At 46.1% G+C, this 72,089-nt stretch overlaps 1 long non-coding RNA gene across 1 annotated transcript; it reads left to right on the forward strand.

Moving 5' to 3' along the window:
• The first annotated feature begins 2,889 nt into the window (after positions 1-2,889).
• On the forward strand, positions 2,890-29,630 carry LOC138658206 (uncharacterized). Its single transcript, XR_011317393.1, has 3 exons — positions 2,890-3,037; positions 27,031-27,340; positions 28,398-29,630. It is a non-coding gene; the product is annotated as an uncharacterized lncRNA (long non-coding RNA).
• The last annotated feature ends 42,459 nt before the right edge of the window (positions 29,631-72,089 follow it).

Below are 72,089 nucleotides of genomic sequence, written 5' to 3' on the forward strand. Positions count from 1 at the left end.
TGCAGAATTCAGAATGTATTCCTGGCTGGTTACCCCTCTGCACCCCTGTGCACTTACTCTGGTGAGTCCATGTTGGTAGGGCATTATTATATTATCCTATTTACATGCAGAGGTAGCCCATTTGGGCTCTGCTTTATTGCAGATAGATCTATTACTCTGCCCTACCCTGGTCCTGCCGTGCCTTTATAGCGCTGCTGGGGAGTACATGGTGTACTTTACCCACTACATGTGGAATTCCCCCTGCAGCATTTTTCAGGGGTTATTTGGAGTAACTGTCCCCCTTCTCTTGCTGTTCATTGGTAAATATATATACTGTGATTTATTACTGATTTTTAATGATTTTTATGCACTAATAAAGATTTAATATTATATATATTGTCCATGGTATGCTCCTTTTTTCTCCTATTTTTGACATATGCTATGTGGAGCGGACTGTTTTGTCGGGGGGGTGTACTAACTTAGTACTCCCGTACCCTGACTATCACAATAGTTATGGGATTCTGTATATTTGTAACTTGGATGCAATAACGGTGCCGGTCTCTTATTCATGCTGCCAATGGTTTGGGCAGAATGATCAGCTGTCAGGTTCCCTTTAAGATGGAGTCAACTCTTTATGTTCTCTTGTTTGAATGTGTATTGCATTTATGTTTGCTATATGGTGCCTGTCCTGCTGGATATCAGCTTCGGGGCCAAATCCTGACTGATGGTGATGTATTCTTACCTAATCAGTGCTTGGAGTTTATCTCAATTTCTTTGCTTTTGTTTTTCCAATCACTTTTCAATATTTGACCAAAGATTCTCAACGGAATTTAGTTCTGTGGTGTTTCCTGGCCATGGACCCAAACGTTTTATACACTTAGACACTTAGTTATCCCTTTTGACTTGTGACATGGTTTCCATCATGATGGAGAAAACATTGTTCATCACCAAATTACTTCCTAATTGTTGCGAGAAGTTGTTCTTGTGGGGTGTTTAGATACCATTCTTTATTTATGACAGTGTTCTTAAGGTACCTTCACACATAACGATATTGTTAACGATATCGTTGCTATTTGTGACGTAGCAACGATATCGTTAATGAAATCGTTCTGTGTGACAGCGACCAACGATCAGGCCCCTGCTGGGAGATCGTTGGTCGCTGAACAAAGTCCAGAACTTTATTTCGTCGCTGGACTCCCTGGAGACATCGCTGGATCGGCGTGTGTGACACCGATCCAGCGATGTCTTCACTGGTAACCAGGGTAAACATCGGGTAACTAAGCGCAGGGCCGCGCTTAGTAACCCGATGTTTACCCTGGTTACCATGCTAAAAGTAAAAAAAAACAAACACTACATACTTACCTACAGCCGTCTGTCCTCCAGCGCTGTGCTCTGCTCTCCTCCTGCACTGGCTGTGAGCCGGAAAGCAGAGCGGTGACGTCACCGCTCTGCTTTCCGGCTCACAGACAGTACAGGAGGAGAGCAGAGAAGCAGAGCGCAGCGCTGGAGGACAGACAGCGGTAGGTAAGTATCTAGTGTTTTTTTTTTTTTACTTTTAGCATGGTAACCAGGGTAAACATCGGGTTACTAAGCGCGGCCCTGCGCTTAGTTACCCGATGTTTACCCTGGTTACCGGCATCGTTGGTCGCTGGAGAGCGGTCTGTGTGACAGCTCTCCAGCGACCAAACAGCGACGCTGCAGCGATCCGAATCGTTGTCGGTATCGCTGCAGCGTCGCTTAATGTGAAGGGGCCTTTAGGCAAAATTGTGAATTACCTCACTCCTCTGGATGAAAAGTGACCCCGTACATGAATGGTCTCAGGATGCTTTACTGTTAGCATGACAAATGGTAGCATTGAACTTTTCTCAATCTCAATCCTGTTGACAACCTGTTGTTATAAATGAACCCTAACACTTGCATGGGGAGGAATAAACCATGGGAGATGTTCAATCTACACACCATAGGTTCCTATTCAGACTAGAAACATTCCTAACTTGACCCTGATTTGTCTCTGCTGACCGCGGTGGTTGGCACTCTAAAATTATGCAATGGCTCCCACATTCAACATCGGCTGACCCTGAGTTACTTTAACTGCACCCTCAACTATACACAATGTGTAACCCACAACAACAACAACAACAACAGGATGCATTGCACACAGATAGAGGGTGAAGCACAGGGCTAAGGATGTGTTCACACAATCATACATAAAAGATAGAAGAAAAAGAAAGGAACCAAAAAAGTGGAAGTGAGTGGTCACAGGTGCTGCAGCTGAGAACTCAAGCTTCAAGTTCACCTTTTCAGCACCGAACAAAAGTAAATCCACTCCAATTCAAGGTAAACGATAGATCCTAAAGAGGACTTGCAATCTATTAAACGCCATGACCTTCTAAACCCAGATTCTCCAGGAGAATTCAGAACCTGACACACCTGTGACAGTACCATCACTTCTACGAGGGGCCACTGGACCCTCAGGACTGGGTTTATCCGGATGAGTGCATGGAAGGAACGTACTAACCTACAAATATTAACTTCCGATGCATGTGACCGCTTCCGGGCCATAGCCGCTCCAGTGCACCAAGTATTGGAGAGAGCGGCAAACAAGATGAGAGTTAATAATTTTAGCCCCTGCAATTCTAAATTTCAATCAATAATAATAGAAGCGAAGCAGTAGGGGTGACGGCTCCACAGGCGCAACATATTTCTTAAGCAATGACCTGTGAAAAACTTTGTGGATTTTTGCTTGAATAAGATCAAGCCAACAAGCTACAGGGTTATTTTAATATTTCTTGTGGACAGCCATACATAAATATTCACATACCGGTCTGAACGTTTTTTATCAGCCATGCATTTGTATCTGTCCTCCATAACCTTTAGGTTGTTCTGTACACCTTGCCATACAGAAGAGAGCGATGAAGAAAGATGTTCCTCCCCGGAACCCCAGAAGACCCATTTCTACTGAAAGCACTGAACTGAGGGTGGAAGCTGTATGCACCAAAAAATGGTGTCTTGCCAGTGGATTTGTTACAATGATTGTTCAACGCGAACTCAGCCTGAGGTAAGTAAGATAACCAATCTTCCTGATTATCAAACACAAAACACCTAAAGGACATCTCTAAATTTTGATCTAAGCGTTCAGTCTGGCCGTTAGTTTGAGGATGAAACACTGAGGAAAAGGATAGGTGTATCCCTAGCTGAGAACAAAACTCCCTTCATAATTAAAATACAACTGGGTCCCCCAATCTGACACCACATCACAAGGAACCCAGTGAAGCTGCACAACCTCAGTGACAAATACATGAGTCAAAGTCTTAGTGTTAGGGAGAGCAGGTAGGGCAATCAAGTGTGCCATCTTACTAAACCTATCCATCATTAATAAAAATAGTTTTTCAGCGGATGAAGGAAGGTCAGAAATAAGATACATCAATCAATGTGTCCATGGTCTATCAGATATATTCAACGGTAGAAGAGACAGTGACGGACGAATATGCGGGGTTGTTAAATATGCTCATTTAATCAGGACTCTTTATCAGATGCAATACTCTTAAAGAAAAATGTCATGATATTTTCATAAAAAATGTAGTGGCTTATTGGATTGTCCAAAAAAAAAACAAATTGCAGCAAAACATAAAATAGGTGAAATAGTTACGAACAGATTGTCCATTTGTTCCTCAACTTTTCTATCCTGGTAGTTCTGAATGGTAAATGGCATCTGTCTCTGTCATAGAGTAGAAGTAATCATGGCTACTGTTATGATAAGGTAATTCAGTACCACAATGGACATAGAAGTCAGAGCACATACAGTGACCTGACAGTAACCCAAAAACATAGAACGAGCTCTGAGACGGGGAACTCTGCTGACCGCAATCCCTAATCCTCTCCAACCACACTAGAAGCAGCCGTGGATTGCGCCTAACGCTCCCTATGCAACTCGGCACAGCCTGAGAAACTAGCTAGCCTGAAGATAGAAAATAAGCCTACCTTGCCTCAGAGAAATACCCCAAAGGAAAAGGCAGCCCCCACATATAATGACTGTGAGATAAGATGAAAAGACAAACGTAGAGATGAAATAGATTTAGCAAAGTGAGGCCCGACTTTCTGAACAGAGCGAGGATAGGAAAGGTAACTTTGCGGTCAACACAAAACCCTACAAATAACCACGCAAAGGGGGCAAAAAGACCCTCCGTACCGACTAACGGCACGGAGGTACACCCTCTGTGTCCCAGAGCTACCAGCAAGCAAGAAAAAACCAAACAAGCAAGCTGGACAGAAAAAACAGCAAACAAAAATAACAAAAGCGGAACTTAGCTATGCTGAGCAGCAGGCCACAGGAACGATCCAGGAGGAAGCAAGTCCTATACTAGAACATTGCCTGGAGGCCAGGATCAAAGCACTAGGTGGAGTTAAATAGAGCAGCACCTAACGACTTCATCACATCACCTGAGGAAGGAAACTCAGAAGCCGCAGCACCACTCTCCTCCACCAACGGAAGCTCATAGAGAGAATCAGCCGAAGTACCACTTGTAACCACAGGAGGGAGCTCTGCCACAGAATTCACAACAGTACCCCCCCTTGAGGAGGGGTCACCGAACCCTCACCAGAGCCCCCAGGACGACCAGGATGAGCCATATGAAAGGCACGAACAAGATCGGGAGCATGGACATCAGAGGCAAAGACCCAGGAATTATCTTCCTGAGCATAACCCTTCCACTTAACCAGATACTGGAGTTTCCGTCTTGAAACACGAGAATCCAAAATCTTCTCCACAATATACTCCAACTCCCCTCCACCAAAACCGGGGCAGGAGGATCAACAGATGGAACCATAGGTGCCACGTATCTCCGCAACAATGACCTATGGAATACGTTATGGATGGAGAAAGAGTCAGGAAGGGTCAAACAAAAAGACACAGGATTAAGAACCTCAGAAATCCTATACGGACCAATGAAACGAGGTTTAAACTTAGGAGAGGAAACCTTCATAGGAATATGACGAGAAGACAACCAAACTAAATCCCCAACACGAAGTCGGGGACCCACACAGCGTCTGCGATTAGCGAAACGTTGAGCCTTCTCCTGGGACAAGGTCAAATTGTCCACTACATGAGTCCAAATCTGCTGCAACCTGTCCACCACAGTATCCACACCAGGACAGTCCGAAGACTCAACCTGCCCTGAAGAGAAACGAGGATGGAACCCAGAGTTGCAGAAAAACGGCGAAACCAAGGTAGCCGAGCTGGCCCGATTATTAAGAGCGAACTCAGCCAAAGGCAAAAAGGACACCCAGTCATCCTGATCAGCAGAAACAAAGCATGTCAGATATGTTTCCAAGGTCTGATTGGTTCGTTCGGTCTGGCCATTAGTCTGAGGATGGAAAGCCGAGGAAAAAGACAAGTCAATGCCCATCCTTGCACAAAAGGCTCGCCAAAACCTCGAAACAAACTGGGAACCTCTGTCAGAAACGATATTCTCTGGAATGCCATGTAAACGAACCACATGCTGGAAGAACAATGGCACCAAATCAGAGGAGGAAGGTAATTTAGACAAGGGTACCAAATGGACCATCTTAGAGAAGCGATCACAAACCACCCAAATGACTGACATCTTTTGAGAGACGGGAAGATCAGAAATAAAATCCATAGAGATATGTGTCCAAGGCCTCTTCGGGACCGGCAAGGGCAAAAGCAACCCACTGGCATGAGAACAGCAGGGCTTAGCCCGAGCACAAATCCCACAGGACTGCACAAAAGAACGCACATCCCGCGACAGAGATGGCCACCAAAAGGATCTAGCCACTAACTCTCTGGTACCAAAGATTCCAGGATGACCAGCCAACACCGAACAATGAACCTCAGAGATAACTTTATTCGTCCACCTATCAGGGACAAACAGTTTCTCCGCTGGGCAACGATCAGGTTTATTAGCCTGAAATTTTTGCAGCACCCGCCGCAAATCAGGGGAGATGGCAGACACAATTACTCCCTCTTTGAGAATACCCGCCGGCTCAGATGAACCCGGAGAGTCGGGCACAAAACTCCTAGACAGGGCATCCGCCTTCACATTTTTAGAGCCCGGAAGGTACGAAACCACAAAGTCAAAACGGGCAAAAAACAGCGACCAACGAGCCTGTCTAGGATTCAACCGCTTGGCAGACTCGAGATAAGTCAAGTTCTTATGATCAGTCAAGACCACCACGCGATGCTTAGCTCCTTCAAGCCAATGACGCCACTCCTCGAATGCCCACTTCATGGCCAGCAACTCTCGATTGCCAACATCATAATTTCGCTCAGCAGGCGAAAACTTCCTGGAAAAGAAGGCGCATGGTTTCATCACCGAGCAACCAGAACTTCTCTGCAACAGAACAGCCCCTGCTCCAATCTCAGAAGCATCAACCTCGACCTGGAATGGAAGCGAAACATCTGGTTGAGACAACACAGGGGCAGAAGTAAAACGACGCTTCAACTCTTGAAAAGCTTCTACAGCAGCAGAAGACCAATTGACCACATCAGCACCCTTCTTGGTCAAATCAGTCAATGGTTTAGCAATACTAGAAAAATTGCAGATGAAGCGACGATAAAAATTAGCAAAGCCCAGGAACTTTTGCAGACTTTTCAGAGATGTCGGCTGAGTCCAATCATGGATGGCTTGGACCTTAACAGGGTCCATCTCGATAGTAAAAGGGGAAAAAATGAACCCCAAAAATGAAACCTTCTGAACACCAAAGAGACACTTTGATCCCTTCACAAACAAAGAATTAGCACGCAGGACCTGAAACACCGTTCTGACCTGCTTCACATGCGACTCCCAATCATCCGAAAAGACCAAAATATCATCCAAGTATACAATCAGGAATTTATCCAGGTACTCTCGGAAGATGTCATGCATAAAGGACTGAAACACTGATGGAGCATTGGCAAGTCCGAATGGCATTACTAGGTACTCAAAATGGCCCTCGGGTGTATTACATGCAGTTTTCCATTCATCGCCTCGCTTAATACGCACTAGATTATACGCACCACGAAGATCTATCTTGGTGAACCAACTAGCCCCCTTAATCCGAGCAAACAAATCAGATAACAGCGGCAAGGGGTACTGAAATTTAACCGTGATCTTATTTAAAAGGCGGTAATCTATACAAGGTCTCAGCGAACCATCCTTCTTGGCCACAAAAAAGAACCCCGCTCCTAATGGCGACGATGACGGGCGAATATGCCCCTTCTCCAAGGACTCCTTCACGTAATTCCGCATAGCGGCGTGCTCAGGCACAGATAAATTAAACAGTCGACCTTTTGGGAATTTACTACCAGGAATCAAATCGATAGCACAATCACAATCCCTATGCGGAGGTAGGGTATCGGACTTGGGCTCATCAAATACATCCCGGTAATCAGACAAGAACTCTGGGACCTCAGAAGGGGTGGATGACGAAATAGACAGAAATGGGACATCACCATGTACCCCCTGACAACCCCAGCTAGACACAGACATGGATTTCCAATCTAATACTGGATTATGGACTTGTAGCCATGGCAACCCCAACACGACCACATCATGCAGATTATGCAACACCAGAAAGCGAATAACCTCCTGATGTGCAGGAGCCATGCACATGGTCAGCTGGGTCCAGTATTGAGGCTTATTCTTGGCCAAAGGCGTAGCATCAATTCCTCTCAATGGAATAGTGCAAGGGCTCCAAGAAAAACCCACAACGCCTAGCATACTCCAAGTCCATCAAATTCAGGGCAGCGCCTGAATCCACAAATGCCATGACAGAATAAGATGACAAAGAGCAGATCAAGGTTACGGACAAAAGAAATTTTGACTGTACCGTACCAATGGTGGCAGACTTAGCGAACCGCTTAGTGCGCTTAGGACAATCAGAGATAGCATGAGTGGAATCACCACAGTAGAAACACAGCCCATTCTGACGTCTGTGTTCTTGCCGTTCAACTCTGGTCAAAGTCCTATCGCACTGCATAGGCTCAGGTTTATGCTCAGATAATACCGCCAAATGGTGCACAGATTTACGCTCACGCAATCAATCTGAATGGCCAAAGACATAGACTCATTCAGACCAGCAGGCATAGGAAATCCCACCATGACATCCTTAAGGGCTTCAGAGAGACCCTTTCTGAAAATAGCTGCGAGCGCACCTTCATTCCATTGAGTGAGTACGGACCACTTTCTAAATTTTTGACAATATACCTCTATCTCATCCTGACCCTGACACAGAGCCAGCAAATTTTTCTCTGCCTGATCCACTGAATTAGGTTCATCGTACAGCAATCCGAGCGCCAGGAAAAACGCATCAATATTACTTAATGCAGGATCTCCTGGCGCAAGAGAAAATGCCCAGTCCTGAGGGTCGCCACGTAAAAAAGAAATAACGATCCTAACTTGTTGAACTGGGTCACCAGAGGAGCGAGGTTTCAAAGCCAGAAATAGTTTACAATTATTTTTGAAACTCAGAAATTTAGTTCTATCTCCAAAAAACAAATCAGGAATAGGAATTCTTGGTTCTAACATAGAATTCTGAACCACAAAGTCTTGAATATTTTGTACTCTTGCCGTGAGCTGATCCACACATGAAGACAGACCTTTAATGTCCATCGCTACACCTGTGTCCTGAACCACCCAAATGTCTAGGGGAAAAAAAAGGCAAAACACAGTGCAGAGAAAAAAAATGGTCTCAGAACTTCTTTTTTCCCTCTATTGAGAATCATTAGTACTTTTGGCCTCCAGTACTGTTATGATAAGGTAATTCAGTACCACAATGGACATAGAAGTCAGAGCACATACAGTGACCTGACAGTAACCCAAAAACATAGAACGAGCTCTGAGACGTGGAACTCTGCTGACCGCAATCCCTAATCCTCTCCAACCACACTAGAAGCAGCCGTGGATTGCGCCTAACGCTCCCTATGCAACTCTGCACAGCCTGAGAAACTAGCTAGCCTGAAGATAGAAAATAAGCCTACCTTGCCTCAGAGAAATACCCCAAAGGAAAAGGCAGCCCCCACATATAATGACTGTGAGATAAGATGAAAAGACAAACGTAGAGATGAAATAGATTTAGCAAAGTGAGGCCCGACTTTCTGAACAGAGCGAGGATAGGAAAGGTAACTTTGCGGTCAACACAAAACCCTACAAATAACCACGCAAAGGGGGCAAAAAGACCCTCCGTACCGACTAACGGCATGGAGGTACACCCTCTGCGTCCCAGAGCTACCTGCAAGCAAGAAAAAACCAAACAAGCAAGCTGGACAGAAAAAACAGCAAACAAAAATAACAAAAGCAGAACTTAGCTATGCAGAGCAGCAGGCCACAGGAACGATCCAGGAGGAAGCAAGTCCTATACTAGAACATTGACTGGAGGCCAGGATCAAAGCACTAGGTGGAGTTAAATAGAGCAGCACCTAACGACTTCACCACATCACCTGAGGAAGGAAACTCAGAAGCCGCAGCACCACTCTCCTCCACCAACGGAAGCTCATAGAGAGAATCAGCCGAAGTACCACTTGTAACCACAGGAGGGAGCTCTGCCACAGAATTCACAACAGGCTACAGGCTGTTCATTTCTTCTGTGAGTAGTCTGAAGTCCATGGAGAATGAAGGAGAGAAGGCCCAAGGTGACAGGCCTCACGTGACCGCCCCACCTCCTAAGAGACGTGATTATATATGTCCCATAGAACACGTGTTCTCTCTATATGGTGTAAACTTACTTTGAGCTATATACACAGGAATAGCTTTTGTAATGTCAGCGAGAGGCAATGTGCTCAGTACAGAATTCAGAATAAGAATAATTCAATTAATAATTAATATTTAACAATTCCCCCTTTTATGGGTGACAGACATTGATTGGAACCCTCAAAGTAGATATATTGATAATAAGATCTTCTTTCTTCTTTTCTTCTTCTTTGGCAAAATAATTTAATATCCATAATAATAATAATATTGTTATACGTACTTAATAACATAATTCTATGTAAATTCATGTTATGGTAAGCCGTGACCAATATTCATATAAAATATAATTATACTTCCTATACATAATTGAAGCATCTCAGGTCCGATCATCATCTGATGTCATCTGGTCTTCATCTTGATGTCTTCTTCTTGGTTCTTTTTAAAACAATCTTTATTATAATTCCTTTGAACTAGATGATAGCATGTAGATATTGCAGAAACTGTGTGTCATGTGTCAATCAAAGTCCATAAATTCAAATGTTGATAGGAAAACAAAGTTCATAGATGAAATGTAGCTTTAATATCTGTGCAGTGTCACCTTTAGAGACCTGGACTTACATTGGCTCGCCGTGGAAATCATCTGGAATCCTTCCATATCATCAGCACTAGTCTTGGAAGAGGTGTGACGTCTTTGGTCAGCACAGCAAAGGTTAAATTGACTCTTCCTTGCTAATCATAGCATCATAAGCAGTCACAAGACATGCACAAGACACATGTCAAGGTTGTAGCGTACTGACAATTAGCTGATTTTACACTAGCTTTCTTCGAAGCTTTACAGGTGATAGGAAACCACTGGAACATGATAAAAACATAATAACACAGTTCATCTAAGCATCATAGAATCATCGTACTCTCCAATTGTGATTGTCAGTTTAAATACTGCAATCATGGTTGTCAGTGATGGATACTGCAGTTGTGGTTGTCAGTGATGGATACTGCAGTTGTGATTGTCAATGGTGACATGAATTATAATTGACACAATCTATTATTACTCAGAAATCATAGCATTGTTACCTTGTAAAACTTCTGGATAGCGGCTTTTTCTTCTTGCAACTTTTAAGAACCAATTGAACTTAGAAATATGAAAAGTCTTTATTAACATAACTCCAGTATCTTGATTGAAGTCTTCATTCCCTAATTCTATACCAAATCTGGTAATTTTTCTAACCTATAATATCTGATGTGAATTCCGCTCTGGGGCTCCCTCCGGTGGTTGGAAGTGGCACTTTTGTGGGTTCTGCTCTTGGGCTCCCTCCGGTGGTTTTGAGTGGTATGGCTGCTCCTTGGATTTAGCAGTCTGCAGCTGCTTCCACTGATTGTCTTTCTGCTTTAGTCAGGTGTGGAGATTTTTGTAAACTCTGTGTGGATTTTTGTAGTTTTTTATACTGACCACACAGTATTCTATCCTGTCCTATCTATCTAGCTAGACTGGCCTCCTGTGCTACATCCTGGTTTCATTCTGTGTATGTCTTTTCCTGTCATGATCCCAATGGCAGGGGATCACAAAAGGACAAGCACAAAAAACAAAACAAGCTCTAGGGTGATGGAAACTGAGCTGACCGCGATCCTGAACCTAAACACACAACTAGCTGTAGCCGGGGAACGTGCCTACGATGATTCTAGACGTCTCGCGCCAGCCGAAGAACTAACTTTCCCTATTAGAAGAAACACAGACCTCTCTTGCCTCCAGAGAAACACCCCACAGAAATAGCAGCCCCCCACATGTAATGACGGTGAAATGAGAGGAAAGCACATACGTAGTTATGAAAACAGATTCAGCAAAATGAGGCCCGCTAAAGCTAGATAGCAGAGGATACAAAAGTGAACTGCGCGGTCAGCGAAAAACCCTACAAAAAACCATCCTGAAATTACTTGAACTCATGTTCCAACTCATGGAACATGAGGAGTAATATCAGCCCACTAGAGCAACCAGCAAAAAGGAATCACATATCTGCAAGCTGGACTAAGACAAAAATTAAGCAAAACGTGGAACAGGAAAATCAAAAACTTAGCTTGTCCTGAAGAATACAGAAGCGGGAAGCAGAGGTAACAAGACACACTGATTACATTGATAGCCGGCGAGGAAATGACAAGAAAGCCAGGTTAAGTAGGAAACTCCCATATCCTGATAGAACAGGTGGACACCAGAGACCGCAGAGAACACAAGTCACCCAGTACCATCTGTAACCACCAGAGGGAGCCCCAAAACAGAATCCACAACAGTACACCCCCTTGAGGAGGGGTCACCGAACCCTCATGAGAACCACCAGGGCGACCAGGATGAGCCCTATGAAATGCACGGACCAAATCAGCAGCATGAACATCAGAGGCAACCACCCAAGAATTATCCTCCTGACCATAACCCTTCCACTTGACCAAATATTGGAGTTTCCGTCTGGAAACACGAGAATCCAAGATCTTCTCCACAACATACTCCAATTCTCCCTCCACCAGCACCGGAGCAGGAGGCTCAAGCGAAGGAACAACAGGTACCTCATACTTCCGCAACAACGACCGATGGAACACATTATGAATAGCAAACGATGCCGGGAGATCCAAACGAAACGACACAGGGTTAAGAATTTCCAAGATCTTATAGGGACCGATGAACCGAGGCTTGAACTTAGGAGAAGAGACATTCATAGGAACAAAACGAGAAGACAACCACACCAAGTCCCCAACACGAAGTCGAGGACCCACGCGGCGACGGCGATTAGCAAACTGCTGAGCCCTCTCCTGGGACAACTTCAAATTGTCCACCACATGACTCCAAATCTGATGCAACCTATCCACCACCATGTCCACTCCAGGACAATCAGAAGGCTCCACCTGACCAGAGGAAAAACGAGGATGAAACCCCGAATTACAAAAGAAAGGAGAAACCAAGGTAGCAGAACTAGCCCGATTATTAAGGGCAAATTCGGCAAGCGGCAAAAAGGTAACCCAGTCATCTTGATCAGCAGAAACAAAACACCTTAAATAAGTTTCCAAGGTCTGATTAGTTCGTTCCGTCTGGCCATTCGTCTGAGGATGGAATGCAGACGAAAAGGACAAATCAATGCCCATCTTAGCACAGAACGTCCGCCAAAATCTAGACACAAACTGGGATCCCCTGTCAGAAACGATGTTCTCCAGAATCCCATGCAAACGAACCACGTTCTGAAAAAACAGAGGGACCAACTCAGAGGAGGAAGGCAACTTAGGCAAGGGTACCAGATGAACCATCTTAGAAAAGCGGTCACACACAACCCAGATGACGGACATTTTTTGAGAGACAGGGAGATCCGAAATAAAGTCCATGGAAATGTGCGTCCAAGGCCTCTTCGGAATAGGCAAAGGTGACAACAATCCACTGGCCCGAGAACAGCAAGGCTTAGCCCGAGCACAAACTTCACAAGACTGCACAAAAGAACGCACATCCCTCGACAAGGAAGGCCACCAAAAAGACCTGGCCACCAAGTCTCTAGTACCAAATATTCCAGGATGACCTGCCAACGCAGAAGAATGGACCTCGGAGATGACTCTACTGGTCCAATTATCCGGAACAAACAGTCTTTCAGGCAGACAACGATCAGGTTTATCAGCCTGAAACTCCTGCAAAGCACGTCGCAAGTCTGGGGAGACAGCCGACAAAATCACCCCATCCCTAAAGATACCAGTGGGCTCAGAATTTCCAGGGGAGTCAGGCACAAAACTCCTAGAAAGAGCATCCGCCTTCACATTCTTTGAACCTGGCAGGTATGAAACCACAAAATCGAAACGGGAGAAAAACAGTGACCAACGAGCCTGTCTAGGATTCAGATGCTTGGCAGACTCAAGGTAAATCAGATTTTTGTGATCAGTCAAGACCACCACACGATGTCTAGCACCCTCAAGCCAATGACGCCACTCCTCAAATGCCCACTTCATGGCCAAAAGCTCCCGATTACCAACATCATAATTCCGCTCAGTGGGCGAAAATTTTCTAGAAAAGAACGCACATGGCTTCATCACTGAGCAATCGGAGCTTCTCTGTGACAAAACTGCCCCCGCTCCAATCTCGGAAGCATCAACCTCAACCTGAAAAGGAAGCGAAACATCTGGCTGACGCAACACAGGAGCAGAAGAAAACCGGCGCTTAAGTTCCTGAAAGGCCTCCACAGCCGCAGGAGACCAATCAGCAACATCAGCACCCTTCTTAGTCAAATCCGTCAAAGGCTTAACAACACTAGAAAAATTAGTTATGAAACGACGATAAAAATTAGCAAAGCCCAAGAACTTCTGTAGACTCTTAAGAGATGTAGGCTGCGTCCAGTCACAAATAGCCTGAACCTTGACGGGATCCATCTCAATAGTAGAAGGGGAAAAAATATACCCCAAAAAAGAAATCTTCTGGACTCCAAAGAGACACTTTGAACCTTTTACAAACAAAGAATTGGCCCGCAGGACCTGAAACACCTTCCTGACCTGCTGAACATGGGACTCCCAGTCAACCGAAAAAACCAAAACATCATCCAAATACACAATCATAAATTTATCCAGATATTCACGGAAAATATCGTGCATAAAGGACTGGAAGACAGAAGGAGCATTAGAAAGTCCAAAAGGCATCACCAAATACTCAAAATGGCCCTCAGGCGTATTAAATGCGGTTTTCCACTCATCACCCTGCTTTATCCGCACAAGATTATACGCACCCCGAAGATCAATCTTAGTGAACCATTTAGCCCCCTTAATGCGAGCGAACAAATCAGTCAACAATGGCAAAGGATACTGATATTTAACTGTAATCTTATTCAAAAGACGGTAATCTATACAAGGCCTCAAGGAACCATCTTTTTTGGCCACAAAAAAAAAACCTGCTCCCAAAGGGGACGAAGATGGACGGATATGTCCCTTTTCCAAGGACTCCTTAACATAATCCCGCATAGCAGTATGCTCTGGCACTGACAGATTGAACAAACGACCTTTAGGAAATTTACTGCCAGGAATCAAATCTATAGCACAATCGCAATCCCTGTGAGGAGGAAGCGAATTGAGCTTAGGCTCCTCAAAAACATCCCGATAATCAGACAAAAATACCTGAACCTCAGAAGGAGTAGATGAAGCGATAGAAATCGGAGGTGCATCATCATGAACCCCCTGACATCCCCAGCTTAACACAGACATCGTTTTCCAGTCCAAGACTGGGTATGAGTTTGTAACCATGGCAGACCAAGCACTAAGACATCATGTAAATTATACAGTACCAGGAAGCGAATCACCTCCTGATGAACGGGAGTCATACGCATGGTCACTTGTGTCCAGTACTGAGGTTTATTCATAGCCAAAGGTGTAGAGTCAATTCCTTTCAAAGGAATAGGGACTTCCAGAGGCTCCAGACTAAACCCACAGCGGTTGGCAAATGACCAATCCATAAGACTCAGGGCAGCGCCTGAATCCACATAGGCATCGACGGAAATGGCTGATAATGAACAAATCAGAGTCACAGACAGAATGAACTTAGACTGTAATGTACTAATGGCAACAGACTTATCAACCTTTTTTGTGCGTTTAGAGCATGCTGATATAACATGAGCTGAATCACCACAATAAAAACACAACCCATTTTTCCGCCTATAGTTTTGCCGTTCACTTCTGGACTGAATTCTATCACATTGCATTGTCTCAGGTGCCTGTTCAGAAGACACCGCCAAATGGTGCACAGGTTTGCGCTCCCGTAAACGCCGATCAATCTGAATAGCCATAGTCATAGACTCATTCAGACCTGTAGGCGCAGGGATCCCCACCATGACATCTTTAATGGCCTCAGAAAGGCCATCTCTGAATCTTGCAGCCAGGGCGCACTCATTCCACTGAGTAAGCACCGACCATTTCCGAAATTTCTGACAATATATTTCTGCTTCATCTTGCCCCTGAGAGAGAGCCAATAAAGCTTTTTCAGCCTGAATCTCTAGGTTAGGTTCCTCATAGAGCAAACCCAATGCCAGAAAAAACGCATCCACATTGAGCAACGCAGGATCCCCTGGTGCCAATGCAAATGCCCAATTCTGAGGGTCACCCCGCAGGAAAGATATAACAATCTTGACTTGCTGAGCAGGGTCTCCAGAAGAGCGAGATTTCAAAGAAAGAAACAACTTGCAATTGTTCCTAAAATTCAGAAAACTAGATCTATCTCCAGAAAAAAACTCTGGGATAGGAATTCTAGGTTCAGACATAGGAGCATGTACAACAAAATCTTGTATATTTTGAACCTTAGCAGCAAGATTATTCAGGCTGGAAGCCAAACTCTGGACGTCCATGATAAACAGCAGAGGTCAGAGCCATTCAAGGATTAAGAGGAGGTAAGACGCAGCCAGGCTGCAATTAAGGCTATGCAGCAAACTCTGAGGGGGAAAAAAAAAACTTCCTCAGACTACTTTTCCTCCTACTTCAGCCAATACGATTACCACTTTTTGGGCCGGCTATACTGTCATGATCCCAATGGCAGGGGATCACAAAAGGACAAGCACAAAAAACAAAACAAGCTCTAGGGTGATGGAAACTGAGCTGACCGCGATCCTGAACCTAAACACACAACTAGCTGTAGCCGGGGAACGTGCCTACGATGATTCTAGACGTCTCGCGCCAGCCGAAGAACTAACTATCCCTATTAGAAGAAACACAGACCTCTCTTGCCTCCAGAGAAACACCCCACAGAAATAGCAGCCCCCCACATGTAATGACGGTGAAATGAGAGGAAAGCACATACGTAGTTATGAAAACAGATTCAGCAAAATGAGGCCCGCTAAAGCTAGATAGCAGAGGATACAAAAGTGAACTGCGCGGTCAGCGAAAAACCCTACAAAAAACCATCCTGAAATTACTTGAACTCATGTTCCAACTCATGGAACATGAGGAGTATTATCAGCCCAATAGAGCAACCAGCAAAAAGGAATCACATATCTGCAAGCTGGACTAAGACAAAAATTAAGCAAAACGTGGAACAGGAAAATCAAAAACTTAGCTTGTCCTGAAGAATACAGAAGCAGGAAGCAGAGGTAACAAGACACACTGATTACATTGATAGCCGGCGAGGAAATGACAAGAAAGCCAGGTTAAATAGGAAACTCCCATATCCTGATAGAACAGGTGGACACCAGAGACCGCAGAGAACACAAGTCACCCAGTACCATCTGTAACCACCAGAGGGAGCCCAAAAACAGAATCCACAACATTTTCCCTCTCCACTCACAGTCATTACTTGTGGGGGGCTATCTATCCTTTGGGGATTTTCTCTGAGGCAAGATAGCTTTCCTGTTTCTATCTTTAGGGGTAGTTAGTTCTCAGGCTGTGACGAGGTGCCTAGAGAGTGACAGGAGCATCCCACGGCTACTTCTAGTGTTGTGTTGAGCTAAGGGACTGCGGTCAGTACAGGTACCACCTCCTTCAGAGCTCATCCCATGTTGCTCCTAAACCACCAGTTCATAACAGTACAAGTGGCAAAAAATGAATTAAATGCATCTCAAAAGAAGGAAAAAAAAATTCTGAGCCATTTTTTTTTTCTGTGCTCTGTTTTGTCTTTTTTTTCTCTTGATCTCTGGGTGGTTCAGGATTTATGCTCTGGCATGGATGTTCAGGGTTTGTTTTCTCGTGTGGATCAACTTGCTGCAAGAGTACAGAGTATCCAAGATTATGTTGTCCAGACTCCGGCTTTGGAGCCTAGAATTCCTACTCCTGATTTGTTTTTTGGGGACAGATCCAAGTTTTTGAACTTTAAAAATAACTGCAAATTGTTTTTTGCTTTGAAACCCCGTTCTTCTGGTGATCCCATTCAGCAAGTTAAAATCATCATATCCTTGCTGCGTGGTGACCCTCAGGACTGGGCATTCTCCCTTGAATTAGGGGATCCGGCATTGCTGAATGTAGACGCATTTTTTCAAGCGCTCGGATTATTGTATGACAAACCTAATTCTGTGGATCATGCAGAAAAAACCCTGTTGGCCCTGTGTCAAGGTCAGGAAGCGGCAGAATTATACTGCCAGAAATTTAGGAAATGGTCTGTGCTCACTAAATGGAATGAGGATGCTCTGGCTGCTATTTTCGGAAAGGTCTTTCTGAAGCCCTTAAAGATGTTATGCTGGGCTTCCCTATGCCTACTGGTTTGAGCGAATCTATGTCTCTAGCCATTCAGATTGATCGGCGTCTGCGCGAACGCAAAGCTGTGCACCATATGGCAGTGTCCTCTGAGCAGAGTCCTGAGCCTATGCAATGTGATAGGATTGTGACTAGAACAGAACGGCAGGAATTCAGACATCAGAATAGGCTGTGTTTTTACTGTGGTGATTCTGCTCATGTTATTTCTGATTGCCCTAAGCGTACTAGGAGGGTCGCTAGGTCTGTTACCATCAGTACTGTACAGCCTAAATTTCTCTTATATGTGACCCTGATTTGCTCATTGTCGTCCTTTTCTGTCATGGCATTTGTGGATTCAGGCGCTGCCCTGAACTTAATGGACTTAGAATTCGCCAGGGGCTGTGGTTTTTCCCTGCAGCCTTTGCAGAGCCCTATTCCTTTAAGGGGCATTGATGCTACACCATTGGCCAAGGATAAACCTCAGTACTGGACGCAGATGACCATGTACATGGCTCCAGCACATCAGGAAGATTACCGTTTTCTGGTGTTGCATAACCTGCATGATGTTGTTGTACTGGGTTTTCCATGGTTACAGGAACATAATCTGTGACTAGTTGGGGTTGTCAAGGGGTACATAGTGACGTTCCTTTGATGTCAATTTCCTCTTCCCCCTCTTCTGAGGTCCCTGAGTTTTTGTCGGATTTCCAGGATGTACTGTATTTGATGAGCCCCAGTCCAGTTCCCTTCCTCCACATAGGGACTGTGATTGTGCTATTAACTTGATTCCAGGTTGTAAGTTCCCTAAGGGCCGACTTTTCAATCTGTCTGTGCCAGAGCATGCCGCTATGCGGAGCTATGTTAAGGAATCTTTGGAGAAGGGGCATATTTGGCCGTCTTCGTCACCATTGGGAGTGGGTTTCTTTTTTGTTGCTAAGAAGGATGGCTCCTTGAGACTCTGTATAGATTATCGTCTTCTTAATAAGATCACGGTCAAATTCCAATACCCCTTGCCTTTGCTTTCTGATTTGTTTGCCCAGATTAAGGGGGCTAGTTGGTTTACTAAGATTGACCTCCGAGGGGCATATAATCTTGTTCGTATTAAACAGGGTGACGAATGGAAAACTGCATTTAATACGCCCGAAGGCCATTTTGAATACCTCGTGATGCCATTCGGGCTCTCTAATGCTCCATCTGTGTTCCAATCTTTCATGCATGATATTTTCCGCAATTATCTTGATATATTCATGGTTGTATATTTGGATGATATTTGGATTTTTTCGATGATTGGGAGTCTCATGTGAAGCAGGTCAGGATGGTATTCCAGATCCTTCGTGATAATGCTTTATTTGTGAAGGGGTCTAAGTGCCTATTCGGAGTTCAGAAGGTCTCTTTTTTGGGTTTTATTTTTTCTCCCTCGTCTATGGAAATGGATCCTGTTAAGGTCCAAGCTATTCATGACTGGATTCAACCCACATCTGTGAAGAGCCTTCAAAAATTTTTGGGCTTTGCTAATTTCTATCGCCGTTTCATTGCCAACTTTTCCAGTGTGGTTAAGCCCCTTACTGATTTGACGAAGAAAGGCGCTGATGTGACGAATTGGTCCTCTGCGGCTGTTGAGGCCTTTCGGGAGCTTAAACGCCAATTTACTTCTGCCCCTGTGTTGCGTCAGCCGGATGTTTCTCTTCCTTTTCAGGTTGAGGTTGACGCTTCTGAGATTAGGGCAGGGGCCGTTTTGTCTCAGAGGGATTCTGATGGTTCTTTGATGAAACCGTGTGCTTTTTTTTCCAGAAAGTTTTCGCCTGCGGAACGCAATTATGATGTCGGCAATCGGGAGTTGTTGGCTATGAAGTGGGCGTTTGAGGAGTGGCGACATTGGCTTTAGGGAGCTAAGCACCGCGTTGTGGTCTTGACTGATCATAGGAATCTGATTTACCTCGAGTCGGCCAAGCGGCTGAATCCTAGACAGGCTCGATGGTCCCTGTTTTTCTCCCATTTTCATTTTGTGGTCTCGTATCTTCCGGGATCTAAGAATGTTAGGGCTGATGCCCTCTCTAGGAGTTTTTTGCTTGATTCTCCTGGAGTCCTCGAGCCGGTTGGCATTCATAAGGAAGGGGTGATTGTTTCTGCCATCTCCCCTGATTTGCGGCGGGTGCTTCGGGAATTTCAGGCTGATAGGCCTGACCGCTGTCCAGTGGGGAAGCTGTTTGTTCCTGATAGATGGACAAGTAAGGTAATTTCTGAGGTTCATTGTTCAGTGTTGGCTGGTCATCCTGGGATTTTTGGTACCAGAGATTTGGTTGCTAGGTCCTTTTGGTGGCTTTCCTTGTCGCGCGATGTGCGTGCTTTTGTGCAGTCCTGTGGGACTTGCGCTCTGGGCCAAGCCTTGCTGTTCTCGCGCTAGTTGGTTGCTTTTGCCTTTGCCGGTCCCTGAGAGGCCCTGGACGCATATTTCCATGGATTTTATTTCAGATCTTCCTGTTTCCCAGAAGATGTCTGTTATCTGGGTTGTTTGTGACCGGTTCTCTAAAATGGTCCATCTGGTACCTTTGCCTAAGTTGCCTTCCTCCTCAGATTTGGTTCCATTGTTTTTTCAGCATGTGGTTCGTTTGCATGGCATTCCGGAGAATATTGTGTCTGACAGAGGTTCTCAGTTTGTCTCTAGGTTTTGGCAGGCCTTTTGTGCTAGGATGGGCATTGATTTGTCTTTTTCTTCGGCGTTTCATCCTCAGACTAATGGCCAAACTGAGCGAACTAATCAGACCTTGGAAACCTATTTGAGGTGCTTTGTATCTGCTGATCAGGATTGAGTGGCTTTCTTGCCGTTGGCCGAGTTTGCCCTTAATAATCGGGCTAGTTCGGCTACTTTGGTTTCACCTTTCTTTTGCAATTTTGGTTTTCATCCTCGTTTTTCTTCGGGGCAGGTTGAGCCTTCTGATTGTCCTGGTGTGGATTCTGTGGTTGACAGGCTGCAGCAGATTTGGACTCATGTGGTGGACAATTTGACGTTGTCTCAGGAAAGGGCTCAACGTTTTGCTAACCGCCGTCGGTGTGTTGGTCCCCGGCTTCATGTGGGGGATTTGGTTTGGTTGTCTTCTCGTCATGTTCCTATGAAGGTTTCTTCCCCTAAGTTTAAGCCTCGGTTTATTGGTCCTTATAAGATTTCTGAAATTATCAATTCGGTGTCTTTTCGTTTGGCTCTTCCAGCCTCTTTTGCCATTCATAATGTTTTCCATAGATCTTTGTTGCGGAGATATGTGGTGCCCGTTGTTCCCTCGGTTGATCCTCCTGCCCGGTGTTGGTTGAGGGAGAGTTGGAATATGAGGTTGAGAAAATTTTGGATTCTCGTTTTTCGAGGCGGAGGCTTCAGTATCTTGTCAAGTGGAATGGTTATGGCCAGGATGATAATTCTTGGGTTGTTGCCTCCGATGTCCATGCCGCCGATTTGGTTCGTGCTTTTCACTTGGCTCGTCCTGATCGGCCTGGGGGCTCTGGTGAGGGTTCGGTGACCCCTCCTCAAGGGGGGTACTGTTGTGAATTCCGCTCTTGGGCTCCCTCCGGTGGTTGTAAGTGGCACTTTTGTGGGTTCTGCTCTTGGGCTCCCTCCGGTGGTTTTGAGTGGTATGGCTGCTCCTTGGATTTAGCAGTCTGCAGCTGCTTCCACTGATTGTCTTTCTGCTCTGCTATTTATGCCTGGCTCTTCCTTCGGCCAGTGCCACTTGTCAATGGTTCCTGGTTGGATTCACATCTCTTTTGGATTTCCCTGTTATCCTGACCAGTTCAGCAAAGTTAAGTCCTTGCTTGCTCTTTTCTGTCCACAGGTTGTGGACTTATTCGTTCTGTGCTTTCTATGTTTTGTCCAGCTTGTCAGTATGGATTAATTCAGTTATGCTGGAAGCTCTGGGAAGCAGATTTACCCTCCACACCTTTAGTCAGGTGTGGAGATTTTTGTAAACTCTGTGTGGATTTTTGTAGTTTTTTATACTGACCGCACAGTATTCTATCCTGTCCTATCTATCTAGCCTGGCCTCCTGTGCTACATCCTGGTTTCATTCTGTGTATGTCTTTTCCCTCTCCACTCACAGTCATTACTTGTGGGGGGCTATCTATCCTTTGGGGATTTTCTCTGAGGCAAGATAGTTTTCCTGTTTCTATCTTTAGGGGTAGTTAGTTCTCAGGCTGTGACGAGGTGCCTAGGGAGTGACAGGAGCATTCCACGGCTACTTCTAGTGTTGTGTTGAGCTTAGGGACTGCGGTCAGTACAGGTACCACCTCCTTCAGAGCTCGTCCCATGTTGCTCCTAAACCACCAGTTCATAACAAATATCACAGCGTACCATAGCAATCAATTATACCCATATAATTATTATCAGAATATTAATATGGAATTCATTTTTTGAAAAATACAATAATTATAAATGATAATATATTATTAACCATATTCTTCATGTGATAGAACATTTTTATGTTATAGGTGTAATTTCTTTTTGAACCCATAGATGTCAGCGTATTTTTTATATAACAAGTGTTTCCATCTTTATTACTAAAACTTTATTAATAAACTATATTTATTAGACCAATAATATGTAAGAATGTATAGCCATGACCCAAAAGAAGAATATATATAAATAAATGAATGAATGAGTGAAAGAATTGCTGTATTTAACTCAGAATTGAAACATTTCTCCTATAAGAAAACCATATGATCAATACGGACCATGTACGGACTGGGGCTGAAATTCAGCCCTGGCATTTGAAATTACACAGGCCCATGCGGTCCCCATCCCCAAGCACCAGATGTGGATATATTCCTAATATTACCCTGGATGGAGTAAAGGAAGATTTTCTACAAGACCAATATTTCTAATAATACTCATGGCCTGCTGGGGCAAGTGACGGAGTCAGCCACATCACAACTCTTAACAGTATGGATGTCTTGAGAACACCAATTCTGCTAACAACATCGCAGACAAGGCAGCTCATGACCAGACAGACCCTTCCGACGTTTGCCAGAATTGCCAGATGGCCAGTCCAGCCCTGATCACTATATTTAATGAAGCAATATTCTTGTACTAGACATTACTTTGTTAAATATTGATGTTTTCTTCTTGAGATAAAAAATAAAAATTAAGAATAAAAATTAAGTAAGAATAAAAATTAAAAATAAATATTAGAATAAAAATAAAAATAAGGCATTTTTATGTTGCAGAGGTTATGTCTCAATAACACATTCCCTTTAATATTGCCATTATCTAGATGTTTTTGTATTTGTCATAACCTTGTATTACCAAAATATTGAAATTATGCAACTTTGCATGTAATACCCTTAATTAGAGTTAAAAAAATATATATTTTTTTATAATACTTCATCTTATTATAGCCAATAGTACCTTATTAATATTTCTTCTGTATTAAAATGTGTGAAGAAGCGGTATTGATTAAATGTGATGATGTAATCAAGATCAAAAACGCATTTCCCCCCTTAATACCAAAAAATATAATTTTATGAAAAAACATTCATTTGTAAAAACCAAAATTAAAAATAATTAATTTATGACTGTCATATCAGCTTTATGCCATATATTTGTTTGAAGATGCATCTGTCATCTGTCACTCAGACTGTGACACACATATAAGTTCACACCATAAAGTCCTTATACAAAAAAATATGAATACATGTGTATTAACCCAAATTATTGTATCCTAATTATCAATGTGCATTGTAAACTATTAAATTTAATATTTTAATATTTCTTTGAATATTCCCCAAACACACATTACCTAACACTTTGTAAACCATTTTATGGATAGAAAGACTCATCCATAAGAAACTTAAGCATTAATTGTACAGCTATATTTGGTACAAGGGTTTGCAATTGTAACTGAACCCTGAAACTTAGGCCTAAAAAAAATCCTTTGGCTTGCAAAGGCTGAGGGCTTCTCAATTCTTCTTACTGAGGTTACCAGCTTTAAACTGAAACAGGGATGTGTGGTATCCTTATTATTAGCTCACAGTTCAGCTGTCACCTGTTCTGACATATCATGCCATGCAGTAAAGATATACATATTACCATACAAAGAAAAAAAATCTGCATTATGTTACAAAAATGTTAATAGCACAGCATATATTATTTCTTTTAAGTGGTAAACATATAAAATCATGCAATTATTATAACTTCCTGTGTAAATAAAGACATAAATCCATGTAAGAGATTGTTTGATCAATTCCTGCTTTGAAATGAAAATTCTAAGGAAAAATACAAGATAAAGGTTAATTTCATATTCATTCAGAAACAAAATAATTTAAATATCTTATACATATGTATATATTTAATGTATGTATTTCATGTAGTTCTAAATATTATTACTGGAGTAAATTTTAATTATTTCACTATACATATACAAAAACAGTTATACAATCTCTACTTATACAAATATGCTATTTACTGTATGCTGTATGAATATGTATCTACAAAACTATAGAACTACAGAATTATACTGTTTAAAATAATTACAAATTACTAAATAATACATTGTATAACACATTTACACATCATAGAATATAATTACATTTTTAGCCAATTCCTAAGCCAAATCTTGTCTCCCTGTCGATAATGTCTTGAAAAGCTCTATTTAAAATTGTCGTTTTTAAATTTATGGATTTTTTTAAAAGCTCCAATAATGGAGTCTTCAGCTTACCTTCCATAATGTGGCTTTGTGAAGACACCTGCTCCTGTTTGTCAATTTCTGCCATTTGTCAGAGAGATCTGAACCTTGAATTTTTAACTCTTTCAGTGCAACTTCTTTAGTGGACCCTTGGATCTTTTGGTAGGGTTTGTAACAAATATGTACCGTATTTTTCGGACTATAAGACGCACCGGACTATAAGGCGCACCCAGGTTTTAGAGGTGGAAAATAGGGAAAAAAATATTTGAAGCTAAAAAATGTGGTAAAATATTTAATAACATAAATGACATACTATTATATGTGGTGTTATTATATATAATAGTATGTTATTATGTTGCAAGCTGCGGGACCAGTGTGGTGTCTGTAAAGTATTGTATGAAGATGCTGGAGGGTGCGTATAAGAATGGGGCACAGGGCTTATATTTAAAGCACCACTCCAGCACTGCAAAATAACACTGGAGTGCTGCTTTAAAATCCCATGGGAGAACTATAACTCCCAGCATGTCCTGCAGATCCTATGACATGCTGGGAGTTATAGTTCACCAAAGGAGTGGCAGAGTGCTTTATTGTGTTTTGTAAAGACTAACCTCTTAAATGTGGCAGCCAGCCACACTATGGTGAGGTTAAAGCTGGAGCATCCCATTACTGTACACAGAGCAGTCCCTCGTTTCCTTTCCACAGCACAGGTTATGAGGAAGCTGCAGATTCTAGTGGAGACTGGAGAGCCTGAAGGACCTGTGATGATGTCAAGAAGAGGGAGGGCTCTGAGTTGCCATGTGATGCTCCAGCCCGCCCACTCCTGACATCATCACAGGTCCTCCTGCACAGAACTCAGCGTCCAGCCCAGGCATGGCAGGCAGGTATGCAGCCATCTCCTCTCTCCCTTGGCCCCTGCTGCTGCCTCCTCTCCCCCAGACACACAGACCTGCCCAGCTGCTGCAGGAATCAGCGCTGGAGAAGCCATGTGTGTCCCTGCTTAAACATTTGCTGCACCCGGCTCACCGCTCAACTGATGGGTGGGCGGGGAGCCGCTAATGAATATTCACTGCACTTAATCATCGGGAGCACATGGTTTCTCCAGCGCTGATTCTGGGCAGCGGGGACATCCTGAAGTGGGATAACAGTGCGATCCCTGCTGCCCCCCTCCTCACATGCTACATCCGTACCATAAGACGCACCCACACTTTCCTCCCAAATTTGGAGGAAAAAAAGTGCGTCTTATGGTCGGAAAAATACGGTAATTTTCTTCGTACTTCATAGATTTGATTTTAGGGATAACTCAGTTTTGGAGATTTTGATTTTGGCTTTTGGTAAAATGTTACTCTGTTTTCAAAAACTTAGTATGATTTATTTTCCTTTCAAGATTCTCATGTTTTCTAGAAAAATCAAGGGATTGCGCACATTCAAATAAAGAATTTTTTTGTGACGCAATAACAAGAGATACAGAATTTAGGAATCCATATATGTTTACAAAACAATTTATCATTCATTGTGTATTGAAATTTGTAATGACAGTTTTGTACAACTTTTCAAATATGGACATGAATGTAAAAGTACCGTATATACTCGAGTATAAGCCTACCCGAGCATAAGCCAACCCCCCTAATTTTGCCACAAAAACTGGGAAAACTTAATGACTTGAGTATAAGCCTACGGTGGAAAATGTAGCAGCTACTGGTAAATTTCAAAAATAAAAATAGGTACCAATAAAAGTAAAATTAATTGAGATATCAGTAGGTTAAGTTAAGGTTTGAATATCCATATTGAATCAGGAGCCCCATATAATGCTCCATACAGTTCATGATGGGCCCCATAAGATGCTTCATACAGTTCATGATGGGCCCCATAAGATTCTTCATATTAAAATATGCCCCATATAATGCTGCACAAAGGTTAATAATGGCCCCATAAGATGCTCCATAGACAGATTTGCCCCATACAGTACTGCATAAAGGTTAATAAGGGCTCCATAAGATGCTCCATAGAGACATTTGCCCAATATAATGCTGAACAAATGTTGATTATGGCCCCATAAGATGCTCCATGAAGATATTTGCCCCATATAATACTGCAAAAACATTGATTAAGGCCCCATAAGATGCTCCATATAGATATTTGACCCATATAATGCTGCACAAACGTTGATTATGACCCCATAAGATGCTCCATATAGATATTTGCCCCATATAATGCTGCACAAATGTTGATTATGGCCCCATAAGATGCTCCATAAAGATATTTGCCCCATATAATGCTGCATAAACGTTGATTATGGCCCCATAAGATGCTCTATATGCTAATGTGTTCCTGGGGCTGTGGGAAAGAAAAATATTCATCACAGAACCTATACCAATGGTAGATAGAGTGCAGTACTGGGGAAGGTTCATTGATGATATATTGTTTATTTGGCAGGGGTCTATGGAGGAATTGGAGACCTTCACGAATCATCTGACTAGAAATGATCTAAATTTGCATTTAACATACAAGGCAGGGAGTACTGATATTGAATTCTTGGATATCCTTTTTAGAGTCGATGAAGTTGGATTCGTTCATACGGATGTTTTTCGCAAACCCACTTCAACTAATAGTCTACTCCATTTTTCGTCATCACATCAACGTAGTCTTATTCAAGGGATACCAGTGGGACAGTTCCTACGTATGTGACGTATTTGTTCAGATGAGGATTTGTTTGAGAAACAGAGCAAGGATTTAAGTGCAAGATTTGCAGAATGAGGATATTCTTCCCGATATATTGAACAAGGATATTGGAGGGCAAAAAGGACTGATCGCTCTCAGCCACTTAACAAACAAAGACCAGTGGCTCAAAATCCTGATAAGGTACAATATATTCAATCCTTTAACTGTAGATGGCGGGAGGTTAGGCTACGTTCAGATTAGCGATGCGCGCCGCTGCGTCGGCGACGCAACGCACGACGCACGAAAAAACGCGTGCAAACGCACGCAAAAACGCTGCGTTTTGCGACGCGTGCGTCGTTTTTTGACGAAAATCGGACGCAAGAAAAATGCAACTTGTTGCATTTTCTTGCGTCCGACGCTAGCGTCAAAAACGACGCACGTGTCGGAAAACGCAACAAGAAAAACGCATGCATCCCCCATGTTAAACATAGGGGCGCATGACGCGTGCGTCGCCGCTGCGTTTCCCGACGCAGCGTCGGGAAACGCTAATCTGAACGTAGCCTTAGAGATGTCTTTGCAAGACATTGGAAAATCTTACAATTAGACCCTGTTTTGATACAATATTTACCATCTCAACCATCTATCACTTATAGAAGATCCAAAAACTTCTGCAATGTTTTGGTACACAGCCATTATAATAAAAAGAAGATTGATAATCCATTTGGATCACGAGGCCCTAGGTGGGGTTGTCGTCCATGTGGATCCTGTGTACCGTGCCCCAATACTGTTTATTGTTAGATGTACTGTTTTTCCGGTGCTGATGAGAACAAAACATACAAAATTCTCTACCCAATTGCATGTACTACAACAGCAGTCATTTATTGCGCCAGTTGTCCGTGTGATCTTAAATATATTGGTCTGACCTCCAGGTAGTTTAGACGTAGAGTTAGGGAACAAGTACTTGACATTAGGGCAGCACAAACTATTATTGATATTGAATCTTTAAAGACATTGCCAAAACATTTTAAGTTGTTTCATCAGTGTGATGGCTCCCTCTTGAAGGTTAGAGGGATAGATCATGTTACCTTTAATGTTAGAGGTGGAGACATCAAGAAACGTCTAGCTCAAGTGGAGGCAAAATGGATTTTCAGACTAGGCATAATGGCGCCTAAGGGCCTTAATGAACAAATGTCTTTTAGTGCATTTTTATAATTGATTTTAATTATTTTCTCTTTTCCTTTGTCTTCTTGCTTTTTAGTTTTTTCCTGCCATCCAGATATTCTATGGGATCCTTTGTATTTCAACTATTCTGCACCTTATTTATAATAAATATATTTATTTATTTTATCACTCGTCCACACGTGTGATCACATTTCACATTTCACTTCAATATTTATTCATATTTATTAATATTTAATATTTAGCATGCGTCACTTTGCATTATTAATATATGCAATATTTGGATATTCTGATATAAAGGATAGTTGATATTTGTTAATAAATCATGGTTCTATTTCTCTTACGGTATGTGTGTGATAATATTGACCATATATTTTTGTGGTTATTATAATGTTCCATTTATGGCTATTTGTCTCCTCCGTGATGCGCTCCAGCGGTTTGCTTTACCACTTGTGCAAATGACTGTGACGAGTCATTGCTCATCATAATATATTTGATTGGAAATGTTAATATTTAATTGGCCTATTCATATTGTTAGATTTTATGTATTCTGTTCTATGTTTTTATGTATAGATAATAGTCATTGTCTTTTGTTGGTGCACATAGCTGTGATATGTCACTTCCGGTTTCGGGGGCTGCTGCATAATATGGTATATTAACATTTTTTTAACACTCTGCGACACTGCTTCTGCATACCGCTTGATTCCTGTGTGTCCCATAATGTTTTTCTGCTGTTTTTCTGCTGGTTTACTTATAGCGATGCGGCTGGTGCTCTCCGGACTGTGACGTATTAGTGCGACATATCACTTCTGGTTTCGGGAGTTCCGGTCTTCGGCGTGCAATCCACTGTGGAGCGCAAACTAGCTTCACAATATCTGTTGATATTTTTTTAGATTTTTTTATGTGTTTTGAATTGATTATATCTATACAATGGGATTCCATATAGTATATACAAGTTATTTGGGCTATGGGTTATATCTTTTTCATTATTTTGTCACATGTTCTTTTTAACATTTCTGATTGGTTGGGGTCACGTATAAATGATTCCTCTTTTCACTTCCTCTTCACTTCTTGAAAAAGCCACGGTGGCGAAACGTATGTTGGAGCTGGACTCCTTGGGAGTCACGGATCACTAATACATTGGTATTTATACCCTTTTGCACACTATTTATGCACTTTATGCAGCCTGGTAAGGCTGACTGCTATATTTGCACTTTGTATGATTTTTAAGGGTCATTTAGCCATTATGTTTGTATATAATATTGGATCTGTGTTCCCAATGATGCATAATTCTTTTGTACTATGATATATATGGTGATGTCTATTGAAGTTTCTCTTTGCTTTTAATTTTATTCAATAAATATATTTTAAAGTACTGGTTATTCGCATTTTTAATATTCACTTCTGAGTAGGTTTCCCATAAGATGCTCCATAAAGATTTTTGCCCCATATAATGCTGCACAAACGTTGATTACGGCCCCATAAGATGCTCCATATAGATATTTGCCCCATATAATGCTGCACAAACGTTGAATATGACCCCATAAGATGCTCCATAAAGATATTTGCCCCATATAATGCTGCACAAACGTTGATTACGGCCCCATAAGATGCTCCATATAGATATTTGCCCCATATAATGCTGCACAAACATTGAATATGGCCCCATAAGATGCTCCATATAGATATTTGCCCCATATGCTGTTGCTGCGATAAAAAAAAAAAAGACATACTCACCTCTCGTCGCTCAGGTCCCCGGCACTTGGAATAATAATAATAATCTTTATTTTTTATAATCTTTATATTTATATAGCGCTAACATATTCCGCAGCGCTTTACATTTTGCACACATCATCATCACTGTCCCCAATGGGGCTCACAATCTAAATTCCCTATCAGTATGTCTTTGGAATGTGGGAGGAAACCGGAGAGCCCGGAGGAAACCCACGCAAACACGGAGAGAACATACAAACTCTTTGCAGATGTTGTCCTTAGTGGGGCTTGAACCCAGGACTCCAGCGCTGCAAGGCTGTAGTGCTAACCACTGCGCCACCGTGCCGCCCACAATACTCACCGGTCATCGTTCCTGCGCCCCTGTGTCTTTCACGTCCTCTGCACTAACGTTCAGGCAGAGGGCGCGGACTAACCACCTCATTGCGCCCTCTGCCCTGAGCGTCACTGCAGAAGACGTGGAAGACGGAGCGGAGCCCGGTACGAGGACAGGTGAATATCGCGCAGTGCTCCCCATTATACTCACCTGCTCCTGGCATGGTCTCTGAATCTCCGGGCTCCGGGCGCTGACAGCTTCTTACAGCGTCATTACTGTAATGAGTGGTGCCATGTGACCGCTCAAGGCTGGAAGAAGCTGTCAGTGTCCGGAGACCGGAGATGCAGGGATCTCGCCAGGAGCAGGTGAGTATGGCACAGCCGCCACTCCCCTTCCCCCGCCGACCCCCTGGGACAATGACTCGAGTATAAGCCGAGAGGGGCTCTTTCAGCCTAAAAAAATGGGCTGAAAATCTCGGCTTATACTCGAGTATTTTCGGTACATTCTTTCCAGCCAATCCTTAATTTTAGAAAAATATCAATATCTGGATAATTTTCTTTTAATCCACAGAATATCAGTATTCTTAATCTTTCTATATCTGTTAATTCTCCATGGAACTCATCATCATTCTGAATTTTCAATAATAACCATCTGGAAAAAGTTACTGGAAGCCACATTTTAAACAACTGATTTTTCTCCTGATTACTCATTAGTCAAATCAAACTTATCAGCAAAACTCTCTGAATTTCTGCACATATGGATTTTGTTATCATATGCAGGAATGATTTTGCATAATTGTAACAAGTTTTTCCTAACTTTAATTTGGAGTTGGGCCTCTGAGTCATCTTCTATTTTTAGTGGTCTTTGTACATCTGTTCCTTGTACGCCATCTTTGTCAGTTCTCATGTCTCCTCCCACGTTTCCTCCATCTTGTTTTACATCATGAGACACAAGGTCACCTTGAGTGGCCATTACAGACACGTGTCTCACATTTTGTTCACTCTCCACATTACAGTCAATCTTGGGAACATCACTCATTTCCTTAGATACTCTTTCTACACAGTCTTTTTTGGATTTCTCTGACACAAACTTGTGAAATATGTCAACCAAATGCAAAATATTAATCTGGCTGGCTTGGCCAAATGTTAAATATACTCATATTGCACATTTATTTAACCCCTTCATGACCCAGCCTATTTTGACCTTAAAGACCTTGCCATTTTTTGCAATTCTGACCAGTGTCCCTTTATGAGGTAATAACTCGGGAACGCTTCAACGGATCCTAGCGATTCTGAGATTGTTTTCTCGTGACATATTGGGCTTCATGCTGGTGGTAAATTTAGGTCAATAAATTCTGCGTTTATTTGTGATAAAAACGGAAATTTGGCGAAAATTTTGAAAATTTCGCAATTTTCACATTTTGAATTTTTATTCTGTTAAACCAGAGAGTTATGTGACACAAAATAGTTAATAAATAACATTTCCCACATGTCTACTTTACATCAGCACAATTTTGGAAACAACATTTTTTTTTGCTAGGAAGTTATAAGGGTTAAAATTTGACCAGCGATTTCTAATTTTTACAACAAAATTTACAAAACCATTTTTTTTAGGGACCACCTCACATTTGAAGTCAGTTTGAGGGGTCTATATGGCTGAAAATACCCAAAAGTGACACCATTCTAAAAAATGCACCCCTCAAGGTACTCAAAATCACATTCAAGAAGTTTATTAACCCTTCAGGTACTTCACAGCAGCAGAAGCAACATGGAAGGAAAAAATGAACATTTAACTTTTTAGTCACAAAAATTATTTTTAGCAACAATTTTTTTATTTTCCCAATGGTAAAAAGAGAAACTGAACCACGAAAGTTGTTTTCCAATTTGTCCTGAGTACGCTGATACCTCATATGTGGGGGTAAACCACTGTTTGGGCGCACGGCAGGGCTTGGAAGGGAAGGAGCGTCATTTGACTTTTGAATGAAAAATTGGCTCCACTCTTTAGCGGACACCATGTCACGTTTGGAGAGCCCCTGTGTGCCTATGCATTGGAGCTCCCCCACAAGTGACCCCATTTTGGAAACTAGACCCCCCAAGGAACTTATCTAGATGCCTAGTGAGCACTTTAAACCCTCAGGTGCTTCACAAATTGATCTGTAAAAATGAAAAAGTACTTTTTTTTTCACAAAAAAATTCTTTTCGCCTCAATTTTTTCATTTTCATATAGGCGATAGGATAAAATGGATCATAAAATGTGTTGGGCAATTTCTCCTGAGTACGCCGATACCTCATATGTGGGGGTAAACCACTGTTTGGGCACACGGCAGGGCTCGGAAGGGAAGGCGCGCCATTTTGACGTTTTGAATGGAAAATTAGCTCCAATTGTTAGCGGACACCATGTCGCGTTTGGAGAGCCCCTGTGTGCCTAAACATTGGAGCTCCCCCACAAATGACCCCATTTTGGAAACTAGACCCCCAAATGAACTAATCTAGATGTGTGGTGAGGACTTTGAACCCCCAAGTGCTTCACAGAAGTTTATAACGCAGAGCCATGAAAATAAATAAAAAAATTTATTTTCTCAAAAATTATTTTTTTAGCCCGCAATTTTTTATTTTCCCAAGGGTAACAGGAGAAATTTGACCCCAAAAGTTGTTGTCCAGTTTCTCCTGAGTACGGTGATACCCCACGTGAAGTAGTGACGTTTTGAAATGCAGACTTTGATAGAATGCTCTGCGGGCATCACGTTGCGTTTGCAGAGCCCCTGATGTGGCTAAACAGCACAAACCCCCCACAAGTGACCCCATTTTGGAAACTAGACCCCGAAAGGAACTTATCTAGATGTGTGGTGAGCACTTTGAACCCCCAAGTGCTTCACAGAAGTTTATAATGCAGAGCCGTGAAAATTATAAATACGTTTTCTTTCCTCAAAAATGATGTTTTAGCAAGCAATTTTTTATTTTCTCAAGGGTAACAGGAGAAATTGGACCCCAGTAATTGTTGCGCAGTTTATCCTGAGTATGCTGGTACCCCATATGTGGGGGTAAACCACTGTTTGGGCACACGTCGGGGCTCGGAAGGGAGGGAGCACCATTTGACTTTTTGAATAAAAGATTGGCTGGAATCAATGGTGGCGCCATGTTGCGTTTGGAGACCCCTGATGTGCCTAAACAGTGGAAACCCCTCAATTCTATTGCCAACACACCCCTAACCCTTATCCCAACTGTAGCCGTAACCCTAACCACAACCCTAACCCCAACACAACCCTAATTCCAACCCAACCCTAACCCTAAGGCTATGTGCCCACGTTGCGGATTCGTGTGAGATTTTTCCGCACCATTTTTGAAAAATCCGCGGGTAAAAGGCACTGCGTTTTACCTGCGGATTTACCGCGGATTTCCAGTGTTTTTTGTGCGGATTTCACCTGCGGATTCCTATTGAGGAACAGGTGTAAAACGCTGCGGAATCCGCACAAAGAATTGACATGCTGCGGAAAATACAACGCAGCGTTTCCGCGCTGTATTTTCCGCACCATGGGCACAGCGGATTTGGTTTTCCATAGGTTTACTTGGTACTGTAAACCTGATGGAACACTGCTGCGGATCCGCAGCGGCCAATCCGCTGCGGATCCGCAGCCAAATCCGCACCGTGTGCACATAGCCTAATTCTAAAGGTATGTGCACACACTGCGGAAAACGCTGCGGATCCGCAGCAGTTTCCCATGAGTTTACATTTCAATGTAAACCTATGGGAAACAAAAATCGCTGTACACATGCTGCGGAAAAACTGCACGGAAACGCAGCGGTTTACATTCCGCAGCATGTCATTTCTTTCTGCGGATTCCGCAGCGGTTTTACAACTGCTCCAATAGTAAACCGCAGTTGTAAAACCGCAGTGAAATGCGCAGAAAAACCGCGGTAAATCCGCCATAAATCCGCAGCGGTTTAGCACTGCGGATTTATCAAATCCGCTGCGGAAAAATCCGCAGAGGACCAGAATACGTGTGCACATACCGTACCCTAACCCTAACCCTACCCCTAACCCTACCCCTAACCCTACCCCTAACCCTACCCCTAACCCTAACCCTACCCCTAACCCTACCCCTAACCCCAACCCTAACCCTACCCCTAACCCTACCCCTAGTTCTAACTCCAACCTTAGTGGAAAAAAAAAATTCTTTATTTTATTATTGTCCCTACAAAGGGGGGGAAGGGGGTCATTTACTGTTTTTTTTATTTTGATCACTGTGATAGGTTTTATCACAGTGCTCAAAATTCACATTGGAACGAATCTGCCGGCCGGCAGATTCGGCGGGCGCACTGCGCATGCGCCCGCCATTTTGGAACATGGCGGCGCCCAGGAAAGAAGACGGACCGACCCCGGGAGGCTCGGTAAGTATAAGGGGGGGGGGGAGATCAGGGCACGGGGTGGGGGGCGTCGGAGCATGGGGGTGGTGGATCGGAGCATGGGGGGGTGGATCGGTGTGCGTGCGGGTGGATCTGTGTGCGGGCGGGTGGATCGGTGTGCGGGGGGGTGGATCGGTGTGCGGGGGGGTGGATCGGTGTGCAGGGGGGGTGGATTGGAGCACGGGGGGTAGGATTGGAGCACGGGGGGAGTGGACAGGAGGACGGGGGAGCGGAGCACAGGACGGAGGGGAGCGGAACACAGATCGGAGGGCTGGGGGGGCGATCGGTGGGTGGGGTGGGGGCACAGTAGTGTTTCCAGCCATGGCCGATGATATTGCAGCATCGGCCATGGCTGGATTGTAATATTTCACCAGTTTTTTAGGTGAAATATTACAAATCGCTCTGATTGGCAGTTTCACTTTCAACAGCCAATCAGAGCGATCGTAGCCACGGGGGGGTGAAGCCACCCCCCCTGGGCTAAAGTACAACTCTTCCTGTCCCTGCACGCCGGGTGAAATTACAGTTAACCCTTTCAACCGGCCTGCAGGAACGCGATTTTGCCATGACGCATACGCTGCGTCATGGGTCAGAATGGCACCGACTTTCATGACGCAGCGTATGCGTCAAAGGTCGGGAAGGGGTTAATCAGGACTCTTTTCCAGATGCAATACTCTAAAAGAAAAATGTCATGATATTTTCATAAAAAATGTAGTGGTTTATTGGATTGTTCACAAAAAAAACCACATTGCAGCAAAACATAAAATAGGTGAAATAGTTACGAACAGATTGTCCATTTGTTCCTCAACTTTTCTATCCTGGTAGTTCTGAATAGTAAATGGCATCTGTCTCTGTCATGGAGTAGAAGTCATCATGGCTACCACCTGTTCATTTCTTCTGTGAGTAGTCTGAAGTCCATGGAGAATGAAGGAGAGAAGGCCCAAGGTGACAGGCCTCACGTAACCGACCCCACTTCCTAAGAGACGTGATTACATATGTCCCATAGAATACGTGTTCTCTCTATATGGTGTTAACTTACTCTGAGCTATATATACAGGAATAGCTTTTAAAATGTCAGCGGGAGGCAATGTGCTCAGTGCAGAATTGAGAATACGAATAATTCAATTAATAATTACCGTATATACTCGAGTATAAGCCGACCCGAGTATAAGCCGACCCCCCTAATTTTGCCACAAAAAACTGGGAAAACTTATTGACTCGAGTATAAGCCTAGGGTGGAAATGCAGCATTTACCGGTGAATTTCAAAAATAAAAATAGATCATTATTTCCCCATAGCTGTGCCATATAGTGCTCTGCACCGTTCATATTTCCCCATAGGTGTGCCCCATATAGTGCTCTGCACCGTTCATTGTGCCCCATAGATGTGCCATATACGGTGCTCTGCACCGTTCACTGTGCCCCATTGCTGTGCCATATACGGTGCTCTGCACCGTTCACTGTGCCCCATAGCTGTGCTGTGCCATATACGGTGCTCTGCACCGTTCACTGTGCCCCATAGCTGTGCTGTGCCATATACGGTGCTCTGCACCGTTCATTGTGCCCCATAGCTGTGCTGTGCCTTATACGGTGCTCTGCACCGTTCACTGTGCCCCATTGCTGTGCCATATACGGTGCTCTGCACCGTTCACTGTGCCCCATAGCTGTGCTGTGCCATATACGGTGCTCTGCACCGTTCACTGTGCCCCATAGCTGTGCTGTGCCATATACGGTGCTCTGCACCGTTCATTGTGCCCCATAGCTGTGCTGTGCCTTATACGGTGCTCTGCACCGTTCACTGTGCCCCATAGCTGTGCCATATACGGTGCTCTGCACCGTTCACTGTGCCCCATAGCTGTGCTGTGCCATATACGGTGCTCTGCACCGTTCACTGTGCCCCATAGCTGTGCTGTGCCATATACGGTGCTCTGCACCGTTCACTGTGCCCCATAGCTGTGCTGTGCCTTATACGGTGCTCTGCACCGTTCACTGTGCCCCATAGCTGTGCCATATACGGTGCTCTGCACCGTTCACTGTGCCCCATAGCTGTGCCATATACGGTGCTCTGCACCGTTCACTGTGCCCCATAGCTGTGCTGTGCCTTATACGGTGCTCTGCACCGTTCATTGTGCCCCATAGCTGTGCTGTGCCTTATACGGTGCTCTGCACCGTTCACTGTGCCCCATAGCTGTGCCATATACGGTGCTCTGCACCGTTCACTGTGCCCCATAGCTGTGCCATATACGGTGCTCTGCACCGTTCACTGTGCCCCATAGCTGTGCTGTGCCTTATACGGTGCTCTGCACCGTTCACTGTGCCCCATTGCTGTGCCATATACGGTGCTCTGCACCGTTCACTGTGCCCCATAGCTGTGCTGTGCCATATACAGTGCTCTGCACCGTTCACTGTGCCCCATAGCTGTGCTGTGCCATATACGGTGCTCTGCACCGTTCACTGTGCCCCATAGCTGTGCTGTGCCATATACGGTGCTCTGCACCGTTCACTGTGCCCCATAGATGTGCTGTGCCATATCCGGTGCTCTGCACCGTTCACTGTGCCCCATACATAGCTGTGCTGTGCCATATACGGTGCTCTGCACCGTTCACTGTGCCCCATAGCTGTGCTGTGCCATATACGGTGCTCTGCACCGTTCACTGTGCCCCATAGCTGTGCTGTGCCTTATACGGTGCTCTGCACCGTTCACTGTGCCCCATAGCTGTGCTGTGCCATATACGGTGCTCTGCACCGTTCATTGTGCCCCATAGCTGTGCTGTGCCATATACGGTGCTCTGCACCGTTCACTGTGCCCCATAGATGTTCCACATAAATTTGTGCCGCCGCTGCCGCAATAAAGAAAAAAAACCACATACTCACCTCCCTTGATTGCAGCTCCCGGCGTCTCGTTCCGGCGCCTCCATCTTCCCGGCGTCTCTGCTCTGACTGATCAGGCAGAGGGCGCCGCGCACACTATATGCGTCATCGCGCCCTCTGCCTGAACAGTCAGAGAGCAGAGACGCCGGGAAGATGGAGGCGCCGGCCGGGAAGATGGATCGGCGCCCGGCGGCTGGAACGAGGACAGGTGAATATGCTATACTCACCTAGTCCTGGCGATCCTCGCGCTGTCCCCTCCTGTCTTCGGCGCTGCAGATTCTTTCTCTATCAGCGGTCACCGGCACCGCCGATTAGAGGAATGAATAGGCGGCTCCGCCCCTATGGGAGGTGGAGCCGCTTATTCATTTCTGTAATGAGCGGTCCCACGTGACCGCTGAAGAGAGGAAGAAACTGCAGCGCCGAAGCCCGTGGGACGGCAGGGACAGCGCGAGGATCGCTGGGACTAGGTAAGTATACCTCAGCGCCCTCACCCCCTCACCCGCCGACCCCACCGCTACCGTGACTTGAGTATAAGCCGAGGGGGGCACTTTCAGCCCAAAAATTTGGGCTGAAAATCTCGGCTTATACTCGAGTATATACGGTAATATTTAACAGGGGTCTTAGAATGCACACAGACATTACAGGTAGACACAAAATCAACTACATCCTGATGCAACTTTGGCCACTGTAGGGCCCGCATCTCTGCCTGCAGTCCCTCCCTCCCTACAGAGACACTAGCCTACTCACCGCCGAGGTTCCCGTCCTGCTCCTTCCAGGTCTGCTGCTGCCCGGGGAGTGTGCACTCCTAGCAGGTCTCCAGGCACTGTGCTTAGGGCACGAGTGCGCACACTTCCTCTTTTTTAACACACGTGTTCCTCTAAAGTGTCCTCAGCCAATAGTTGGAGGTCACTTACTATTTAAAGTGCCTCCTCCAACATGGAGGTGCCTGTGCAATGTTGTGAGTTTGTTCATAACACTCTTGCAAGTTCTCAGGTCCCAGTGTTTGCATTTAGTCTGCTGCTCCTGCCAGTGCTCACCTCAAAGGCAGCCAAGCTAGCCACACCCGCCAGTGCTCACCTCAATGGCAGCCAAACCAGTTGCACCTGCCAATGCTCACCTCAACGGCAGCTGAGCAAGACGCACCTGCAAGTGTTCACCTAAATGGCAGCCGAACTGGTCGCACCCGCCAGGGCTCACCTCAATGGAAGCAGAACCAGTTGCACCCGCCAGTGCACACCTCAATGGCAGCCAAGCCTGCGGCACCCACCTGAGCTCATCCCTCCATCAGCCTGTCCTGTCAGCTCCTGCGGTTCTGTCATCTTCTCTGCCTGTCTGCTTCTGTTGGACAGTCCCCCGGGCCATCCCAGCTACCCGTTCTTAGGGGTCAGCTGCCATCCATCCAAGGTCAGTCCTTTAGTAGCACCTGGATCACTTCCCTTGTCTCTCGTCGGATCTCGATGTAGTTAGCTGCTGCGTATCCGAGGTCAGATTGGGTGAGACTCCTAGTCACGCTCCTCCATCTCTTCCTTGGACTTTAGCGCAGTGGTTCCACCACCCAGCCCTTTACAGCCACCAAAAACAATGAGAAATGAGGTCCCTAGAAATGTGTCCCTAGAATTTTGAGTCGCAAATGCAACAACACAATAATCTCCCTGAAGGACAAGAAGCAGGGGCATTCTCCTGAGCATTCAACACCTCACTCTCAAGCTCAGAACACACTGGGGATACGACTACCCCTTCCTGTAAAATAGGGACAGAATCATCTGAACTATCACCCCCAAGGAAACTCTGGGACACAGCATCAGCTTTGACATTTTTAATCCGAGGAGAGTAAGTGACAATAATATTAAACCTGGTAAAAAAGAAAGACCATCTAGCTTGTCTAGGATTAAGACGTTTAGCAGATTCGAGGTAAAGCAAATGTTTATGGTCACTAATCACAGTGACCGGGTGGACTGCCCGCTCCAAGAAATGATGCCACTCCTTAAAAGCCTGTAGAGGAGCTGCGGAGACACCATCACGTGTTTCTCAACGCAGGCAGTGAATAGCCAGGCCTTTCCCCCGGAAGGAACAACCAAGGGAAGGGCAGCATCCAATAAAGGAAAACATCCAATAAAGGAAAACCACCTATTCCAAGCATGGTATCCATCCACAGACAGCTGTTTCGGGGTTTTTGCCCCTCATCAGTGTGGAGTAGGAAACTGGCTATCAGGAGCAGTGCCTAGTAGAAAGTCTATAAAGGCACGGATGATTGACCTCGTGGAGACCAAAACATCCAACACCGCGGAGACACCATCACGTGTTTCTCACGTGATGGTGTCTCCGCAGCTTCTCTACATGCATTTGCATATTTGGGGGCAGTGTTCTGGATCACTGCGTTGAGAAACACATGATGGTGTCTCCGCAGTGTTGGATGTTTTGGTCTCCATGAGGTCAATCATCCGTGCCTTTATAGACTCCTTAAAAGCCAACTTGATGGCCAAAAGTTCTCTATTGCCAAACTCATAGTTCTTTTCGGTTGGCGATAATTATTTTGAGAAGAAGGCATATGGATGCTACTTAGTAGGAGCTAGCCCTTGAGACAACACAGCGCCGACCCCCACCTCAGACACTTCAACAACCTCAACAATAAATGGTTGGGAGACATCACGCTGCCTGAGTACAGGAGCCATGGCAAAGCACCTCTTCAAGGAAGAAAATGCTCCTTGGGCAAGTTGGACCACCTTTCTTTGTCATATCAGTGAGAGGTTTCACAATTGAAGAGACGTTCCGAATAAACCACCTATAGTAGTTGACAAACCCCAGAAAGCATTTTAAGGTTTTCAGATTTTCCAGAACATCCCAATTCAGAACTGCACGGATCTTATCTGGGTCCGTCCAGAAACTCACGGAAGACGCCAGGAAGCCCAAAAATGTAACCTCCTGTATGGCGAATAAGCTGTATGCCAAACTGCAAAAATGTGTATTATCCCTTGATATCTGTAACACCTGCTTGACGTGTACCTGATGTGGCTTGAGATATTTCGAGTAGATCAAAATATCATCGAGACAAACTACCACATATCTACCCACCAGATGACGAAAAATGTCATTGACAAAATGCTGAAAAACGGCGGGAGCATTAGTCAGGCCAAAAGGCATGACAAGGTTTTCATTAAGAACTTCAGTAGTGTTAAATGCTGTTTTCCACTCATCCCCCTCTCTAATTCTAATCAGATTATAGGCTGACCTGAGAGCTAACCTGGAGAACCATTTAGCACCAACAATCTGATTAAATAAATCAGGAATGAGAGGGAGAGGCTAAGGGTCTCAGATAGTAATTTGATGCAACTTGCAAAAATGTAAACAGGGACACAGACCCCTATCTTTCTTCTTAACGAAGAAGAACCCACCACCACATGAGAAGAGGAGGCACACAAGAGACCTTTCTGCTTTTGGAAGTACAACTGGGGTCAGAGGCATCACAGGTCTTAAGGTACCGTCACACTTAGCGACGCTGCAGCGATACCGACAACGATCCGGATCGCTGCAGCGTCGCTGTTTGGTCGCTGGAGAGCTGTCACACAGACAGCTCTCCAGCGACCAACGATGCCGGTAACCAGGGTAATCATCGGGTAACTAAGCGCAGGGCCGCGCTTAGTAACCCGATGTTTACCCTGGTTACCATCCTAAAAGTAAAAAAAAACAAACAGTACATACTTACCTACAGCTGTCTGTCCTCCAGCGCTGTGCTCTGCACTCCTCCTGTACTGTCTGTGTGAGCACAGCGGCCGGAAAGCAGAGCGGTGACGTCACCGCTCTGCTTTCCGGCTGACCGACGCTCACAGCCAGTACAGGAGGAGAGCAGAGCACAGCGCTGGAGGACAGACGGCTGTAGGTAAGTATGTAGTGTTTGTTTTTTTTACTTTTAGGATGGTAACCTGGGTAAACATTGGGTTACTAAGCGCGGCCCTGCGCTTAGTTACCCAATGTTTACCCTGGTTACCAGTGAAGACATCGCTGAATCGGTGTCACACACGCCGATTCAGCGATGACTGCGGGGAGTCCAGCGACCAAATAAAGTTCTGGACTTTCTTCCCCGACCAGCAACAGCACAGCAGGGGCCTGATCGCTGCTGCATGTCACACTGGACGATATCGCTAGCGAGGACGCTGCAACGTCACGGATCGCTAGCGATATCGTCTAGTGTGACGGTACCTTTAACGTGAGGCGTCTATCAAAACATATTGCCAGTTCCTTAGCAGCCACTAGCAACTCAGGAGTTTCATAGAGCACCAGTGCATCTTTTAACCTGTCAAAAAGACCCTGGTAAAAAAGACTTCTCAAGGAACGGTCAATCCATCTGGTGTCAGTAGCCCATCTTCGGGATTCTGAGAAAAAACTCCTCAGCTGTCCGCCCTCCCTGCTGGAGGCTACGTAGCTTAGACTCAGCAAGGGAGACACAGTCATGTTCATGGTAAATGAGACCTAGAGCCCCCCAAAATTGACTGGAGTGATTGTGAGTCGAACGGGAGTGAAAAGGCCCAATAATGAGCACACAAGGCTGTATCAATCGCACACCGCAACAGAAAAGATGCTCTGCAGTAGAGCTGTGTCACTCACACCCAGTAACAGAGCAGGAATGGTTAACCTTGTTAACTTCACAGCAGATGCTGCCCTCACTGGGTCAAGAGAACAGGTAGTGGACACAAACACAGTCTGTGCACGCACAAGAACTCCTCTCCGGAAGTGCTGTATTTCTAAAGGCTATACGCCTGCCCTGAGCACATGCAGACAAGTCCACACTACCGTTAAGTTCCACACATAAAACATAAATGATCTTAGCGCGCCGAAGTGCCCTCCAGGAAAGCTTTTATATGTTCCTGTTCAAGTCCAGTCAGACAGGACCTTGCTCGTGGACCAATCCAGAGTTGCCACCTCACCCAAGCAACTGATGACCGATCACCAATGGGAAGTTGCTACCTCACGAGCATGCTCAGTAGGGTGATTTCTGGATTTAGCCTCAGGAGCACCTGCTTGCCGCTGCCTATTGCTAGTTACTATAGCTTTGGCTGGGGAGACTGCTGTAAACAAGTGAACAGCACAAGTCTGGGCAAGATGCTGAGACCGACATCTTTGCCGAGCAGCTCTCACTGTGGCCGAAGCAGAATGGGAGACCACAGAGGCAGAAAAGGCTTGGGATCTACCCTGTGCAGTGGGAGAATCCTGGAGCCTAAAAGTACCGTCACACATAACGATATCGTTGCTTTTTGTGACATAGCAACGATATCGTTAACGAAATCGTTATGCGTGACCGCGACCAATGATCAGGCCCCTGCTGGGAGATCGTTGGTCGCTGGGGAATGATCAGGACTTTATTTAGTTGCTGATCACCCGCTGACATCGCTGAATCGGCGTGTGTGACGCCGATTCAGCGATGTCTTCACTGGTAACCAGGGTAAACATCGGGTTACTAAGCGCAGGGCCGCGCTTAGTAACCCGATGTTTACCCTGGTTACCATTGTAAAAGTAAAAAAAAACACTACATACTTACATTCCTGTCACGTTCCCCCGGCGTCAGCTTCCCTGCGTCCCCCAGTGTCAGTGCCGGCCGGCCGTAAAGCAGAGCACAGCGGTGACGTCACCGCTCTGCTTTCCGGCCAGCGCTTACACAGTGCAGGGAAGCTGACGCCGGGGGATGCGACAGGAATGTAAGTATGTAGTGTTTTATTTTTTACTTTTACAATGGTAACCAGGGTAAACATCAGGTTACTAAGCGCGGCCCTGCGCTTAGTAACCCGATGTTTACCATGGTTACCCGGGGACTTCGGCATCGTTGGTCGCTTGAGAGCTGTCTGCGACCACACAACAACTTACCAACGATCATGGCCAGGTCGTATCGCTGGTCGTGATCGTTGGTAAATCGTTAAGTGTAACGGTACCTTAACAGCAACTTTCACGAAAAACAACAAACTTATCATGTCCCTCCAAAAACCTGGAAGGGCCACTTTGGGTTCAAGTTCCTCATGGCTGACTGCCAGACCCATGCCCTGCTGCTGTTGTAGCAAAACCCTAGATCGCAGGTCTGTCAGCTCGAGAGACAGCCTCCGCATCAGTTTTGCCAGGGACCTTGATGAGATCCATGTTAACGTGTAAACCAGTTATAATGTCACTCTGGGGGCTAGAGAAACCACAACTTCTCCAAAGATAGGCTCCTTTAAATAGACAAATAGATCAGAATAGATTAACTATAAGCGGCAAGGAATGAAGCTAGCAGTAGGTTTATGTAGTGGAAGGGAGTGGTCACAAGGTGCTGCAGCTGCAATTCAAGGTAAACAATAGACGAATCCTAAAGAGGACCTGCAATCTATTAAATGCCATCACCTTCTGATCCCTGATGCCCCAGGAGTCACATCAGGACATGACACAACTGTGAATATAATAATAATAATCTTTATTTTTATATAGCGCTAACATATTCCGCAGCGCTTTACAGTTTGCACACATTATCATCGCTGTCCCCGATGGGGCTCACAATCTAAATTCCCTATCAGTATGTCTTTGGAATGTGGGAGGAAACCGGAGAGCCCGGAGGAAACCCACGCAAACACGGAGAGAACATACAAACTCTTTGCAGATGTTGTCCTGGGTGGGATTAGAGCCCAGGACCCCAGCGCTGCAAGGCTGAAGTGCTAACCACTGCGCCACCGTGCTGCCCCTATATATTTATATTTATATATATTTGTCCTAAGTTGTGTAGACAAGTACACCGCACAGGCTGATGCAATATATCTGGCATAATTAAGAATAATTCACCCCATGAACCAGGCCACGGTGATGATGGGTCGTGAAACCCTCTATCAGAAATAATGTTCTTGGGAACACTATAAAGTTTAACGATATGAGAAAAGAACAACGTAGCTAACCTCTTAGTAGTGGGCAACATTTGAAGTGAAACCAAAGGAACCATCTTGCTGAAACGGTCCACCACCATACACACACAACAATATTACTGCTAGAATTAGGAAAAACTGTGATAAAACCCAAGGACAAGTGGGTCCAGTGCTGCAACGGGATCTCGTTAGGCAAAAGATAACCCACTGGGTCCTGACGAGAGGATTTAGACCTGACACAAACTATGCATTTATGAACATACTCCACAAGGATGTTGATAGCATTCTGGCACTAAAAGGACATAGAAAGAGATCTCCAAGTAGCAAAAGAACCTGGATGCACAGCCAAAACAGAATTATGCACTTCATTAAGAAGATCCATTAATAAGGAGGGCGGTACATACAGTTTGCTTAAAGGCAAGCCCTCCAGTACACTGTCCTAAGCATCCTGAACACGCTGTCTAAGATTTATCCCCACAGCACCCACCAACACCTCCTTACTAAGAATCTTAACAGGATATTCATCCCTCAACCCTGGAACAAAACTACCAGACAAAGCATCAGCTTTAACATTTTTAGATCTGTGGAAATAAGTCACAGAGAAATATAGAACGGTACCGGAACCCGTTGAAGAATTGATTAGATGCAAAACGACCGCTGTCACGATAATGACCCGCTACCTTGCATCCATGTTTTAATCATGACAATTGAGAAGAGTTGTTATCGGAATTCAGAGTGCCACCCTTTCCTCTATTTTTATGACTTCATCATATACTGGAGCATTATAAGGACAAATTCTGCATGGAGCATTACATGGGGCCCATCATATACTTTATGGAGCATGATATGGGGTCTATTATATATTGAGCAATATATGGGTCCCATTATGTATGGAGCATTATATGGGGCCCATCATATACTGTATAGAGCATTATATGGGGCCCATTATATGGAGCAATATATGGGGCCTATCATATACTGTATGGAGCAATATATGGGGCTCATTATATATGCAGTATTATATGGGGCCCATCATATAGCGTATGGAGCAATACATGGGGCTTATTATGTGTGGAGCATTAGATAGGGCCCATTATGTATGGGGTATTCTATGGGGCCTATCATATACTATATGGATCATTATATGGGGGCCCATTATATATGGAGCAATATATGAGGCTCATTATACTGTATGAAGCATTATATGGGGCTCATTATTCTGTAAGGAGCAATATATGGGATCCATTATACCGTATGGAGCAATATATGGGGCTCATTATACTATATGGAGCAATATATCGGGCGATTCTGAATGCGGTGATTCCAAACATGTGTATGGTTGACTTTAATTATTGTTTTATTTTGAATGGGGTGAAAGGGGGGTGATTTGAACTTTTATATTGTTTTAATTTTTAAAATATTTTTTTTAATTTTTTTTTTACGGTTTGCATGCTTCAATAGTCTCCTAGTCTCTATAAGAGACTAGAAGCTGCCCTAACCCTATCGCTTCTGCTACTTACAAGAGATGATCAGATCACCTGTATATAGCAGAATTACTCACTTGCTATGTGGGCTGACCACCGGGCTCATCAGTGACCCACGATCACGTGACAGGGGTCACCGATGGGCATGCTGGAAGCGAGTATCAAACTCTGACAGAGGCATTTAACGGGTTAACGGGTTAACAGATATGTTACCTTTCACTCACACAGTTCTACCGTACGTCCATCTTCCACTGTACGGAAGGGGCATATTGCAGGAATGTCCGCAGGGAGTCTTGTAAGGCCTCACACCTCCCAGAACACTTTGTGCTCACTCCTGCTATCAGCCCATTGCACCTTGAACTTCACCTTGTCACTCAGCAAACACATTTTCCTCTAGAAACAGGAACCAGTCTCCATTTTACTGGCCCTAACACCTCCCACTGTGCACTAGACTAAGAACTTAACTATACCTGTCCTTGCAGCCTGTTGCTGGGCACATTTCCCTTACAAACACTATGCATCTTATAACAGCATGCACTAAGCATATTACAACACTTATCACACTCTCTCTATATTTTACCCTATGCAGTGCTATGCTGTACACTACCAACACTATCAATCTTTATCCTAGGCACTAAATTGTCTTACTCTCAGCTTACCCTATGAACATTCTGCACTATACACTATTCATATTGTATATTAACACTTCACATTACTTAAACACTGTATAATACCATAACACAATACATGGCAATTCACATGACACTATACACTTTACACAATTGTTGTTTTCAGGGGCAGGAACATGACTTTCACTATCCACACCCTTACAACTGCCCCTATTGAAGTTTACAATCTAAATTTCCTCAGTATGTCTTTGGAGTCTGGAAGGAAACCGAAGAATGTGGAGGAAACCCACGCAAACACGGGGAGAACATAAACCCCTGGGATTTGTATAACTTCTGAACTGTGTATAACCTTGCCCACATGCCATGGCAGCTTTCTGTGTACATTGTGAATTGTAAGGAAACTGCTAAACAGCGGTGAGGGTGGTATTACACAGATTAGCTAGACTTGCCTGCACGTGATACCGTACTAAGCCCTGCAGTGATAATGTCCTGCTGAAGTTTCAATACACTGATTACCGTATATACTTGAGTATAAGCTGACCCGAGTATAAGCCGACCCCCCTAATTTTGCCACAAAAAACTGGGAAAACTTATTGACTCGAGTATAAGCCTAGGGTGGAAATGCAGCATTTACCGGTGAATTTCAAAAATAAAAATAGATCATTATTTCCCCATAGCTGTGCCATATAGTGCTCTGCACCGTTCATATTTCCCCAGAGCTGTGCCCCATATAGTGCTCTGCACCGTTCATTTTGTCCCATAGCTGTGCCATATAGTGCTCTGCACCGTTCATTGTGCCCCATAGCTGTGCCCCATATAGTGCTCTGCACCGTTCATTGTGCCCCATAGCTGTGCCCCATATACAGTGCTCTGCACCGTTCATTGTGCCCCATAGCTGTGCCCCATACAGTGCTCTGCACCGTTCATTGTGCCCCATAGCTGTGCCCCATATACAGTGCTCTGCACCGTTCATTGTGCCCCATATCTGTGCCTCATATACAGTGCTCTGCACCGTTCATTGTGCCCCATAGCTGTGCCCCATATACAGTGCTCTGCACCGTTCATTGTGCCCCATAGCTGTGCCCCATATACAGTGCTCTGCACCGTTCATTGTGCCCCATAGCTGTGCCCCATATACAGTGCTCTGCACCGTTCATTGTGCCCCATAGCTGTGCCCCATATACAGTGCTCTGCACCGTTCATTGTGCCCCATAGCTGTGCCCCATATACAGTGCTCTGCACCGTTCATTGTGCCCCATAGCTGTGCCCCATATACAGTGCTCTGCACCGTTCATTGTGCCCCATATACAGTGCTCTGCACCGTTCATTGTGCCCCATAGCTGTGCCCCATATACAGTGCTCTGCACCGTTCATTGTGCCCCATAGCTGTGCCCCATATAGTGCTCTGCACCGTTCATATTTCCCCATAGATGCTCCACATAAATCTGTGCCGCTGCTGCTGCTGCAATAAAAATAAAAAAAAACACATACTCACCTCTCTTGCTTGCAGCTCCCAGTGTCCGGTCCCGGCGCCTCCATCTTCCCGGCGTCTCTGCTCTGACTGATCAGGCAGAGGGCGCCGCGCACACTATATGCGTCATCGCGCCCTCTGACCTGAACAGTCAGAGCGCAGACGCCGGGAAGATGGAGGCGTCGGGAAGATGGAGCGATGCCCGGCGGCTGGAACGCGGACAGGTGAATATAAAATACTTACCTGGTCCCAGCGATCCTGACGCTCCCTCTGCCTGGTCTTCGGTGCCGCAGCCTCTTTCTCTATCAGCGGTCACCGACACCGCTGATTAGAGAAATGAATAGGCGGCTCCACCCCTATGGGAGGTGGAGCCACCTATTCATTTTTTTAATGAGCGGTCCCACGTGACCGCTGAAGAGGGGAAGACGGCAGGGGGAGCGCTAGGATCGCTGGGACTAGGTAAGTATGCCTCAGCACCCTCACCCGCCGACCCTGCCACCCACCTTGACTCGAGTATAAGCCGAGAGGGGCACTTTCAGCCCAAAAATTTGGGCTGAAAATCTCGGCTTATACTCGAGTATATACGGTATATTGAAAGTACAGCACACAGTCTAATAAGAGACACATTCATGCAATCAGGCTCTGTTGCCCTACATTATGCTGCTCTCATAATTAACCCCTTCATGACCGGGGGATTTTTCGTTTTTCCGTGTTCGTTTTTCGCTCCCCTCCTTCCCAGAGCCATAACTTTTTTATTTTTCCGTCAATTTGGCCATGTGAGGGCTTATTTTTTGCGGGACGAGTTGTACTTTTGAACGACATCATTGGTTTTAGCATGTCGTGTACTAGAAAACGGGAAAAAAATTCCAAGTGCGGTGAAATTGCAAAAAAAGTGCAATCCCACATTGGTTTTTTGTTTGACTTTTTTGCTAGGTTCACTAAATGCTAAAAATGACCTGCCATTATGATTCTCCAGGTCATTACGAGTTCATAGACACCAAACATGACTAGGTTATTTTTTATCTAAGTGGTGAAAAAAAATTCCAAACTTTGCTAAAAAAAAAAAAAAAAAAGTTGCGCCATTTTCCGATACTCGTAGCGTCTCCATTTTTCATCATCTGGGGTCGGTTGAGGGCTTATTTTTTGCGTGCCAAGATGGTGTTTTTAATGATAGCATTTCGGTGCAGATACATTCTTTTGATCGCCCATTATTGCATTTTAATGCAATGTCGTGGCGACCAAAAAAACGTAATTCTGGCGTTTCGAATTTTTTTCCTGCTACGCTGTTTAGCGATCAGGTTAATACTTTTTTTTAATTGATAGATCGGGCGATTCTGAGCGCGGCGATACCAAATATGCATAGATTTGATATTTTTTTTATTGATTTATTTTGATTGGGGCGAAAGGGGGGTGATTTAAACTTTTATGTTTTTTTTATTTTTTTCACATTTTTTTAAACTTTTTTTTTTAACTTTTGCCATGCTTCAATAGCCTCCATGAGAGGCTAGAAGCAGGCATAGCACGATCGGCTCTGCTACATAGCAGCGATCTGCTGATCGCTGCTATGTAGCAGAATTGCACGTGTGCTGTGAGCGCCGACCACAGGGTGGCGCTCACAGCGACGGGCAATCAGTAACCATAGAGGTCTCAAGGACCTCTATGGTTACCATTCACAAGCATCGCCGACCCCCGATCATGTGACAGGGGTCGGCGATGACGTCATTTCCGGCCGCCCGGCCGGAAGCGGTAGTTAAATGCCGCTGTCTGCGTTTGACAGCGGCATTTAACTAGTTAATAGGTGCGGGCAGATCGCGATTCTGCCCGCGCCTATTACGGGCACATGTCAGCTGTTCAAAACAGCTGACATGTCCCGGCTTTGGTGCGGGCTCACCGCGGAGCCCTGCATCAAAGCAGGGGAGCCGGCATCGGACGGTATAGTACGTCCGATGCCGGTAAGGGGTTAAAGGGAACCTGTCAGCAGAATTGTGCACAGTAACCTACAGACAGTGTCAGGTCGGCACCATTATACTAATTAAAATGATACCTTGGTTGATGAAATCCATCTTGTGGTTGTTTATTCTTTATTTTCAGTTTTGAGTTAATGATAGGATTGTTTGAGAAATATCTCAACTATAGACACAGTACGGGTGGACTGATACACCACCTGCTGATAGAAGTATTACATTACATAAGTCATGTTTCTCCAAAATACAATTTGAGCAACTGTGGGGTTGTGACTCTTAAGAGAATTAGGGTGATATTCATTTTTTTTACTTATTCCTGAGCCAAAGGATTCTAGCAAACTTCATGTCTTCGGTTCTATTTGTATCACTTCAAACTACTTGTGTTACCTTTGTGGTTTTCATATATAATTGTTGTCTGGAAATAAATTTTGACATCAAATTATACAGGTACATCTATATACCGTCATGGCCGAAAGTGTTGGCACCCTTGAAATTGTTCCAAAAAATGAAGTTTTTCTCCCAGAAATGTTTGTTCTATTTATTTTTATTTCATTTGTGTATTGGAACAAGACAAAAAAAAAAAGAGAAAAAAAAGGCAAATTGGACATTTTCACAAAAAGTTTACTTTAGACCAATTTTATTTGTTTTCACAAGTTGTAAAATGAGAAAATAAACCTCAAAATGTGTTGTGCAATTTCTCCTGAGCTCGTCAATACCACATATGTGGGGGAAAACTGGGCGCACGGCAGTGCTCGGAAGGGAACTTGACATTTTGAACTCAAAACTGTCTGGAAACGAGAGCCGAAGCCATGTTGCATTTGGAGAGCCCTTGATGTGCCTACACAGTGGAATCTCCACAAGTGACACCATTTTGTAAACTATATACTCAGGGAATGTATCTAGATGTGAGCTCCATTTACCCCAATGTGCTTCACAGATGTTTATAATATTGAGCTTTGAAAATAAAAAAAATCACAATTTTCCCACAAAATTTTATTTTAGCCCCAATTTTTTTTTTTTACTTTCACAAGGATAAGAAGAAAAATTGCACAATACAATTTGTTGTACAATTTCTCCTGAGTACACCGATACCGCATATGTGGAGGAAAACTACTGATTAGGTGCACGGTTCGGAAGGGAAGGAGCCCCATTTGACTGCAAAATTGCTGGAATCATTAGCGGACGCCATGTCACATTTGGAGAGCCCCTGATGCGCCTATAAAGTGTAAACTCCCAACAAGTGACCCCATTTTGGAAACTAGACCCCTCATGGATTTTACATAGATGTGTGTTGAGCACCGTAAAGCCCCAGGTGCTTTTGCAGAACTTTATATCAATGAGGCGTGAAAATAAAAAACATTTTTTTTCCACAAAAAATGTACTTTTAGCTCCTAATTGTTTATTTTCACAGGGGTAACAGGAGAAAATAAACCCCAAAAATTATTGTGCAGTTTCTTCTGAGTTAAGGTACCGTCACACTCAGCAACTTTGCAAAGAGAACGACAACAATCCGTGATGTTGCAGCGTCCTGGATAGCGATCTCGTTGTGTTTGACACGCAGCAACGATCTGGATCCCGCTGTGCCATCGCTGGTCGGAGCTAGAAGTCCAGAACTTTATTTTGTCGCCAGGTCGGCGTGTATCGTCATGTTTGACATCAAAAGCAACGATGCCAGCAACGAGCATAGGGCCCCTAGATGTGTGTCGGATCGGTACCCTCCAGCTGTTTGACATGGAGCTAACAACCAGCGAGAACGAGAAGTGAGTCGCCGTTACGTCACTGGATCGCTCCTGCATCGTTCTGGAGTTGCTGTGTTTGACGTCTCTACAGCGACCTAAACAGCGACGCTCCAGCGATCTAGTTTAGGTCGGCTCTTTGTCTATATCGCTGCAGCGTCGCTGAGTGTGACGGTACCTTAAGCCAATACCCTATATGTGGGGGAAAACTACTGTGCACGGCAGGGCTCGGAATGGATGGAGTGATGTTTTGGATTGCAGACTTTAATGGAATGGTCTTCAGGTGTGATGTTGTGTTTTCAGAGCCTCTGATGTGCCTAAACAGTGGAAATCCCCCACAAGTGACCCCATTTTGGAAACTACACCCCTGAAGGAATTTATCTAGAGTCATAGTTTTATAGTAATGATTATGATGCTTTTGGTTTTACTTATGTATGAATTTATAATGTGGTGTTATGTGTAAGATGTGCGGGGTACATAAGATTATAAAAGTGTGTTGTGTCAACAAGGTATAAACTAATTTTATTAATTTGTGGACGTGTGGTACTCTTGGAAGCAATCCTTAATGCAAAGGCCAGGTTTCTCAGGGCAGGTTTCACAATGGTAAGTTGTGTCCTTTCAGATTCCCCTTTTGGAGAATACTCTGCACCGTTTTTGTGATCGGTCTGTCCTTGCTGCTTGGAGAACCTGTCCTGGGAAATGTTCACCTGGGACAATACGGGCACTATCAGTTTCAGAATTTCTGGGACCCTCACCTTCCTGAGTGCCAAACATTAGGGTCTTGATGACTACCTCCTGGAAATGAAGGAAGGTCCCCGTATTGCTTGCAGATCAGAACAGCACTAAAGTATTGTACATTGCCATCGGTACAATGTATACGGCCAATTTTTTTCTACCATACTTTGGCTTCTCGCATGGCACTGTATGGTTTTAGGCTGTTTTTATCCATAATTTGCATTTATGCTGCTCTTAGTCTTTATCAGTGGTGGCCTGCTGCATCCTGCTAGTGCATTTGTCATGGTACAGGATTTGGGAAGACTGTATCTTTATGGTATGTGTTTTTTTTTTATTTTCCTATGTTAGCTGTTTTTGAAATTAGTGGTAGGACTTGCAAGCATGAGGACCCTTGACATTGGATTATGAGCTTATCTATTTTGGAAAAAATATTAACCAATACCTCATTTAATGTATTTATCATATGCATTATTTCTTTCATCTTATATTACACTTTTTATTTTTTGCTGGATGCAGCTAGGCCCCTTTTTGCTGGCTTGGTGTACTGGGGTGTCTGTCCCTGTGGGGTGCATATATATAGTGCTGGGCAGCCAGCCTGCTAATACTATGGGCATCATCAATAGACTTTTAGCCACTTTGCACCACACATACCTTTGTGACTAGCATTCTATTCAAGCCCTATTTGTGTGCAATTGTTCTACTAGGCAGCCAACCCCTCCATAATTTGTTAGGTGTGTGGGTGGCTGTTTTTATCAGTAGTTTGCACCTGTGCTGCTCTTAGCCTTTCTCAGTGGGGGCCTGCTGCATCCTGCTAGTACAGGTTTTGGGAAGGCTGGATCATTATGGTATGTGTGTTTTTGAAAAATACTGTTTGGGAGGACCCAGAAGGGAAGGAGCAACGTTTGAGTTTTTGAACACAAAATTGGCTGGAATTATTAGAGGACGCCATGTCACATTTGGAGAGTCCCTAATGTGACTAAAGAGTGGGAACCCCCACACACACACACAAATGACCCCATTTTGGAAACTAGACTCATCAAGGAATTTATCATATGATAAGTACCTTGAATCCACACACAGGTGCTTCACAGAATTTTACAACGTTGATCTGTGAAATTGAAAAAAGTTTTAGCGTCATATTATTTCATTTTCTCAATTATAGCAGGAGAAAATGGACCCCAAAATGTGTTGTGCAATTTCTCCTGGGTACAAAGATAATCCATTTGTGAGCAGGGCCATATTTGCCACTAGGCACTTGAGGGCACGTGCCTAGGGCGCCAGGATGCTGGAGGGCAGCACCTGAGCAAGGTTTTTTTTTTAGTCCTAGGTCGGCCCGCCCACCCACCTCAGTCTTCCGGTTGCTGTGGGCAGGGCCGCCATCAGGACATTAATAGAGTAGTATGGGGCCAGATGAATAGTAGCAAAAAGGGTGCGCTGGCAGCCCGGGCCCTCCTCCCTTGCTACTGCTGGTCGGGCCCCAGGCGCAATAGTTCATGGCCGCTGCAAGCCAGATACATAACAACACAGCGGTGATTTAAAGATACATCTACAGTGTTGTTAGTGCATCGAGCGACCAGAAATCGGTGCTGTACCTTTAAGCAGCAGAAAGCCCAAGTACATCATGGTCCTAACGCTGGTCATATGACACGCTACGGTGTGTGAGGTGAGAGAGGAGATTGGAATTGGAATTGCTGATGTGAGTGTGGAGAGGGGAAGCTGCTAAGGTGAGGAGAGGGGAGGCTGCTGAAGTGAGGAGAGGCTGCTGACATGAGGAGAGGGGAGCCTGCTAATGTGAGTAGCGGGGAGGCTGCTGAAGTGAGGGGAGGGGACACTGCTGGTTTGAGGGGAGGCTGCTGAGGTGAGGAGGGGGGAGGCTGCTGATGTGAGGAGAGGCTGCTGAGGTGAGGAGAGGGGAGGCTACTGATGTGAGGATAGGGGAGGCTACTGAGATGAGGAGAGAGGAGGCTGCTGAAGTGAGTAGAGGGGAGGCTGCTGAAGTGAGGAAAGACTGCTGAGGTGAGGAGAGGGGAGGCTGCTGAAGTGAGGAGAGGGGAGGCTGCTGAGGTGAGGAAAGGGGAGGCTGCTGAGGTGAGGAGGAGGCTGCTGAAGTGAGGAGAGGCTGCTGAGGTGAGGAGAGAGGAGGCTGCTGAAGTGAGGAGAGGGGAGGCTGCTGAAGTAAGGAGATGGGAGGATGCTGAGGTGAGGAGAGGGGAGGCTGCTGAAGTGAGGAGATGAAAGGCTGCTGAGGTGAGGAGAGGGGAGGCTGCTGAAATGAGGAGAGGGGACACTGCTGAGGTGAGGGGAGGCTGCTGAGGTGAGGATAGGGGAGGCTGCTGAAGTGAGGAGAGGCTGCTGAGGTGAGGAGAGGGGAGGCTACTGAAGTGAGGGGAGGCTGCTGAGGTGAGGAGAGGGGAGACTGCTGAGGTGAAGAGAGGCTGCTGTGGTGAGGAGAGGGGAGGCTGATGAAGTGAGGAGAGGAAAGGCTGCTGAGGTGAGGGGAGGCTGCTGAGGTGAGGAGAGGCTGCTGAAGTGAGGAGAGGCTGCTGAGGTGAGGAGAGGGGAGGCTGCTGAGGTGAGGGCAGGAGAGGCTGCTGAGGTGAGGAGAGGGCAGGCAGCTGAGGTGAGGAGAGGGGAGGCTGCTGAAGTGAGGAGAGGCTGCTGAGGTGAGGAGAGAGGAGGCTGCTGAAGTGAGGATAAAGGAGGCTGCTGAAGTGAGGAGAGGGGAGGCTGCTGAAGTAAGGAGATGGGTGGCTGCTGAGGTGAGGAGAGGGGAGGCTGCTGAAGTGAGGAGAGGGGAGGCTGCTGAGGTGAGGTGAGGGGAGGCTGCTGAAGCGAGGAGAGGGGAGGCTGCTGAGGTAAGGAGATGGGAGGCTGCTAAGGTGAGGAGAGGGGAGGCTGCTGAGGTGAGGAGAGGGGAGGCTGCTGAAGTGAAAAGAGGCTGCTGAGGTGAGGAGAGAGGAGGCTGCTGAAGTGAGGAGAGGGGGGGCTGCTGAAGTGAGGAGAGGGGAGGCTGCTGAAGTGAGGAGAGGGGAGGCTGCTGAGGTGAGGAGAGGGAAGGCTGCTGAATTGAGAGGCTGCTGAGGTGAGGAGAGGGGAGGCTGCTGAAGTGAGGAGAGGGGAGGCTGCTAAAGTGAGGAGAGGGGAGGCTGCTGAGGTGAGGAGAGGGGAGGCTGCTGAATTGAGAAGCTGCTGAGGTGAGGAGAGGGGAGGCTGCTGAAGTGAGGAGAGAGGAGGCTGCTGAAGTGAGGAGAGGGGACACTGCTTAGGTGAGGGGAGGCTGCTGAGGTGAGAAGAGGGGAGGCTGCTGAAGTGAGGTGAGGCTGCTGAGGTGAGGAGAGGCTACTGAAGTGAGGAGAGGGGAGGCTGCTGAGATGAGGAGAGGGGAGGCTGCTGAAGTGAGGAAAGGGGAGGCTGCTGAAGTGAGGAGAGGGGACACTGCTGAAGTGACGGGAGGCTGCTGAGGTTAGGAGAGGGGAGGCTGCTGAAGTGAGGAGAGGGGAGGCTGATGAAATGAGGAGAGGAGACACTGCTGAGGTGAGGGGAGGCTGCTGAGGTGAGGAGAGGGGAGGCTGCTGATACATACATATCCACCTTGACTCGAGTTGGGACAACCTCCTAGCCATATCACCGCCGCGGATGCCTACATCCAGCATATCAATTCCATGGACCCTAAAGAGTGCCCCATCACAACTGTGGTACTGTCTAAAATGGCGGAGAATAGTTTTCAATGCTAGGACATCTTTCACGGTCACTGCTGCTGCTATACCTAATACGTGTTCCCTGACACGTATTTTGAGTTGCCTAGTAGTTAATGCCGATATAGATCTTACGGCATGGGCATACTCCATAATAGATCACATATCTGCTAGTACACGTTATCCGTTTTCTGATCTTAAATATACGAGAGCCATCTTGACTCTCAAAATTATCTATACGATCAATATTTGTACACGCAACGCACCGACCGCATGAGGAGCATCCATATCGTGCCACCATAGAGTCCAGAAACGTATTATGGGGCTTTCCAGTGTAATGGCTCTGGACCAAGTGGTCCCATAAGTTTTTTGATCTCCTAACTGCTATTGCAGCCTTTGCAGGTATAAATCTAGAGATCACTGGATCTGCCTTTAAAATATGCCATGATTTATTCATAATGTTTCTCATGCGGGCAAACTGTGAGTGGAAATCCGTCACAAATCTGATCATACTCTGATCCTTTTTAAATTGTTTAGGGCCATATAGTAACACATTCCTAGATGTATATTTGGCCCTATTGAAGGCCTTTTTAATCATGCGGTTACTATAACCGCCTTCCCTCAAGCCAAACTTTATCTCCACATCGCAACATCTGAGCAGAGTCCCTTTTTTATGTGCGAAACATTTGTATTTTTGCTGAGCCCTAGAAATATTTAGTCGAACCTTTGACCAAAGATCCCTGAGATGATTGATCCCGTCCTCTGCCCCCGGGCAACCAGAATCCATACGAGAGAATTCGCCAAAATGAGGGTTTATCCCATAATTAACAAAAAATAGTGACCTACCGGTAGACTGGTTTACTCGGTTGTTGAAGGCGAACTCTGCTAACGGTAAGGCATCAAACTAGTTGCTTTGCAGGGAAGAAGTCAAGCACCGCAGAATTTGTTCAAGCGACTGGTTGGTGCGTTCAGTTTGTCCGTTACTTTCTGGATGATACGTTGAGAAAAATGACAAAGATATCCCCAATTGTTTGCAAAATGCCCGCCAAAACTTAGACACAAATTGAGTCCCTCTATCTGACACAATATTCATAGGCACCCCGTGCAAGCGTACCACCTGGGAAAGAAAAAGTCTAGAGAGAGTCTCTGCTGAAGATAAATTTGCCATGGGTACAAAATGTGCTAATTTAGAAAATCTGTCCACAATTACCCAAATAACAGTATTTCCACGGGACAATGGAAGATTGGTAATGAAATCCATGGACAAATGAGTCCATGGTCTTCCCGGAATTGGTAAATTCCCCGGCCGGCCGGCAATGAGAGCTCTAGAACGGACACAAATTCCACATGCAGTGACATTTTTGGGGGATGGCGGATCGGGGACAGACAATGGTTCAAAACTACGTGACAAAGCATCAGCCTTCACGTTTTTTGACCCTGGACGAAAAGTAATGGAAAACTGAAATCTGGAAAAAAAAAGTGACCAGCGAGCTTGCCTGGGAGTCAGTCTCTTAGCAGATTTGATATATTCTAAATTTTTATGGTCCGTGATAACTGTAATAGGGTGAAACGCCCCCTCCAAAAAATGCCTCCATTCTCCGAACGCCAATTTAATAGCCAAGAGCTCCCTATTGCCTATGTCATAATTTTTTTCAGCCGGAGAAAATTTCTTTGAAAAATAGGCACAAGGCCTGAGATTAGTTAGGGAAGCCGTTCCTTGTCATAACACTGCCCCCACCCCCACCTCAGAAGAATCAACCTCAACCAAAAATGGCTTAGAAGGGTCGGGTTGAACCAGGATAGGAGCAGATGTGAAACAGTTTTTTAGCTTTAGAAATGACTGTTTAGCTAACAGGGACCAATTCCTGACATCTGCCCCTTTACAAGTGAGATCAGTGAGAGGCTTCGTTATCTGTGAGAACCCTTTAATAAACTTGCGATAATAATTCGCGAATCCCAAGAAGCGCTGGAGTCCCTTAAGGTCCCGAGGCTGGACCCACTCCACAATAGCTTGCACCTTCTTGGGATCCATGCGATCCCCTGAGGTGAGATTATAAGACCTAAAAATGACAACTCTTGAACAAAATTTCTCGAGTTTGACAAACAATTGATTTTCTCGGAGCCTCTGGAGTACAGTTTTAACATGTAACAATTGTGACTGTTTATCGGCAGAATAAATCAGAATATCATTTAGGTATACAACTACAAAGTGGCCGATGAGGTCCGAGAACACGACATGAATAAAATTTTGGAAAACCGCTGGTGCAATGGTGAGACCAAACGGCATTACTAAGTTCTCAAATAATCCCTCAGAAGTCCACTCATCCCCTTCCCGTATCCTTATCAGATTATAGGCCCCTCTGAGATCCAATTTAGAGAACCATCTGGATCCAGAGAGCTGATTACAGAGATCGGGAATCAAAGGCAGGGGATATGTGTTCCTGACCGTGATTTTATTTAACTCTCGAAAGTCGAGGCAGGGACGTAGGCCGCCATCTTTTTTCTTAACAAAGAAAAACCCCGCTGCCACCGGGGAAACTGAAGGTCTTATGTGCCCCTTACGGAGGCTCTCAGCAATATATTGTTTCATAGCCAGGCGCTCCGGACCAGACAAATTAAACAAATGAGCTTTCGGCAATTTGGCTCCTGGAATTAGATTGATGGCACAGTCAAATGGCCTATGAGGGGGTAACGCCTCGGCCTCACTTTCTGAAAAAACGTCCTCAAAGTCTTTTAGGTACTCTGGAATACCCTCCAGACTAACAGAAGACATAGATACAGGTTTTGCAATTTTCACACAAAAAACAGATTTATGGTAACAGTCAGCACATTTGGAACCCCACTTGACAATCTCCCCCAATTCCGAATCAATCATAGGATTGTGGCGTTGAAGCCACGGCATGCCCAAAACCAGCCCTGCTGGCAATTTGTCCATAACAAAGCATTCAATTCCTTCCATGTGGGAAGAACCAAGTTTCAACACAAATTTCTCAGAAATAGAAAGAATCCCAGATTGGGTGAGAGGAGACGAGTCGATGGCCACGGCTTTAAGTGGGGTATGAAGCCTGACTGTCCCTATCTGGTGTTGGGAAATTATATCAGAGCAGACCAGGTTGAGAGATGAACCACTGTCCACCAGTGTTGTGGAGAAAAAACGATAATTGTCTACCAACAGTTCAACCTTTAGAAAAACCTTAGCACATGAGGAAGGAAGTACCTTAAGGTCTGAGCAGCCTCCTTGACCACTACCCAGACCTAGTCATTTCCCGTGGCCTTGGAGGACGACAGACACTTCTTTTTCCAGTGACCGGACTCCCCACAGTAAAAACAGAGCTGTTTCTCCCGGCGAAGTTCTCTCTCTTTTTCTCTGATAGAGGTGACTCCAACTTCCATAGGCTCAGGAGTAGCAGATACCAGTCTCTTTGCTGCCGAAGAATATAGATGTCTCGGACTGCATGATGCCCCTAGCCCTAAGCCTGCGGTCCATACGCACTGCTTGCGTAATGGCATCCTCCAAAGTGTCTGGTGGAGGATGACGGGCCAGTGCATCCTGGAGGCGTTCAGACAGCCCTCTGCGGAATAGTCCCCAAAGGGCAGCATCATCCCACGAGATCTCCACTGTCCAGCGTCAGAACTCTGCACAGAACCACTCAACCGAGCGTTTACCCTGGTGCACATTCATCACCATATCTTCAGCCATATGAACCCTGTCAGGTTCATCATATATGCGACCCAGGGCTTCAAAAAAGCCATTAACAGTCATTCTCTCCGGGGCAGAAAGAGATAGAGAAAAGGCCCATGCTTGTGGAGCACCCCGAAGTAGGGGAATGACGACACCCACCCTCTGGAACTTGTCCCCGGAGGAGCGGGGCCTTAGAGAAAAAAAAGCTTGCATCCTTCTCTGAAAGATCTGAACTCCCTTTTATCCCCTGAGAAAGGATCTGGCATTTTGACCGGAGATTCAGGGGACGCTAATTTCTACCCCCAGAACTAGGAGTCCCTGCAGCGACAACTCTCTGCACAGTACCCACCAGCTGTTGCTGGGTATGAGCGTCTGGAACATTTGAGTCAGGTTCTTGACCTGATCAGCCAAAACTTGCATGGAATCCATACTGCTAATATGCACAGAAAATAACACAACTTTCCCCAACCTAAAAAAGTAGGTTTGCTTATAATATCAGGACCCTGTCAGCACCGGCGCGCTGCCACGGCTGAGCAGGGTGACTCACCCACATTGCAGGAGAGCCCGGGGTCAGATGGCACAGGGAAAGCTCAGGCGGACTGGACCTGCGCAACGTGCTGAAGGTAGCAGAAAACAGAAGGACCTACGATCATGTGACCACAGGGGGCGGGGCTTAGCATCCTGCTACTGGAGATAAGTGCAGGATTCTACAGGCACCCTGAAATAAAGGAAAGAAAAACTCAAATCGTACAAACAGGGGTCAGACATGGAAACGGCGGCGCAGTACAGAAGGGGCGAGCAGAGAATAGTCAGAACGTAAGCAAGTAGTCATACACAGAGATAGCAGCGCAGTACAAAAGGGACAGACAGAACTCTAAATGGGGACAGAACCAGATCAGAACCAGACAAGCATAAAGTAGCACAGGCACAAAGCACAGGCACAAAACACAGGCACAACACTCTCGGCCAAGAGTCAGAGTATAAGAGACAGGGGATGGCTCCACAATGAGGCTATAAAAAGCCTCCCAGAATCCCAGAGTGAGGCCATCCAAGTTAACCCTAAAACCACCTAATCCCAGAAACTCAGCAGACCATGACACATACAGAATCGTAGGGGACGGGGGAATGGATGTTTTAGAGATCGGACTGCCTTGCGGAGAACTGACTTCAGAAGAAAGACCCGAGCCAAGTTCATGTCGAATTCCATGCCCAGGAATGTCAGACGCTGGGAGGGAATCAGAGAGGACTTGTCTCGGTTGATGATCCAGCCGAGACGGGTCAAGGTGTCCAGGGAGATTTGAAGGCTTCGCGCACAGACTCGATGAGAAGATCCCTTGATCAGCAGATCGTCCAGGTAAGGGATAATGAGAATCCCCCTGGAATGAAGAATGGCCATGACCGCCACCATGACCTTGGTGAAAACCCTGGGGGCCGACGCCAGGCCAAAGGGAAGGGCCGTGAATTGGTAGTGATCGTCCTGGATTGCAAACCGAAGGAATTTCTGGTGCCTCACAAATGGGGACATGCAGGTAAGCATCCTGACTGTCGACCGAGCAGAGAAATTCCCCCGGCTCCATGGAGGCGATCACTGACCGTAGGGATTCCATCCTGAAGTGGCAGAGTCGAACGTGACGATTCAGCAATTTCAGGTCCAGAATTGGATGGAGTGAACCGTCCTTCTTCGGGACTACGAAGAGATTTGAATAGAACCCCGAAAACCATTCGTTTGATGGAACGGGAACAAGTACACCAGCGGTGACCAGGGAGGATACTGCTTGGAGAAAACCGGGTACCTGGGACGGCTGCTTTGGTGGGCGAGAGAGAAAGAAGTGACTTTCTGGGAGGGAAGAAAATTCGATCTTGTAACCAGAGTTAACGATCTCCCTGACCCAGGCGTCGCTGACCACCGACAACCAGGCGTCCTTGAAGGAAAGAAGCCTGCCTCCCACCCTGGAAAGACCTCCAGGTGGGAGCGACCCATCACTTAAGGTACCTTCACACATAACGATATTGTTAACGATATCGTTGCTATTTGTGACGTAGCAACGATATCGTTAATGAAATCGTTATGTGTGACAGCGACCAACGATCAGGCCCCTGCTGGGAGATCGTTGGTCGCTGAATAAAGTCCAGAACTTTATTTCGTCGCTGGACTCCTGTTGACATCGCTGGATCGGCGTGTGTGACACCGATCCAGCGATGTCTTCACTGGTAACCAGGGTAAACATCGGGTAACTAAGCGCAGGGCCGCGCTTAGTAACCCGATGTTTACCCTGGTTACCATGCTAAAAGTAAAAAAAAACAAACAGTACATACTTACCTACCGCTGTCTGTCCTCCAGCGCTGTGCTCTGCTCTCCTCCTGTACTGGCTGTGAGCGTCGGTCAGCCGGAAAGCAGAGCGGTGACGTCACCGCTCTGCTTTCCGGCTCACAGACAGTACAGGAGGAGAGCAGAGAAGCAGAGCGCAGCGCTGGAGGACAGACAGCGGTAGGTAAGTATCTAGTGTTTGTTTTTTTTTACTTTTAGCATGGTAACCAGGGTAAACATCGGGTTACTAAGCGCGGCCCTGCGCTTAGTTACCCGATGTTTACCCTGGTTACCGGCATCGTTGGTCGCTGGAGAGCGGTCTGTGTGACAGCTCTCCAGCGACCAAACAGCGACGCTGCAGCGATCCGGATCGTTGTCGGTATCGCTGCAGCGTCGCTTAATGTGAAGGGGCCTTTAGAACGGAACCTGTTGGAACGGGACAAAAGGATCTTGAGGGTTGGCCCTTAGGCCTCCAGCTGGGAGCTGGTTTGTAAGAGGGTTTCCTTTGTTCACCTGAGGCAGAGGGACGCTCCTGCTGAGAAGAGAATTCTGACGCTGGAAATGGACGAAAGGACAGAGGGTCCTTTTGTTGAAAAGACGCTTGGGTCTAGACTGAGGGATAGAGTTGCTTTTGCCGCCGGTAGCGTACAAAATTATCTGGTCTAGCCGAGCCCCAAAGAGCCTGGAGCCTTGGAAGGCTAAGTTGGTGAGGGACCTCATGGAAGTAGTATCTGCACTCCATGCCCAGGGCCGCCATCAGGGCATGACGGCCGTGACTGGCGTATGGGGTCCGGTGAGCAGAGGGGGCCCGCATCGGGCCCCGTCTTATCTGCTCACCGGGCCCCTACCGGTAGCCGCAGGCTAACCGGGCCCTTAGCGCCGACGCTGCAGCTGTTTAAAGCTATTGACGTGCGGGCGCGGGCCCGCACGTCAATAGTTAACAGCCGCGGCGCCGCCAGCCAATCTGAGGCTGGCAGGCGCTGACGTCAGCCGCAGCGTGCGTGCATGTCGCCGGCGTCTGGCATCATTGTCAGTCGCCGGCGAGTGCATGCACGCTGCAGCTGCGTGGAGACTTCGCCCGCCGCAGGAGCGCGGCAGGTAAGAAGAACTTCTTTTTTTTTTTTTTAGAGCGGCGATCCGGGGGCCCAGAGAAGAACGCTGGACAGAGATGGGGCAGAGTGCTGGGAAGAGATGGGGCAGAGTGCTGGGAAGAGATGGGGCAGAGTGCTGGACAGAGATGGGGCAGAGTGCTGGATACAGGGGCAAAACGCTGGACAGAGATGGGGCAGAGTGCTGGGAAGAGATGGGGCAGAGTGCTGGGCAGAGTGCTGGACAGAGATGGGGCAGAGTGCTGGACAGAGATGGGGCAGAGTGCTGGACAGAGATGGGGCAGAGTGCTAGACAGAGATGGGGCAGAGTGCTGGGAAGAGATGGGGCAGAGTGCTGGGAAGAGATGGGGCAGAGTGCTGGGAAGAGATGGGGCAGAGTGCTGGGCAGAGTGCTGGACAGAGATGGGGCAGAGTGCTGGACAGAGATGGGGCAGAGTGCTGGACAGAGATGGGGCAGAGTGCTGGACAGAGATGGGGCAGAGTGCTGGACAGAGATGGGGCAGAGCGCTGGACAGAGATGGGGCAGAGTGCTGGACAGACATGGGGCAGAGTGCTGGGCAGAGTGCTGGGAAGAGATGGGGCAGAGTGCTGGGCAGAGTGCTGGACAGAGATGGGGCAGAGTGCTGGACAGAGATGGGGCAGAGTGCTGGACAGAGATGGGGCAGAGTGCTAGACAGAGATGGGGCAGAGTGCTGGGAAGAGATGGGGCAGAGTGCTGGGAAGAGATGGGGCAGAGAGCTGGGAAGAGATGGGGCAGAGTGCTGGACAGAGATGGGGCAGAGTGCTGGACAGAGATGGGGCAGAGTGCTGGACAGAGATGGGGCAGAGTGCTGGACAGAGATGGGGCAGAGTGCTGGACAGAGATGGGGCAGAGTGCTGGACAGAGATGGGGCAGAGTGCTGGACACAGGGGCAAAACGCTGGACAGAGATGGGGCAGAGTGCTGGGAAGAGATGGGGCAGAGTGCTGGGAAGAGATGGGGCAGAGTGCTGGACAGAGTGCTGGACAGAGATGGGGCAGAGTGCTGGACAGAGATGGGGCAGAGTGCTAGACAGAGATGGGGCAGAGTGCTGGGAAGAGATGGGGCAGAGTGCTGGGAAGAGATGGGGCAGAGTGCTGGGCAGAGTGCTGGACAGAGATGGGGCAGAGTGCTGGACAGAGATGGGGCAGAGTGCTGGACAGAGATGGGGCAGAGTGCTGGACAGAGATGGGGCAGAGGGCTGGACAGAGATGGGGCAGAGCGCTGGACAGAGATGGGGCAGAGCGCTGGACAGAGATGGGGCAGAGCGCTGGGAAGAGATGGGGCAGAGCGCTGGGAAGAGATGGGGCAGAGAGCTGGGAAGAGATGGGGCAGAGCGCTGGACAGATGGGGCAGAGCCCTGGACAGAGATGGGGCAGAGCGCTGGACAGAGATGGGGCAGAGCGCTGGACAGAGATGGGGCAGAGCGCTGGACAGAGATGGGGCAGAGCGCTGGACAGAGATGGGGCAGAGCGCTGGACAGAGATGGGGCAGAGCGCTGGACAGAGATGGGGCAGAGCGCTGGACAGAGATGGGGCAGAGCGCTGGACAGAGATGGGGCAGAGCGCTGGACAGAGATGGGGTAGAGCGCTGGACAGAGATGGGGCAGAGCGCTGGACAGAGATGGGGCAGAGCGCTGGACAGAGATGGGGCAGAGCGCTGGACAGAGATGGGGCAGAGCGCTGGGAAGAGATGGGGCAGAGCGCTGGGAAGAGATGGGGCAGAGCGCTGGACAGAGATGGGGCAGAGCGCTGGACAGAGATGGGGCAGAGCGCTGGACAGAGATGGGGCAGAGCGCTGGACAGAGATGGGGCAGAGCACTGGACAGAGATGGGGCAGAGCGCTGGACAGAGATGGGGCAGAGCGCTGGACAGAGATGGGGCAGAGCGCTGGACAGAGATGGGGCAGAGCGCTGGACAGAGATGGGGCAGAGCGCTGGACAGAGCGCTGGACAGAGATGGGGCAGAGCGCTGGACAGAGATGGGGCAGAGCGCTGGACAGAGATGGGGCAGAGCGCTGGACAGAGATGGGGCAGAGCGCTGGACACAGATGGGGCAGGATTGGAAACAGATGGGTCAGAGTGCTGGACACAGATGGTGCAGAGTGCTGGACACAGATGGGGCAGGATTGGAAACAGATGGGGCAGAATGGAGACAGATGGGGCAGGATTGGAGACAGATGGGGCAGGATGGATACGATGGAGACAGATGGGGCAGGATGGGGAGATCATATGGGGCAGAATGGATACTCATGAGGGCAGGATGGGAGAACATATGGCTGGAGCCTGCAATGAGACACACGGGGGCTAGGATGGCGAATATTACCATAGGGGCTAATTAAGGGATATTATTATTGCAGTGATGTATTTATTTTATTTTTTGAGTATACTGTTTTAAATGGGGGGAGGTCCTGTTACTGTGCAGAGTGATGCTATGTCACCTTCTTTATGTGGTGTAATGTAGAGGCTGTGAAAATTAAGTAATGTATTCTGCAAGTGGAACTCGAGATAACTGTGTTATTTCCTGCAGAGACGAGTCCTGGCTGGAAGAAATGATGGCGGTCTGTGCTGGATGAAAGATGAAGGACTTCACCTAGAGACGTCACTGGTGAGTCAGTGTTAACTATACACTGACACTATACACTGTATACTATATACAGAGCTCCTGTGTATAATGTCACCGGTGATCACTGTATTACCTGTACACAGACACTGCTTACTAATTACAGATCTCCTGTGTATAATGGCACTGATGGTGATAGTATTGTGGTTGTTTTTTTTTATTACTGATCAGTATTGTAGTATTCAGTCACTATGTGGTGGTAATATGCGGTCTGGTCATGGTATTGTGGTATTTGTTCCTTGTGTTTGATATTATTCGGTCACTGTGGTGGTAATATGTCATCTGGTCATAGTGTTGTGGTATTTGTTCCTTGTATGTAGTATTATAGGTCATTTTAAAAATTGAAAAATAAATAAAAATATACCTAAATTGTATTGCATATTTTAACAAATATTTAGTAGGTTACAGTACAGTAGGGCCCGGCCAAAAGTGTCTACCGTGTTCTGGTGGCGGCTTAAAAAATCTTTTGGCCAAAACAAAAGCTGCCGGCTATATATGTGATCTGGTGATGGGAACTGTTAATGTGTGATAGGTGAGAAGTGGAGATTTTCCAAGAGATAGCGGTGGGACTGTGGACAGTTCGAGGGGTGGAGCCTGGAGGCGGGGCTGGGGTGGAGCCTGGGCGGAGTCTCAAGGGGGCCCCGAAAATTTTGCCAGTATGGGGCCCCGAAATTTCTAGTGGCAGCCCTGTCCATGCCCTCAACCAAAGGATGCGGCGTATAGTCACGATGTTGCTACTTGCTCTGGCTGAGCAGGCTGCAGCATCCAAGGAGGCAGTCAAAACGTATTTGCCAACGTAGCCAATCTGGTCTGCCAGTTCAGCAAGCTCGACCGGAGAAGCCGAAGCCAAGATGCCCCGGCGAAGGATCTTGGGCCAGGCGGAGATGGCCTTTGCCACCCAGATGGAGGCGAAATTTGGGCAGAGGGATGCTCCAGATGCCTTAAAGGCAGATTTGGCTAGATGTGCCTCTATCTGTCTGTCTGTTGCGTCTTTAAGAGATGCACCATCCGGTAAGGACAGAACCGTCTTAGAGTAAAGACGAGAAACTGGTGAATCCACCTTGGGAGGCTCTGCCCATTTGCTAAGAAGATCGGCACTGAAGGGGTATAGGACGTCCAAGTGTTTTCTTCCCGGAAAGCGCTTTTCGGGATGCTCCCAGTGCTTAGAAAGGGTAGACTCAAACTCCTCGTGGTTGGGAAAGGAGTGAGGGGGACGTTTTACCCGCTTGAAAGAGATGGAAGGATCCTGGGGAGGAACCTCGTCCTGTTTAAGTTTGAGGATTAGAGAGATAGCTGAGATAAGACTATCAACCATTGTCTGCATACTGGAAATCTGGTCTAAATCAGAGTCAGACCCAGACTGTGAATCTATATCTGACCCAAGGTCCTCCTCCGAAGAGGGGAATTGGGAAGAGGAGAGCAGCTTGGGTGCTGTGGAGGGACCCGGAGAGCTGAATGAGGAGGCAGAGTCCTCTTTCTGGAATGGCTAGCTGGTCTGTCTCTTTGAAGGTCGATATCAGGTGAGTGCGAATCGCCATGAGAGATATTCAGAGCACTAGTGGCTGCAGACAGTTGTGGAAGTCGTTCAAGCGCCTGGACCAGAGACTGGAATACCTTAGTCAGGTCAGAGACTGACTGGGACATGGCCACGGCCCACTCTGGGGGAGGGGGAGCACACCCATTCCGGGAGTCGGAGGGTTCCTGAGGGGCAGATATGGTAGGAGGATTCCAGGACTGGCAGAAAGGAGACGACTGGCCTGCTGACCACTTTTTCTTGCAGCATGCGCAAGCGTAATGAATTATAGTGGGCTTAGAAAGAGAGGCCTCTATAGAGTTGGACATATGTAGGGCCTGGTGCGCTATAATAATAGCCTCGGGGGACCCTGCTGGAGTATAAGTGAGATACTGCAGGGAGGTGCTGTATAAGATAAGGGCAAAGGCCTACTGGTACAGCAAACTGCAGCTAGGAGTTATCTGAGTCCCCCGAGTCGAGATTCCGTCCAGAGAGGAAGCGATGTGCAGGTGCTATGCAACTTCCAAGATGGAGGATAGGCAGGAGTCTACGTGATGAATGGAGGGCGTGCTTAACTGAATAGCCAATGATGGCGAAGACAAAGTGTCCCTGGATAGGGCTGGCAGCAGAGGGGGCGTGTACTGTTGTGAATTCTGTGGCTGAGTTCACTTCTGTGGTCACAAGTGGTATTGCAGTCTCTGGGCTTCCTCCCTCAGGTGTTTTGGTGAGCTCGTTGGCTGCCTTGCTATTTAGCTCCACCTGAGTCTGTCTTCCTTGCTCCTTGTCAATGTTCCAGTGTTGGATCTGAGCTACTGCATCTTTCCTTGGGCCTGCTGCTCTGCTAGATAAGTGCTTCTAGTTTGTTTTCTGTTTTTTTCTGTCCAGCTTGCTATTGTTTTTTGCTGGAAGCTCTGAGAAGCAGAGGGGTGCACCGCCGTGCTGTTAGTTCGGCACGGTGGGTCTTTTTGCCCCTTTGTGTGGTTTTCGTTTTAGGGTTTTTTGTAGACTGCATAGTTCTCTTTGCTATCCTCGCTCTGTCTAGAATATCGGGCCTCACTTTGCTGAATCTATTTCATTCCTACGTTTGTCTTTTCATCTTGCTAACAGTCATTATATGTGGGGGGCTGCCTATTCCTTTGGGGTATTTCTCTGAGGTAAGTCAGGCTTGTATTTCTATCTTCAGGCTAGTCAGCTCCTCAGGCAGTGCCGAGTTGCATAGGTAGTTGTTAGGCGCAATCCACTGCTGCTTATAGTTGTGTGAGGATAGATCAGGTACTGCAGTCTACAGAGATTCCACGTCTCAGAGCTCGTCCTATTGTTTTTGGTTATTGCCAGATCTCTGTATGTGCGCTGATTACTGCACGCTGTGTTGCCTGATTGCCAGCCATAACAGTACAAGGAGCCACACCAATGATTCCCAATAGAGGGAAAAAAGAAATCCTGACATCATTTTTTTTTCTTAGCTCTGTCTTCAGTCTTTTTTTTCCCCTAGACATTAGAGTGCTTCAGGACACAGCTGTGGACATGGATATTCAGGCTCTGTGCTCCTCAATGGATAATCTCGTTGTAAATGTACAAAAGATTCAAGATACTATTGATCAGAAATCGATGCTAGAACCAAGAATTCCGATTCCTGATTTGTTTTTTGGTGACAGAACTAAGTTCCTGAGCTTCAGAAATAATTGTAAGCTATTTTTGGCCTTGAAACCTCATTCTTCTGGTAATCCTATTCAACAGGTTTTGATTATTATTTCTTTTTTGCGCGGCGACCCACAGGACTGGGCGTTTTCTCTTGCACCAGGAGATTCTGCATTGAGTAATGTTGATGCATTTTTCCAGGCGCTGGGATTGCTTTACGATGAGCCTAATTCAGTGGATCGGGCTGAGCAAAATCTGCTGGCTTTATGCCAGGGTCAGGATGATGTAGAAGTATATTGTCAGAAATTTAGGAAATGGTCAGTACTCACTCTGTGGAATGAATCTGCACTAGCGGCTTTGTTCAGAAAGGGTCTCTCTGAAGCTCTTAAGGATGTAATGGTGGGATTTCCTATGCCTGCTGGTTTGAATGAGTCTATGTCCTTGGCCATTCAGATCGGTCGTCGCTTGCGCGAGCGTAAATCTGTGCACCATCTGGCGGTACTGCCTGAGAGTAAACCTGAGCCTATGCAGTGCGACAGGACTATGACTAAAGTAGAACGGCAAGAACACAGACGTCTGAACAGACTGTGTTTCTATTGTGGTGATTCTACTCATGCTATTTCTAATTGTCCTAAACGCACTAGGCGGTTCGATAGCTCTGCCGTTATTGGTACTGTACAGTCCAAATTCCTTTTGTCCATTACCTTAATGTGCTCTTTGTCATCGTATTCTGTCATGGCGTTTGTGGATTCAGGCGCTGCCCTGAATCTGATGGATTTGGATTATGCTAAACGTTGTGGATTTTTCTTGGAGCCTTTGCGGTGTCCTGTTCCGTTGAGAGGAATTGATGCTACACCTTTGGCCAAGAATAAGCCTCAGTACTGGGCCCAGCTGACCATGTGCATGGCTCCTGCACATCAGGAAGTTATTCGCTTTCTGGTACTGCATAATTTGCATGATGTGGTCGTGTTGGGGTTGCCATGGCTACAAACCCATAATCCAGTATTGGATTGGAACTCTATGTCGGTAACCAGCTGGGGTTGTCAGGGAGTACATGGTGATGTTCCATTTTTGTCTATTTCGTCATCCATTCCTTCTGACATCCCAGAGTTCTTGTCGGACTTTCAGGATGTATTTGAAGAGTCCAAGCCTGATGCCCTACCTCCGCATAGGAATTGTGATTGTGCTATCGATTTGATTCCTGGTAGTAAATTCCCTAAGGGTCGTTTATTTAATTTGTCCGTACCTGAACACACCGCTATGCGCAGTTATGTGAAGGAGTCCCTGGAGAAGGGACATATTCGCCCATCGTCGTCACCATTGGGAGCAGGGTTCTTTTTTGTAGCCAAGAAGGATGGTTCGCTAAGACCGTGTATTGATTACCGCCTTCTTAATAAGATCACTGTTAAGTTTCAGTATCCCTTGCCATTGATTTCTGACTTGTTTGCTCGGATTAAGGGGGCTAGTTGGTTTACTAAGATTGATCTTCGTGGTGCGTATAATCTGGTGAGAATCAGGCAGGGAGATGAATGGAAAACGGCATTTAATACGCCCGAGGGTCATTTTGAGTATCTGGTGATGCCGTTCGGACTTGCCAATGCTCCATCTGTTTTTCAGTCTTTTATGCATGACATTTTCCGTGAGTATCTGGATAAATTCTTGATTGTTTACTTGGATGACATTTTGATCTTCTCAGATGATTGGGAGTCTCATGTGAAGCAAGTCAGAATGGTTTTCCAGGTACTGCGTGCTAATTCCTTGTTCGTGAAGGGATCAAAGTGTCTCTTCGGTGTGCAGAAAGTTTCATTTTTGGGGTTCATCTTTTCCCCTTCTACTATCGAGATGGATCCGGTTAAGGTTCAGGCCATCCAGGATTGGACTCAGCCGACATCTCTAAAAAGTCTGCAGAAATTCCTGGGCTTTGCTAATTTTTATCGTCGCTTCATCTGTAATTTTTCTAGCATTGCCAGACCATTGACCGATTTGACCAAGAAGGGTGCTGATTTGGTTAATTGGTCTTCTGCTGCCGTGGAAGCTTTTCAGGAGTTGAAGCGTCGTTTTTGCTGTGCCCCTGTGTTGTGTCAACCTGATGTTTCTCTTCCGTTCCAGGTCGAGGTTGATGCTTCTGAGATTGGTGCAGGGGCGGTTTTGTCACAGAGAGGTTCTGGTTGCTCAGTGTTCAAACCATGTGCTTTCTTTTCCAGGAAATTTTCTGCTGCTGAGCGTAATTATGATGTGGGCAACCGAGAGTTGCTGGCCATGAAGTGGGCATTCGAGGAGTGGCGTCATTGGCTTGAGGGTGCTAAGCATCGCGTGGTGGTATTGACTGATCATAAGAACTTGACTTATCTCGAGTCTGCCAAGCGCTTGAATCCTAGACAGGCCCGTTGGTCGTTATTTTTTGCTCGTTTTGATTTTGTGATTTCATACCTTCCGGGCTCTAAAAATGTGAAGGCGGATGCTCTGTCTAGGAGTTTTGTGCCCGACTCTCCGGGGTTATCTGAGCCGGCGAGTATCCTCAAGGAAGGAGTCATTGTGTCTGCCATCTCCCCTGATTTGCGGAGAGTGTTGCAGAAATTTCAGGCTAATAAACCTGATCGTTGTCCGGCCGAGAAACTGTTCGTCCCTGATAGGTGGACTAGTAAAGTTATCTCTGAACTTCATTGTTCGGTGCTGGCCGGTCATCCAGGAATCTTTGGTACCAGGGAGTTGGTTGCTAGATCCTTCTGGTGGCCATCTCTGTCACGGGATGTGCGTGCTTTTGTGCAGTCCTGTGGAATTTGTGCTAGGGCTAAGCCCTGCTGTTCACGTGCCAGTGGGTTGCTTTTGCCCTTGCCGGTCCCGAAGAGGCCTTGGACACATATTTCGATGGATTTCATTTCTGACCTTCCCGTTTCTCAAAAAATGTCGGTCATTTGGGTGGTCTGTGATCGCTTTTCTAAAATGGTCCATCTGGTGCCCTTGGTTAAATTGCCTTCCT

This window comes from Ranitomeya imitator, chromosome 1 (genome assembly GCF_032444005.1).
Source record: "Ranitomeya imitator isolate aRanImi1 chromosome 1, aRanImi1.pri, whole genome shotgun sequence".
In the NCBI taxonomy this organism is placed as follows: Eukaryota; Metazoa; Chordata; class Amphibia; order Anura; family Dendrobatidae; genus Ranitomeya; species Ranitomeya imitator.